The following is a 72,089-nucleotide window of genomic DNA, read 5'->3' as shown; positions in this document are numbered from 1 at the left end:
TGTAAGAAGTGAGTAACCATTGATTTTTCTTTTGCTTTGCAGGCAGAGAGGCAGGAGCATGCAGAGCAGAATTGCCTTCCCAAGGCCAAACCACAAGGCTGGCAGCACCTCAGCTACTGTTCTCCCAAATGCCTTTGTTACGTCTTGAAATACCCTGGGGAGGAAGGGGAAGATGGACAGGGATGCAGAATGCTCCCATGTAGCTGGCCATGGGCTACTCCCTCTGATTCATGCACAGTTCATCTTAGGCCCTCCTGCTGCCATCTTTTTTCCTGATTGATGTTTTATTCTGTAATTTTAAACTGTCTCACTTCTGCTAGCAATCTTGGTTTCACAGACATAGCTATGAATATGACAAGACTGGGGGACTGTGTCCTGCAGCTAATCTATCTACCTACTTGTAGTTCAGCTGTATTCCCTGAAACAATGTCATTAGGACCTCCTGAGGATCCAGCCCACAAACATATTGTTTTAAAAAATAACTTCACCTGCAAGATCCATAAATTACACAAAAGAGCACTTTCAATAAGGTCTTTAAACTTTCCAATATGCATTAAACATATTCCATACATCAGAATAAAATTTTGGTTTTAATACAAACCCCCTATTCTTGCCAGATTAGATTTAACTCCTGATACTTTCTAAAATTGGGAATTGCAAACTTTTGATTACAATAGGAGCTAGGCATGAAGATACTGTCACACTCCTTTAATTGAAAGGAGATGTTGTCCCCTCCCTTATTTGTTATATAAAATATTTTAGTTTTTTAAACAAAATCTAGAGACAGTAATGGTTATTTCATAGGCTTAATTTAGATTAAGAAATTGCCATTGATCATTTAATTTCATTATTGTGCATAGCTACATAATTTTGCTTTTGTAGTGCACGATTGTGAAAAATATCTGTAATTGTTGTGATAATGTGTGCTAAACTTAAACACGAGTATCATATAAAGCAGGACTGTTCAGCTGTTTAGCAGAATTCACTCTAAAAGACCCCTTGAGCATGCTAAAGCACAAAGAGGGCATGCACAAGTGTTAGCCTCATTGTACCATCTTCTGCTAAAAGGTCTTCCAATATAGATGTCATGAGGAATGTAAAAGAAACTTTGGGACAAAACCTGTGGCAAGAGGAGTCTGCAAGTCATTGCAAATTTCTTTTAGATGACACGGCAACTATGTCTGTAAGGAGTCTGTAAGGCGCTTCCCTGGTTTAACTCTGTTGAAAAGACATGGGGTGCATTTGAAATAGTGGCTTTATCTCTTCCCCATTTTCTGTACACCCCTGTCTTTCATAAGCTTCTGAACTTCAGTCAGCCTCTTTTCTTAATTGATTGCATAATGCAGCCCTCCTGCTTCTGAGCTTTTTAGGATGCACTTGAGATATGTGTTCAAGTTCTCCTCACAGTCACGAAGGTTAAAAGCTTCCCTTTTTGAAAACAAAAGCAGAGATTCTTATATAATTGCACAATGGCATGGGATGGATATTAAAAAAAGCATCAGCTATCATGGGACTTGAAACAGAAACGTAGCACTACCATGACTCTGGGACCCCAAACCTTGTCTGAAAACTAGAGCAGCTAGCAGCATGCCCCACTGGCATTAGTGGAGCACTGCAAGAGGAGTGTTAGAGCCATGTCACAGCCCTGACTCCAGAGTGAGGGTCAGGATACATTAGCCCTGCAGGATAGGTCAACAATGCCCATTCTGGAGACAGAAACTCAGGTAAGTTACTGCACTCATGCAACAGTGACTATGGCCTCACTGTGGCATCTGTCTTGAGAGAAACTGGAGGGAATGTGAGGAAGGGAACATTTGACAACCTGGAATAATTACGTTATGGCAAAGGTCTTTCAGGACAAGAATTTTACTGTGAAGAATGCAAGTTTATCTCCTGTTGGCAATTTGCATCTATCGCTTCTCAGATAGTCTTTTCAGTGCTATATGAAATACAGCAAATGAAAAGGTAAACCACTATGCAACTTATTGTTTTATTGGATACGAAGCTTCTCGTTTAGCCTTGGCTGAACAGTCTTTCTGGTTACTTGGCCACCAGCCAAATGCTATAATTAGGAATTTACTGCTCCCTTACCTACAACAGGGCTAAGCATCAGTGTACAGAGCACTCCAGTGCTGTATTTCTCTTGAAATGTAAGCTGTTCGCTGCTAAGTCTCCTTTTCCCTTTACTTTTTCCAGGAACATACAGAAGCTGAAGTGGATAGGGGCTGGCCAGTGCCTCCGAGCAGTTTTGGAGGGGTTTTAGAGTGGTGTAGGATTAAGCTGAGATGAGGGAATTACTCAGGCTGTCTGCACAGGAGGTGTCTCCAGGGGGGCTGGCCTACTGTGGGAACAACTGTATCTCTCCTTACATGTTTGCAGGTGATCTGCGCTAGCAGAGCAGTGTGTTGGCCTGTGCACAAAGATGTACCTAGCAGAGATGATGGGAAATCAGTTCCCTAGGCAAGAACTCTGGAACCATTGGAATGAAATTGTTCAGTGATGGAGGATCTCTGAGCTTTGTTCTGCAATGAGGGGCTGTGAGGTGTGGTAGTGGGGAGAGCTGAACAGCACTGAGTGCATGCGGATGGCTAGATTTGAGGGGAGGACAGAGGACATTGTGTTCAATTGATTGGGAGGATCAATAATATGATTTTCCTCAAACATTGCAATAAATATTAAAACTGCTGTCTCTGCATTGGTGTTGTTATCCCTGGGCTAGAAACTATCATCCTCCTATGAAGAGTGAATCTCATAAGAATATATGAAACCAAGTACAGTTAGGAGTAAAAATCCTGATAAAAATAGAATCATCACAGGCATTTTACAATATTGCAGAAAACACTAATCAAGCTAAAATAAGGTGGTTGGAAACTTGAATGTTTTTCTTGTGGGAAAGGTGCCCAAACTACTCAGCTTTCCAATCCTTATATCTAAAATTACTGATGAAATTCTCATAATAAAATTAATAATTGATATGCCATAATAGTTTAGTATCTTAAAACATTTGGCTGAGATTGACGCAAATGGTTGTGACTAGGGAATGCTCAACGCTGCTAGAGCCCAGCAGTTGTTAGCTAAATAGAAACATCACTCGTGGGTGTCCCAGCACTTCTTAGCATCCAAATATCACAAATAAATCAGTTTCTTACTGTACAATGAGCTATATTTGGAACTAGTTTATTTGCAGAAATTGTAACTTCTGCTGGATGTGCATTTATGAAAAATGAATAAACCCTTTACCATTCAATAGACATTTTAATGGCAAAAAGTTGCTTAGAAATAAAGCTGGTCAAATGATATCCACAAATAACCTATTTGCAGTTTTTTCTCTTATCAGTGTTTGAATAAGTTCTGTTCCTTAAAACTTGCAAATCAGTATTTTAAATAATGGTACCCCGTGGTCCTTCCAATAATCTGAAAACTGTAGTAGAGATGTTGCAGGACTGGAAGTTGCTGTTTAGTCTGCTCATATTGTTAGCAGGGGTTTTTGAGTAACATTCATTTATCACGAAGTCAATGTCTTGGGCCTTTGAACTTCAAAGGCCCCAGATTGCCTTTTGATATATGATGGCTCAACACTTGCAAGGTTGTGGCACCTCCCTGAAAATGTTGGGTCAGCACCTGTTAATATGTTTAGAAATTGCTGTTTTATTCCTTGTTCTTTATATATAGCCATGCCACAGAAGTGACAAGCACGGCTAAGGCTATTTTACTTCCTTGTTCCTATTAACCTCTCTGAAACACAGGGAGGGTAGACATGGGATCATAGGCCTGTTCCTTTGTGCACTACTCAGAGATACAGGTTGCTTGCGGCAAGTATGAATTGTGTAGTGCACCTGCCTTTAGTACACTGGTGGTGTCTGAAAGGAACTGGTAAATTTTCTTGGTAAATTTCTGGCATGGCATCTTCAGAAGTAAACACTGGGTCAGTATGGCTCTGCATGGTGCATTGCCTTTGCCTGTGGTAGGCTGGAGGAAGAGAAGAAAGGAGGGAACAATATGCTTCAGTTTTGCTTCCCACCAGAGAGGAGATCAGAACACTGTAAATTGCTATGAAAGAAACAGATAATGCAGAATTCACATCTCGGTGTTATCCCAAGCTTGACTGTGTTCTCGGTTCTGGTTTTTTTGTTTGTTTGTTTTAGGTTATATCTTCTGCAAATGCTCCTAATCTGTGCTTTATATTTCTCATCTGACATATTGTTGACCCTAAGACTTACACAAATCATGACATTTAAAGTAAAAGAAAAGGCTGAAATCTTTTTTTACTGCCTCCTGAGCCTTGGAGTCCTGGTGAACAAGGGATTTACTACTTGTTTTCAGTTTTTCTTTCACAAACATGAAAGTCAGAGACCTAACTTAGTGAAATGAGATTCCTTATTCCTTTGCTTCATAAACTGCACAGGGTTTTTTTTAAGTCCAGTTGTATTTGTAAAGTGCATGTTCACCTTTGGGTGGAAAGTGTTAAAAGAATGCACAGACTGTAATGAAACCAGGGTTTTTTTCCTATGTTCTTGTCTGCACAGCACTTAGTATGTTGGTTCCTGATGCAGATACTGATGTTTTTAGGACTCTATGCCATTAAGCAGTGATATTTAAATTCCTGTTATACCATAATGACTTAGCTATAAGGAAAAAAGTTTCCTCCTAAATCTTGTTAAGGATCTTCTATTCAGGCTAATAGTAGACAAAAAAGAATAGAAGAGACAATGGAAATCCCACTGTGTCCCAGATAAATGGACATTTCCAAGAGCAGAGGATTTTTTCAGTTTCTTATAACTTCAGGTCTTTTTCCGTTGAGTTTTGTATTTTCTTTTGGGGGGTGGGGGGTGGCATTAACAATAGTACTGACCTTACAGACTCAGAAATGGACAGGATGGTGTACTCTAAATCCTCATCTAAATGATTTAGACCTCAGGGTGAAAAAGCAGTTGGACAAAAGGCTGTGGAGAGACAAGAATAAAATTACTGAAATGTTAACTCCTAGCAGGGTTTTCAGCCAAGCCAGTAGTACCTCACAAGCAACAGCATTTAAGGGAGATGACAAATCTAGCAGTATGAGAATAGACGTTTTTTCATTGTCCATTACCAGTGTGGGATTATTTACTATTCTGCCCAGGAACATCTCCAGAAAAAATACAGGTGAAGGCAATCTCAGTCAGTAAGATATATCTGGGGTTTTTTTTGTGTCATAAGCCTTTCAGTATAGATGGTTTGAGGCATGGCCATTTCACCATCTCTGTGAGAATGTTTATTAGCTCAGGTATTCACCACTCTTTTTGTGATGGCAAAGGATATGGCTCCAGAGTATGGAGCTTGGTTTGCAATCTAAAATCATCAGAGGCTCCCCATTTCACTGTTCACTCCATGTGCACCAAAACACATTGTCCCTTTTCAGTGGGAGAAATCCAGTGACGTATCTGTGTAGAATTACCTGTGTTGCTTATTGAGATATATCTGCTGCTGAAGATGTCATGTGTATTTCATCGTAGAATCAGAAAAAATAGTTTTGGAAAAGACCTTGAGAGGTGCCTTAATTCATTTTTTTCTGCAAGGCAGATCTAAGGCAGCATCCTGCAACCCCACTGGTATAGGTTGTAAATTTCCCAGAGCACCTAGCCCTGTACTTTAATATGTCTTATCACTAGAATTTTTTCCTGATGTCAAACTTTAACCTTTCATTGTAATCCAAGCCCATTACTTCTTGGCTCCATAATAGAAGAGAGCAGTTGTGTTTCCTTTCTTTCTCTTATACCTACTTTTAGTATATTTTAATTAAGAAATGTATACCTCTCCTTCTTTTTGCTTGTATAAACCAAACATTTCTACTTCCTTCAGTATTTTCTTCTATGTCGTTTTCTAGAACTGCCATTAGTTTTCTCTGGATCATCTCCATTTGATAAACGTCTTCTTTGGACTCTGTGCTCTGGCTGACACCCTACCATTTCTGAATAGAGTGGAAAGATTGCTTTACACATCTTACTATCAACTCTCCTCCTCTTTCTATATATCTTCTTTTGATGTTTGCCTTTTTTGAAACTGCACATCATTGTTGACCCATTATTCAATTTGAAATTTACTCTAATTCCCATGTCTTCTTCAGGAGATCTGCTTAATCAGTTCTTCCCCATCTGGCATCTGTGGAGTTTATTATTCTTGTTCAGGTGTAAACTTCATGTTAGTCTTATTCCATCTGTTCTCCCTTTTCAAGACCATTTTGATTTCTAATTCTGTTTTGTTCAATGTGCATGTAGCCTTCTGAGCTCTGTGTATTTAATAAGCACATTTTAATTAGAAATTGAATAACATCAAACATATGCTTACAGAACATTCAATTCTTCCTTCACATTTGATAGTGTACCATTGATAATTACCTTCTTTGACTACTATCTCCAGCCTGCCTAAAAGTTTTACTTGATCCTACAGTAGTTTCATATTAACCATGATTTTCTTGCTTGTTCTTCAAAAGGTCTCATGTCAAGAGCTTTAGTGAAATTAACCACTAACAGCTAAATTTTCTCCTCTATGAGGCATACCCCTCTATCATAGAAGAAAATGAGCATGATTTGAGAAAATTTGTTTTCGGCAAATGTACACTGGATGTTATTCATATCTTTATTTCCTTCTAGTTGCTTTATTTGAAATCAAGTTTGTTTGATTATTTCTTTCAGACATTTTTCAGGAGTGCAAGTAAAACTGAAATTTCCTTCCTTACCTTTTCCTCTTACACCCATTAATAATGATAGGCACTTTATCAGCCCTTTTTCAATCCTTTGAAATCTTACTTGGCCTCCATGGTTTCTTAAAAATCACTAAATAACTAAATAACCTGAAAATGTCTTCTTCACTGGAACCAGTGAATTTGTAAACACAATTTATTTAAACCTATTTTTACTCTATTCTGTTTTCTTTATGCTTTTACACTGGTGTTTATGCTGATAACAAACTTATCATAACTGAACTATACAATGAAACTAAGCTCCAAAAGTCATTAGTAATTAATTTAATGCAAATGATAAGAAAAATACTTCAAGTGAAAAAGTAGCTATGCTGATCTTCTGGTAACATTCTTAAAGTCTTCCAACTTGTTTTTTCTTCACTAAAACCTCTAAGTGTATTTAGGTGTTGGCTTAAGGAGTAATGTGTTCTCTCATTATGAAATGCATGCATTTCCCCTCAAACTTCTTGCAGTGATTTTTCTTATGTCACTGATCCTCTGACTGATTTGAAATCAGTTAAGATATCTATTGCCTTTCCTAAAACTAAAAGAAAGAGTGTAGCTCAAATGTTTAATATCAGGATGCATTTCATGGGTAATTCAATCTAAATGGTAGGCTTGCCATGGTCTCTGAAAGTCCAAACCTTTCTTTGGAGTAAAAAGAAACAGTGACACCTCAGAGCCCTTAAGTATAATGATTTTTAGAGGCAGAGTTTGTGTGGGAATCATGGAGTAGACCAACACATTTTTAATCCTGAATGCAATAAGATAATTTTTCTGAAGTTGATAGATGGAACAGCATGTTTGTAAAACAGTGTGCTTGTAAAATTTTCTTGGTCTCTAGCTTCCTATAGATAGGTAGCTTTATTTATTTTGGAGGCCTGAAGCAAAATTAATATCAACAATGAATAATTTTAAGCTGGAATGATCTCTCTGAAGAGTGTAACAACCACATGCAAAAGACACAGAACATTTTTTTTTTAGAATTTGGAAAGTTTGCATTTTCCTCTCATTTTTGATTGCCTGTCCACTTTAATTTATTCACTTTAGGAACCAGAGCAGAATCTATGAATGGTAAAGAGTCAGAGTATTTTCAATGCAGTGCTTTCTCAGAGCTGATGCAAGACAATGCTCTCTATGGTGTGCCTGGGAATAATTATTCTTGGTTATCCAGAATTACTTCTTCAAGTCATTCCTTGAAGGATTTTTCTTTTCTCACTTGTGGACATGCCTTTTTATGTTTTATATAAAGCAATTCATCCTTTTCACCAGTTGAAAATAAAATGGTACTATATTGGGTGTGAGAGGGCAACAGGGCTCTTCTGTATGAAAGTATTAAATTCCACGGCCTGTTGTGATGAAGGCTGTGTAAATGGGTCTTTTTTTCTTCCCAGAACCAATTATTTTGTGTAATAAACTATTGTCTGTAGGAGACTGTAAACCTTCACCCAAACCCAGCTCCTTTCCCTCTTGCCTGTCAATTGCCAGCTTCTGCTGCCCAAACAGCAGCTCCATTTGTCTCTCTCATCCTGCGAGGGCAGAGAGCAGAGGGCAGAGGGCCTGCCAGTGAACTCACTCTTCAGAACAGGTACTGGTAAGCCACAGGGAACCACTAGCACTTTTCTATTGCAGAGATGGTGGGTGGCTCAATGTCTCTGAGTTACAGATGATTGTGGGTGTACCTGAGCATGTTATTTGTGTTTCTTTCCTGATCCAACTTTCTTTCAGTCAGAAAAATCCCAGGAAATTCGGCTGGTACTAGCATGAAGTGATGGGAAGTGGTTTAATGATGAACAGGTGAAGCTGCCCCTTCAACAGCACCTGGGAAAAAATAACAAAATCCCTTCATATAGCCTGGTCCAGTTTAAACTGTGGACCAACAAATTTGCTTACAATTTATGAAACCAAGGGAGACAATGCTCTTCTATACTGTCTCATTGGTGGTCAAGATGCTCATGCTGACTAAGAAGGCGTTAAGTTGGCTGTTTCCCCATAGCTATGCCATTTATACCCTGAGGTTCTTGTCCCATGTATGGTTAGAGAAGGTTTATAGTTTCACCAGTTATATTTTCACTCAAAATCTTTCACTTCCATTCAAATTTTTGAAAATATTTCTTTCCAGCATATGGGCCTCAAGTACAAAGAGAAAGCACAGCCACAGAGGGACCAAGGAAAAGTATTTTCCCTGGCAAATTTCAGCTATACTTATTTAAAAAGGATAGAATGGCTGTAAGATTTATTTTATTTCTATATACTATTATGGATGTTTAAATTTGTGCTAGTTGTTTATGAGCCATGAGCAACATGGACCTTGATAGGATATATGGAGTGCAAGTATAAAGTAGAGGTCATTCCTCTCCTTTCAGAGTTAGCAGCCTTGAAGACATGATGTGTATTAACTAATACACATAGAAGTGGTGTGGTAGAAAGGAGAAGAAGGAACAACATCAGCAGATGTTATACCACCACCAAAACTCACAACCTTAGCAGATGTCTTAGAACTTTTGAGTGTTGTGATCTATCCAAAGTATGTGGAAAGAAGTGGATGTCTGAAAATCTCAGCTTCCCATTTTTTATTGTCTTAAGTTTCTAGACTTATGGTCATAAAGAAAAGTTTGTAATGCAACTAGGAAACGAAAAAAAACCCCACCCATAACTCACTGAATTAAATTCAAAAAGTAAAAAAATAAAAAAAAAATACTTCCTTCGGGAGGTCTTAAGCCTGCATGTTAGCCCAAATTCAATAAACATGAGCAACTGAAATATACATATTTTGAAAACATTCGATAAATTGCAAGTGTTTCTCATAGCAACACTATACTTTAAGAGTTTGTATTATTAACTTTGATTAATTGTAATTTAACAGAGTAACATTTCTTCTATTATAGTATCCCAGAAATTGAGAAATTCATTCCTTTCCCTCCCATCTTATTCCTTCTAAGAAAATAAAAAGGAAGTAAAAGGTGCTTAGAGTCTGGGAAAGGGGTAATGAAGAGCAAATATGTTAATAACCATGAAAAACTGGAATATTCAAATATGAGTGGGAAGAAGGAGGTGAAAAACACAGAATTCCCTTGGGAAAGGGGCAAAGGTAAATAATTTAGACATGTTGCTTTGTAGAAAAGACATTGTCCTTGCTCAATTTTTGCTAAAAGTCCCATTAGTTTTTGTCTATTCTGCTCCTGCAGTTATTCTGAGGATTAGCAAAATTCTCAATAAGCTCAGTACAAGTTGTGTTCTTAATACAACTCAGTTCAACCAAGGCAAAGGGTCAAAATCTTCATTCTTCATTTCATCAATAAAGGCAAAACACAGCTATAAGGTGTAGTTATTGATCTCTGAAACCTGTGGAGTGTATGGGGCAAATTCTGGTTAGTACATTTTCATTTTCATGGGAGATTTGTCATGATTCATTCTTTCATACAAATGCACTTTTAATTCTAACATTTTTTTTTTCCTCTGCTTAGTGGCACCCCTTTAGAGGGGTGGAAGATACTGAAATACTGAAATGCCTTTTCTAGGAAAGAGCAATATGGCAATTTGTAATATATTTTCTACAAAATGTCTGTACTTCCACCCTATTTCTTTCTTTTGCCTTGTTCATATTGCTGTTTGCTCAGTTTCCATTGAATTCCACAAGCAATTTTTTTTTTTTTTAAGGTAACTACATGGCAAATTCTGTGGAAAACAAGAATGACATACTGTTTTATACTGTAGTGACAGGGATTATTTTGTGTCTTCTCACAAGATCCTTTAAAGATCACAATGGTATAAATTGATAACAATAATTTACAGATGTCTTAGTTCATTATTACCTCGGGAATTTTCAATAATCTCTTGATAGCGTGATTACATTAATGTGTATTACCTACACAGTGACACAAGATAAGTTTTCTATCTATGCAAAGCTATTTGCTTTTCCTTACCTCTCTTAAATGCCCTTTTTGGGTCAAGAGCTATTAGAATCTCCTGGTTTGTGGTGGGGTTTTTTTGTTGTTGTTGTTTTGTTTTGTTTTGTTTTGGGGTTTGTTTGTTTGTTTTATTTTTGTTTTTTTTGTTTTGTTTTGTATTTTTTTTTCAGAAAACACGAACAGTGTTTATAACCCATTTCCTTCATTAAATTTGCTAGTGGATATGTGCCTGGACCACAAAAATCAGGATCCCTTTTTACATTGAATTAACTGATAGCAGTGTGGTTGAGGGGCAAGGGGTCTGGGACTACCCTGTCACTTCTCTGCATGAACACTTTAAGTCAGCAGACGATGCATGTTAGTTTTATGATTTGTGTAAGGGATGTGCCTCCCACCTCAGGCTTTGTTATGTGTATTACAAGAGCAGAGGTGTTAATTTTAACTCACCTCAGACATATTAAAGCTGTGTCAGTATATTCTGAATGACGTCAGCAAAATGTCTTAGTAATGATGTAGAATTTGTGTTTATGGTAGTGTGAATTAATGAGGTTCACTATCAGAAAAAATTTTTGGCTTGGGGTTTATGCTAAAAAATAATTAAAATATTAATAATTTTCAAGATAGTCTGTCTTACAGTGTCTTCTCTGTTTTGCAGCCCAGCATTACATAATGCTACTGAATGATGCTATTAAAGTGTGGAGAAAGTTGCAAAAAATCAAACTATGTAGCTTTACGGTATTGTTCTCACTTGATTAGGAAGGGCTTTTGTATTCTAAAGCAAATGTTTGAAACAGAACAAGGGGAATGGGCTGAATACACACAGTAAAAGAAGATTATAAATTGTGATGAATTTCAAATAGAAAGAAAAAATAAACAGATGAAGGAGAGAAAATATATTGTTCTCTTATATGTTAATGTACAAGTCACCTTAAACCATTGCTCTGTACGGTCTGCAGGGGTCATCAAAACAAGCACACAAGAGAAGAGTGAAGTAGCTGCCTCACTATGGCTTTATGCAATGACATTTCATGGTACTGCAAAATCAGGCAATGTCCTTTCTAGCAACGTTACGAGAAGCAAAGATTCACAATTCATAATGGTAATCATCCACTCTCCCAAAGTTTGAATTTTAAATTGATTATTCACCTAAGATATTCCTGTAGCAGTCATCCTTCTGGGTCTATAACTGTATATCTGGGGAAAGAGATTATCCCATATCTGCCTACTGCAGGGCTATGACACCTTTTTCTGTAGCATAGGGTGTTATGAGCTACCATCATAGACAGGATATTGGGCTAGGTGGACCAGTCTTCTACAAAATTGTAGTTTGTGTGGGGATGTGCACAAACTTAAGAGGTGATTTTTGCCATGACAAGTATTACTGCAAATATTCCTCTGTAGAATCTTTCTTAGGTAAAGTGTAATAACAGTGTTTTCTCCTAATAACTTTGAGTGCACACACATTTTCTTTTTCCCCACAACGACAAACAACAATTTCCTTCTACCTTTTGTTCTGGTGCCAGTTTTTACTGTGCTGCTCATTTAGTGGTGTTGAATGTCCAGTCTGTTGATTCCATTGAATTTTATGTATATTTAAAAAAAAAATTGGCGGGTTTGTTTTCTCATAAATTGGTAGCAAATGCATATCTGACCCTATAACTAGAACTTGTTATTAAAAATTAGAAAAGTTCTTATGTCTAAAACTGGAGAAATACTTTGAAAACACTCTATAATGTGTTTTTTGATTGCCAGAGATTAGTTGGAACGAGTATGTGCTGCTGTGAAATACCAGCATTTATTAGTTATCTACTTTTGCTGGCTTTCCATAGGAAACCACATAATAGTGGTCTTGAGCCCATATCAATTTCAGTAACTATATATTTGTGTGTATAAAATATTGTGTGTTTATATATACATATGGGCAAATATGTATGTTTTTTTCATTTTGTATGTATATCTGCATAATTACCTACAGATACATGTGAAATTTGTACATTTTTCATGTTGAAAATGACTGCTGGTACCCTAAAGTGTCCTGATTTTCCAGAGAGATTTTCAGAACACTCGTGTCTCTGCGGAGTTGATCCCACAGACTGTCAAACTGGGTAACAAATCCATATTTTAAGCCTGGGAATTTTGGAAACACAGGTTTGAAAAAGATATATACACCAATTTAGTTTAGTTTCTTCTACTGTATATACATAAATGTATCCCACTTCTGAAGAGATTGCATTTCTATTTTATGTTTCTTCAAGCTTTCTCATCCAATTGCTGCAACTTCAGGGACAACAGTTCAAGGCAGTATCTACTGTATTGCATCAGACCTTGCTTTCAAAAAATGGCTACCCACTGCAGCTTCTGAGTGAAAAATAAACATTCTACCATTAAATACACGACACTCTTTGCTCAGTGCTGCAGACTTCCATATAGGTCTACTAAGAATTCTTCTTCACTAAGACCCCACAGAGTAGAAGGAATCAGAGACTGTGTTCTAAGTCCAGCAGGTGAGTCTCCTTTTGCACTGTTCCACAGTTATTGGTGTTACAGCCTCTCTGATTCCCATTGTAGATCCCTCCTCTTTTTTTTTAATAAGCTATGAAAAGCTGTCAGTCCACAGTGCATATAGAGAGGAGGCAACAAGGAGAGAGCATGCATTTAACTGTTCAGTATTTTTCTTTCTCTTTAAAACTTCAAGCACAGTCAGATGTGTCAATAAAATCTAGCTGAAATGCTGCAAATAGTTCTTTTTTTTCTGCAGCAGTCAAAACAGTGTCAATACGGAGGTGAGCTGACATCAAAATATATTTGAAAGCCTTGTGAATACCAATCTTTTCAGTCAGGGGGACTCTTTAAAAAACAGTTTCTATCAAAGATTCAATTTGAACTTTTCCTTTTGCTTTGAATTATACAGAAGACATCTTTGAAGAACATGACCTGCTTTACATCATTCAAACACATAATACAAGAGAAAATGTTTCTTTTCATCTGACCCTATGGGAGATGTTGTACATCCTCAGTGCATATGCCCTGGTACTGATACAGCAGATGACACAAAAATGGAGTGACATCATTCATAACTGATGATTAAATACTTCCTAGGGACTCACAGAATAGTTCTGCAGAAAATGAAAATAGAAACCAGACCATAATTGGAGCTTTCAGTCTCCATTATTCTTCTGATTGCACTTTTTTTCCTGAACGTGTTATTCCTGCATTTTACCTTTTTACAGTAGATTAAATACTGTGTTGTTTATTGGTACTTTGTATGATTTAAATGATTGATTTATGCCTAAAAAAGTGAAATCATGCTACTGTTCAGAAGAATATCTATTACATCTTGCTCTTTTGGTGACCTTTATTCAAGCACACTTTATAGCTATATGTTGAAGATATTAACCTAACATACTCATGTACAGTATTTTTATGATCATTGTTTCAGATAGATAAACTGTGAGGAGGGCAAATGGAGTGGCAGCTATGGATATCAGAAGTCCTGTCTCTTGGACACTGTCTCTAGCCATGAGATTCTATGAGAGCCTATGATTTTCTGCAGAGAGCAAACAACTTGTCACATTACAGCATCTTTGGTGTGGATAACAATTCTACATTTTAAACTCTACAAATAGACTGTCATTATTATTTGTTTTACTCTTAACTGCATGTGATTGTGATATGCAGATGCAAGCGTGCAGCAACAAAGAGAGGCAGATGGTTATTTTGCAATTAATTAAGGTTTTTCTATATTTAAAATTGCTTATTTGAGGTATAATAGTGTACTTGAACATGTAAGAAAAGTTAATCCCTCCACCCCAACGTTTGCTAAAAAAGAAAGTGCAATAAATGCCAGGTTCTTTGGGTGCTAGCTGTTTGCATTAATGTTTTTTACGCTGGATCTTAAGTCATAGATTTCATGTCTGCAGTTCTTTATACTTGTGATATGAAATAGGTTGAGCTATAAGTAGAATACAGTGCCTGGTGCTGTCTATGTTGACATGCTGAATATTTTTAGACCACACATGTATGTAAGATATATACTTTTTTTCTCCAGTTACTGTTCACTATTGAAGCTTTGAAGGAATTACTCACTGCATTGCTTAGGGAGTTAGTCACAATAATATAAAAAGAAAAATGAACACCTATCAATATGGCTAGAGAGACTCCAAGGAAATATGAGATTTATTGACCCATTCACAATAAAGAAATATGATAGCATAAACTTTCTGTCACTCAGCTCAGGTCTCAGATCTCCTTTTGGAGGAGGAGGGAGCGGCAGAGCATAAAGCAGAAAGCTCTTTGTATTTCTATGAAAATGAGGAATGGCAGAGTGATTGTTTCCATGACCACTGCCCATCTCTCTACAGTCATTCTGCCGGAAGTCTTGTGTGAAAACAGTAAATTTGTTGGGGTGTACTGGGCTTCATTTTGTGCCTTATGAAGACTAATTCATTATGCTGTTTTCTTAACAGTTTCTGAATTTTTGGCTGCTTTGGTGGGCATGCACCATTGCCTTTCTCATTTAGTCAACAAAAGAGACAAGATGCCTTATACCTTCATCCCATAGGCCTATCTTCATACACAACAATTACAGATCAAAATATCTTTTCTAGATATATGTCACTTTAAATATTCATGAAATTAAGAAACCCTTAAACTCTTAAATCTGTTATAAATAATTAGTTATGGGGTTTGAATGTATCTGGAAATTTCTGAGATTTGAACTCAGTTTTGCATATATGTTTTCTAGACCATTAACATATGATTTTGTTTTTATAGATAATTTTAATTGATTTCATTATCTTTTATTTTACTTATATATTTAAGTTTATTTAATTTCTCTTGTCAGAAAACAAAACTTTACCTTTAGCATAACAACAAATCTCTGGCATCTGGGGAGTGTCTATGCAACAATCAAAAACTTTTTTTTGGGGAAAAATATATTGTGCTCAGTACAGTTAATAGAGTCTGACAGTCTAGCAAGTTTCTCAGTTGTACAAGGGGAGCTTTATAATACCAAATTTGTCCCTCAACACTTCTCTCCTAACACAGAAGCAGGACTTCAGGTTTCTTAGCAAAGTACTTAAGTATGTACATAACCTAAAATTTATGAATACTTCCATTGAGTTCAGTGGGGCCATTCGCACGTTTAATGTTGTGTGTCTGATTAAGTGCATTGGGAAATTGAATCCTGGACCAGGGTACCTACCCTGATGTTGTTCTAACTCAAAAAGAGTTTTAACCAGAAATGGGCATACTGTGTTTTGCTTTGTTTCTTTCCATAGCTAGAAAAATGCTGAGTTAATTCTCCTTTGAAAATAGTAATTTAATTTTTAAGAGCATAACATTACAAGACCTCAAAACTCTGCTTGGTTCCCTCTTACTTGTTTTAACTATGTGTGTGAAATGAGCTATTTTGGTTAATTATTAAATACATTTTTTTACTATTAGCTGTTCTTCCCCCTCCCTCTTATTGGGTGACTGGATTCTTTGTGTTTCTGTGAGACCATGGCTCTATTTCATGTATCAGGCACGAGGTAGTAAATTGGAAGCATTCTGTGTTTTTGAGATAGAATGGTTTTAATTAATAAATCTTTTAGACAGATGTTAAAGCTGACCTTACCTTTCCAGCCAGCAGAGTGCAAAAAGGCTTTTCAGTGTTTTTTCCAAAATTATCCCTGTGCAATCCATGCTGCTAAATCAAAGTTCCATGCTGGTCTTTACTGTTTCAAATCTGGGTCACTGTAATGCATAGGCAGCATTTACCCTAAATTAAACAGTTCCTGAGATCATGAGAAGTTTCTACACAAGTTGTCATGACTATATATTGTGATTTGCTAAACCTGAAAAGAGGCAAGAGCTACAACGGTAAGAGAAGCAAAGCACTTTAATATACTGGAGGATTTGGTTTTGGTGTGAGTTGTAGCCATTTACACTCTATGTGAAATATTTTGTTCTGTTTGTTTTTTTTTTTTACATTTAAATCATACATAAAACATGCAGACTTAAAATCATACAAGAACTCTGTAAATTAAACTAAACTGAAAAATGCCTGGATAGTGCCAACTCTAATGACAGAGCACTTTATAAGGGTAACATTACCTTTGCTCTTTCATTGCACTATTGCAAAACTTTAAAAGCTGTTTTACATTTGTTTTCAGGTAGTGTCAAGAAGTAGTTTATACAAAGGAAAAACCTGAAACTGCAAGTGCAGAACTCATCAACATAGAGTGTGTGGGGACAAGGTACATGATTTTGAATCTTATGCACCAAGAACATTCATAGTCAGCTGTTAGGTACAAATATTTCCACACAGAACTAATTATTTTATATGGAAAATACTAATAGTGTTTAAAAATATTAAGTGAGAAGCCTTTATACATTCTTGGTAAGTGTACCTAGTAGGTAATAGAGTTACCCCTAGAATAAATTTGAACCAAACTATTTCTTCTGATGCACTATGCATAATAATTTATATTTCTTGGAAGACACACTTCTTTCCACACACACAGCTTCTTCTAAGTTTCTTTCTTTTGTAAAAGTAGCAGGGGAGGTGATTCATTTCCTAGGTAATGTCAGCATCCGTGATAGGAAAGGTACTCAATTCACTGTCCTTGTTTTGCACAGTAATAACGTCGCTCAAAATTTTGTTCTTTTTGCTAACCAGATACTTACACAGCTCTTATTATCTACAATTAAACTTTTGAAAGTGCCTGGCTAAAAAGGAAAATTTTCCATTAAAAAAGCCCTTCATTTCTTTCTTTGAATATCAGATTTTAAATAATTTATGTTTACAGATGAATAATTGTCTAGTTAATTCAACATGTAACTTTTTTCTTAAGCAGATGGTAGGATGTTCTAAATTTCTGAAAGAATCATAGCAGGCACAAAAATTTCAAGAACTATCCACAGGGAATTTTATTCTAATTTGCAATTGCTCTGTAGTCCTCTACCCTGTGCTCAGAAATGATAGATACTTCTTAGGTGAGACCGCAATGTTTCCTTTCCAAAGACTCTTGTATGAGAGATTGTGAAATGCATGAAGTCAGAAGCATTTTTTGTGCCAACAGAACATGATTCTGAGTGTTAGGTCTTTCTAGATGGACTGTGTCTAAAACGAACTAACTGGCCTAAGGGACTTGTGCTCAAGATGTATAGATCATCCCCTCCATTTAGGGACTAGGTGAAAGACCAGAACCTGAACTCAATTTCCCTATAGACTTTATGGATTTCCAACACAAAATATTATAGCCGTAGTGGTGTTGGAAAATATAAATTGAAGATAATTCAGCATTTGTAGACTCCCTTTAGGATCAGTGGTATCAGGCTACATTAATCTGATATTTCTATAAATGTTGGTGACATGTATTATAGGACAAGCTGTCAGGGAAAAAAAGGACGATCATCGTTCCTTATAAAAAAATAATTTTGTAACATAAAGTGGGGTGACTGATTGACTTGAGCTTATTATAAAGCAGGAGTGGTTGAAGAAGCCCTTTCTAGTCCATATCTTAGACTAAACCCAGCACACATTGAGAGTTCACACTACTTTTCTAGGAACACTCTGAAGTGTTTTAGTTATTGTGAGAGTATACCAGTTATTGACTGTTGTGTGGAAGGGAACTGTAGTGTCATAGATGGATCAAAACTATGATCAACAGTGACATTTCTTATTTTCTGAATAGAAAAAACATGTTTCAAAAAGTATATGCCACTGTGTTCCTACAGTAGGAATGATAGCTACTTGTACACTGAAAGATATTTTAAAAATGACAATGTGAGATAGATAGGATGGTGAATCAACACTTAATCATTATAGTGTAATTTTCTCCCTTACTTCACTGAAGTACTTTATTTACTTTGAGCCAGTTTAGCTCTGCCAAAAAGTTAGTTTTCTTAATTTGTCTCTCATTAGTTTTAACTCACTATAAATTTTCTTTAAGTTATCTTTACACAGAATCAACTCTATTTTAAAGCATAAACATGGAACTGCTTATTGTATTCTATGTATACAAATTCAATGCAAATGAAACAAGAATCAGACCAAACTGATTCACTTTTTAAAATGGGAAGTATATTATCTGATCTTTGGTTTGTAAAATGAGGGTTTTTTTCCCCGTCAATTTAACATTAATTTTTGGACATTATGCATGTATAAATAATGATATGTATTGACAGAATGTAGGTGCTATCAGAGATTAAGGAAGAAAAAGTGCTGCTTCTTCTTTCAAATGTTTGTCTCCCTTAGAGACAAGCTCCTGTGGTATGCAATGAAGTTGAGGCATGCTATAGGGTGACTTGGCATCACGAATGAATTCAGGAAAGCAGCCAACTGAATAGACTCTAGTTTTGGAGAGTTTTTAGATAGGGTCATCACAATTATTATTAAACTGGTAAAGAACATCACATATGAAAATAATTAATAGGATGTGGTTTTGAGAACCTTTGCCTTGCTGCTATTGCAAGTATTGAATAATCTTTTCCCATGATTTGAAAGCTGATTCAACATACTAGCACTGTGTGGCTAGGAAAAAAGTAGCACACTAACACAGGACAGAATAAATCATCAGAGTTGCATGCTAAAGACTTCTATAAAACAAGCTTAGAAAGTTTGCTTGTCACTCCAAGTCCTTTGCTTACAGATTTCTTATTTCACTCCTGTCAACTAAGAAATTTTGCACAGAAATAAGCAGTACTCCACCTTTCCATCAAAAATGGCTTAAAAACCTTTGTTTTCTCTTCATTTCAAAGCCTAATCAACAGGTGAGATGAACTGACACTATGCCAATGTTTTTTGATCAAATTTCTTTGTTCATCATTCATTTTTATGTTGTAAGAAATGATTCCATTGATCCATATTTCTCTGAGAAACTCCTGGCATAATGCAGACTTCACTGATGCACAGCCCTACTTATACACTGGGAATTAAGCCCAATACTCTATTCTAAGTCCTTATTCTTAAATTAGAGTGAATGGCTTCAAGGTTCTTATTCTTTGGCTTGTCAGGAAGTTGGACAAAATCATTACTAAAATGATGGTGTTGCTGAAATTATTACCTGCTGTTTCAGTTGTCTGATTATTTTCCACTTATCCCACAAGAGAAGGATGACTTTACAATGAAAAAACTTGCCAAAACCCAAAACCAAAATAGGAATGAGATTTAAAACATTTAGAATCAGTGACTCCTGCTACAGGCTTTCCAGTGTGATCTTTAAGAAAACCTTTAAGAGCTCTGCCTTTACTTCCTTATCGCTATGATAGGACTAATGAATTGCCATGCAGAAAAAAGTGGCTCAGGCAGGCTAAATTTGCAAGATTTTTACAAACCACTGAAAAAACACTTTGACATCATCAGCTGGGAGGTTCTATACCAGAGATCCACTGAAAGGGTATTTATTGAATGTTCATCAGCTAAACTGTCTCCTCTGCAAATAAGCAAATAACACTTTTGGAAGACTCTTTGATTTAAAAACAATTAATGATTTTCTCTTACACTACTGCAGTTTTCAGTGAACTGTACCTTCCCAAATGCCAAGTCTATGTTAAAGAGAGAATTATTCATGGCTAGTTAGCTATAAGCAACTGACATGTATACAGCAACGTTAAAGCCAGATCAAATAAAAAACAACAGCTGATGGAAAACTTCTAACCTCTTTCTGCTTAAACTTTCACCTCTGGATTTTATTTTTTTTTCTTCAGCATTTCCTGAATCTAGAACTAAAGTTAGCCCATGAGGCAAGTGATATCAGCAAATCACACTTCATATAAAAACCTCAGTGTGTTGTGCTACTTTCCCACTTTTCATTCCTTCTGCAATGAAACAACAGCTTGAATTAAATGTCAGAGGTCTTCCATTCTGGTCATTCCCCTGCCATAGGTGAAGCATTTTGCTAGTGTTCATTAGTTGTTTCAGCAAGCTATTATTATACTGACTATGAAGATGTGGAAAGCAAGGCCCTCAGGAATAATATGATGTAACAGCACAACTGGTTTAGCATTTATCCTGCTGGGCTGCCAGTTATCCATATCTAATTGTCCATAAGTGGTCATGTAGGAAAGGCAGTGATGGAAATAAACAGAGGCACTGGGGCAGTTGCAATGCCAGCTAGATGTACGGGTAGTCATTAGTGCTAACTAGCTTAATCACCTTCTCAGAAAGCTCCACTTTTTTGATGGATCAGTCATGTAGGAGAATGAAATCTGGCCTTGGAAGGCTCTAGCTAGACCTTTTATTCTCCCTGTGGCATATGCACATGATAAGATACCAATTGTGGAAGAACCCTTACAGCAGGTGTGTTATTAGGAAAGTCCTTTTCCAGAGTTCTTAAAGAAAATCTCAGCATTCCTCTGCATTAGGGTTTTTTACAGAGCACTGCAAAGACAGGAGAAGAACAACGTTTAATTTGAGGTAATCACAGAGTAACCTGGGGCTACGTATTTACCTGAGAATGTTCCGGGTGAGATATCTTTTAAAGACTGGCTGGTCATTCACAGAATTTGGGAGCTGATCATGGAGATCTCAAGGCAGCCAGGAGTATTTTGTTCCAGTAGAATTTCTCCTGGGTGTAGGCCAATTTTACCATCAGCTGTTCATCTTTGAAACATTGTGAATCTGGGACCATGCCTATGTGGCTATAGAGTGAATAAGTATATGACACATTAAGGATGTCCTGTGTTGATGACTTGCAGGTCTCAACTTCTGAAATTTGTATCCATATCTCCTTTGCACGAATCACATACCAATGGAGACTCTGTGTATATCACATATATTACAAAAAGCCCGTTTTAACAAATTACTGTAAAAGTTTTGAAAATTAGAAATTTTCTTTATATATATATGTATACATGGACACACATATATATGGTTTTCTTTCCAAATGTAGAATTAGATGCCATAGTTATCAAATACAGGACAGAATAGTGAAACTTAAAAGCTTCTAAATTTGGTCTATAAAAGGTTGTCTTTATGTAAAAAGCAGCAATTAGGAAGTATATCAGAATTTTCCAGGGTTAAAAGCTACTTTGTGGTTGCTATTAAAAAGCTGAAGATACGTCCCTTTTCCAGTGAAAAGAGCACACCTTTTTATCTCTGTAAATGAGATTTCACTGTAAAATGAGGACTTTTTGTCTAAGAAAATTTGTCACGGCCACAGAAATTAACATCACCCTCAGTGAATCTTGGCTGATTTGTTTAATTTTGTGGACATAGGAAGTAAGACTTTTTTTACTGTTTAGCTGATTTAAAATTAAGATGGCATATATCTGAAGTTGTTCAGGGTTTTGGATGCTAAGAAAATCCCAGGAGATAGATTAGTGAGTAGAGGGCAGGTAAGGCAGTCAGAAGTACATGGCTCTGTAATTTATCACCTGATCATGCAATCTATCACATGGCTTTCACCCCTACAAAAGGGCTATAGGTGTTTCTATGTATAAGGCAGTGGGAATGGTCTGTCTGCTCAAGGGGAATTCTTCAGTGTCTGTCCACTCGACGTTTTCTTCCATTTCTGGATGATTTTACTTCAAAGTAGAGTTATGACTGTGTTGGCTGTAAGTGAATGTAAACTAAGTTAGTATTGAAACAGCAGATGGAAAAATCCTTATTGCTGAACAATGAAACAAGTTGATTTTTTTTTTCCTTGTACCTTCTGGTATCTATGCTCACATTTGAAAAATTAACCATTCACAGAATAGGTGTTTGACAGTTCCAATAGCTAAGCTCTTTCTTTGAAGATCAGTGCTTTATCTTTTTGAAGATAAAGCCACAAAATACAAACGAAGACATGAAACTAAAACTGACATCTCCATAAATGCTGCAAAAAAGCAAGAACTAAAATGTTCTCCACAGAAATGTATTGCACAGTTTCTTCCATAATCCAATCATGCAAAGGTTAATGTAAAGCATAAGACATGAGGCATGTCTCTTTGTAAGCAAATTTTCCATTGTTCTAGTTGATGGAAAGAGGAGAAACTCATTTATTACGTAAAAAGCAAACAAACCAATCACTGCCTGTAAATGAGTTTACATACTACCATTTCATCAACTAATTGCCTGTGATGAAGTGTTTGAAGTGGCAAAGGAAACTGAGGGGGGCAAAAACCTCTACCAAATGTTTTTTAAATTAAATAGAAATAATTGAGAATCAAGAATAAATGTTGTAAAATTCTTGTAACTGAAATGAGGTAATAAGATTATGATCTCAAGCAGACAGGGTTGTGTAGGAACTTAAGAATTCCTAGCCTGAGATGGACACATTATGTCCATTTGTATTTCTATATGCTATTTTTTCTAAATAATCACAAAAATGATAAATGTTCTCCTAATGCTTCTCACAGGTTATGCCATAGAAAATTTAAATTATCAAGTGCTGAAATGTGTAACTTTGATAACCTTTTATAGATCCTATCTGAGGAGTATCACTGCTAATACTAAACTATCTTATTTATTAAAATATATAATTTCAATATTTCTTAAAAGAAAATGGCTAAGCTATTGACCTCATTAATATCTGAAGATGCTATAATGGTACAACTATCATATTCATATGAAGGTTACAGTTCATTATATCCTTTCTCATGAGAAGTACTCTAGAAATCAGCTACAGGGAATGTGTATCTGAAATTTGTTTCAGAAATCCAGTTCCTAAAGACTCACGAAATACTAATTTTGTATTTATTGTATAGTTTTTTGATATAAAATATCCATTAAAAATGTTCTGAAGTGACCAAAGAGTGAGTATGTGGGGATTTCATAAGTGCAATTGCACTACCCATTGTTAGAGGTAGGAGTAAAGAGAGAATGGAGTTATTCATTTTGAGCTGACTTAATATAGTGTGTGAAGGCCCAGTAAAGACACCTGTACATTAAATGTGCTATTATTAGCCAACAAATTAAAATGAAAGTGTTTGAAATATGCAGCACAATGCTTTTACTGTGTATAAATAAAATGAATTAGAAGGGAAATAAAGACGTGTTTTTATAAGAGCAATGTAAGAGACTAGGGCAGTTGGAAATAGGAAATTTACTTAGTGGTTCATGTAATTGAAAATGCAATTATGCCATTAGCCTTTAAAAATTCCCCTGAATAGTATCCTAAGAGAAAAACCAACACTTCCATTTAACCATACAGTTGCTCCTTTACCTGTATGGGTATTCCACTGTCACACTGGACATGACACCCACCAAAATTTTTAAGTTTTGTGCAAGTACAATTGAGTGCTACATACACTTTTGTCTTTGCTAGGTGTATAGAGTTGCAGTAAATTCTTGGTTTAACTAGCCCAAATATCGTATTGCAAAATAAGAACTACCAAAAAATTAGAGCTTTTAAAAATATCTGGTAATTAGGTAAAAAAAAAATTATATAATAAGCCTTTTATAGGAGATACACATGTTGTTCTTCAAATAATATGACAAAATAAACAGAAAATTAGACACAGGTACACTAGATATCTAGATCAGGAATTACTTTAGGCTGAAAAAATAACTAATCAGGGATTAGTCAGGCTGAAAAAAACTTTCACTAAACACTGGAATTAATGCACAACACCTATGCAGTGTGGTTGATATGGAACCAAGTGTTTACAGTAAGATACTCTCCTTAGCTATGAATAATTCATTTACATGGCAAACATCCACTTTACATCCAGTCTGAACCTCCAAGAATTGCAAGAACTGTTCTTTGGAACCATCATCAAAATTGTCTTTAGCAACAAAAGCATCACCTTCAGATAATTATGCTGATTTTTGAATAATTATTGGATGCAGTTTAAAACTGTTAAATTTTGAAAGAGCTCTAGTCCATTCCACAACATGTCCTTGATCCATTTCTCTTATTTTTTCCCCTTCAATCCATTTTCCTATAGCAGTAATTGTTAGAACATTGTTCTTCTTCTTTTATAAAACATTTACCAAATATCCTTTTTTTTTCTTTCCATTCACAGTCTCATTTTAAATGTTATAAGGGAATGGATTTTCTCTATTTTCCACCTTTACTTACTCTGTTAATGAGTGGAAGAAAAGATATATGCTTATTATTTAAGTCTCACTAAACAGTTTAATCCTGGAACACAGAACCCTTGAAAATCTTTCTGTGAGCCATATGAAAAGCACTATTTATTTTTAACATTGTTAGTACAATAAAAATTCAAGAAAGTATTTCAAACTCAAACATTGCTCAAGGTGAACAACATGCCTCTGCAAGGGAAGCAAAAGACTTGGGAGAATGCTATAGACCTAGTTTTTTATTTCTCTTTATGCCACTGATATATCATGTGACACAATTCTCTCATCTTTTCTGTATCTTGCAGTATGATATTTCCCTCCCTGCAAATGATGAGCAAAAGAAAGTAGATTAGAAGTGTTCATTGCTAAATACTTGGTTTTGTTCGTAAAATGGAGAAATGTTACCCCCAGTTACAATTGGTTACAAAACCTGAAATCATACTGATCTTGTCTATTTGAATTTTCACTAGAAACGTTGAAGTAATTCCAGGTATATTTTGGGAAGATAGAAATTCTTTGTACTGCAAAAAAATTCTTTATTTGAAGATTTTCATATTTCAATTCTATAGAAATCATTAAAAATCCTAAAGTAACTACAAGTTTTCCACAACATGTAGCTGAACACGTTCTCAAAACAAGAAATATATAACAAGAAAAATGTTGTATATGATAAGCTTGTTATTTACAATCAGAACTAGGAATTCCATGCAATTTTATAGTGGTACATTTTGTGTCTCTGGTCTATACATTTTTCTAAAGTGAAGCTAGTCTGTGTTTCAATATTTGAAATTCATCATATTATTAACAGAGCATCTACAGCACAGCAACCTAATCAAAGATGTAAGTAAGTCCTTATTACATAACTTTCCAGATATTGAATGAAAATTAGAAAAGGATTTTATGCACCACTTGGGCTTGGGAAGTAAGACTGTTGTCTAGAAAAGAGTAGATTTTCAGTGGAACATTAAAGTTCTGAGATTCTCACTTTCAGAAGTTATTATATTCCTAAATGTGCATGCAACACCTGTTCTGTAAAAGAGTTAATTTTACATCCTGCCTTTTTTTTGAAATATTGACTCCCACATTACAACAAGAGAAAAAGCCAATGGCAAGTGTAGGCTGGCCTTAGACCAAGCTATAAACAGCATCAGATCATCAGCATGAGGAAATCTTATCCTTCTTGGTCATTAATCAGATCTGGAGCTGCAATTTTGTTTGTCTGTGGCTGGATGGTGAAAAACTCAGCACTAAAGAAGACACCAAGCAGATTTTTGACCTGAAAACTGTGGAGTCATTAGATGGACTTCACCCCTAATAAGTGTGTCTTTAATTAGCTTTCTTTTTCTGCAGGAAACTAAGAATGAGATAATGTTATAATCTTCCTAAAGGTATGGGTGAGTATAGGTGGTCACTGCTTCTTTTAGCAAATGCTGCAAAGGCAAAATCTCAGAGTGTAAGAAGTTTTTTGTTTTAATTTTTCTAACACAGTTAAGAAAGTAAAAGTTATGCAACACTAGTAAACTGATGAAAAAGTCTTTCTGTCAACGTGGTTTATGTCATTTTGAAACTGCCTTATGAAACACTTTTTTACTACTCTGTAGTTATAGTATAGTATCAATATTAGGGCTTGTGTCAATATGCCATAACAGCAAGAAATGGCACATTCAAGCTGCATACTTGTACTTATTCATCTTATGCAAAATGTATAAAATCCTTAATGTTATTTTGCACAAATCTGACACTTTAAATTCAGTGAGTGAAACTGCAATATTAGTTTTATCAGTGTCAATAAACACACTGCATAATCCTGTCAGAGAACTTTGTTGTTAGTACTCTGTTAAATGACAGGGAGTGGGAAAAAACTAACTTATTGACACCATCTTTTTCACACCAATGAGGTTAGGCCGATAATGGTTTTGGACTGTATAATATAGTCACTTAATGTACCAGGAAGAAATCCATTATCAAAGGAGTAATTAAACATAGATGGTAATGGCTGAGTTACCTTAAAGTGCATTTCTACTCTACAAAGAGACTGCAAAAAATAGTATCATAACATTTGCATATTTACTGATTTCCAGATTTAGCTTGCCTTTGTGAATTCCCTTGTGAAGGTGTTTTTTTTTTTTTCGTTCTGCTACCAGCTCACAAAACTCAAAAAATAATCAGAAAAATTTGTGAAGCTTTTTTTCATTCTGGGCTTGTTTTTTTGTTTCTGGTGGAGAGGGATAGATCTGTTTTCATGATCTCAGCATTGGTAGCAATTTTTGGACAAACAATGTTCTCAACAGTTTCATATGAATGCTAATCTGCCTCTAGAAACTACAGTAAGATAAAAGAATGCCTCAAATCCTGTTAAACCCATACATATGATCCTATATACACCGAATTACATATATATGTGTATACATATGTATTAGAGTTATTTCATTCATACACAGTGAGAGCTTGACTCCACTCACAGCTACAGACAAGGCCCTAAGATATTGGACAGGACTGTAAGGTAGCAGAACAATTTTTGAGAAAGGCAAATGTCATTGCCCTTTTCATTTCAGCAGGGTGCCAGATCACTTACCAGTAACTGACCAAAAGATGTAAATTCCTATGTCTAACTTAATGGTGTTTCTTTCCACTGGGTATTACCATAAGTTTTGAAAGGCTAATATAGTTATTTTACTATTTTGGGGATTATCCTGAACATAAGTACCAGGCACTGAAAAACTGTAGATCACTAAGGGTGTTGCTCTAGTGTTAACCTCTCAAAACAATCTGAAGTCTTAGTTTTCTACTTCCAGCAGTTTTCTATTCCATCATATAACACCACCTTCTCTGATTCTTACTTAGCTTTTTCTTAACCCACAAGCAAGTTTAACTGCTTATTTTCCTCTGTCAGGAAGGAGCTGTAGCCAGTGAGTTCAAGGGAGGTCAAGGGTATGTCACATAGCTGGCCATGGGAATCTGAGAACATAGACTGCTGCAAACTTGCATTTTGAACATATGTATAACTAGGTATAACAACATCTTGCCTTTCTCACTCTTATGAGCAGAAACAGTTTCCACTTCCTTGCAACTCTGCTCTTTAATTTACAGGTTATCCAGGTAGGCAGACCATATGGGCAGCTGTCACTGTCACCAGTGCAGCTCCATGTTAGGCTTAATTATCCAAGTCTATACTACTCTGTAAATGGGTTTCTCGATTCATGAGCCTAACAAATCACAACTAAGTTGTAAGTGAAGCATAAAGAAAAATCATCAACATTTGAAGGCAGACATATTCTCTGTGGACAATTTGATGATAATAAATTTCTAAAAAGGCATTTTTGACTAAAGTGACTATGGACATATTGCCAGCTAAAAATTGAAAGCTAATGGAAACAATAATGAGATTTAGAGACATAAAAGACTTGCGGTTTGTTTTATTCCCTGCTGTGGTCCTTTATAAACTGGACATCCTGATGTCTCTGTTACTGCCCGTCATGCTGTGATGAAACATAATCTTGCTTGTGGTAAAAGGAAGCAATTGCAACGAGATATTTTCCTTGCTTGGAAGATGCAATAGAGCTGAGAAAACCAGCTTGCAGAGCAGAAACAAACAAACAAAACAACTCCTCTTGTTAGAGCATACAAGAAAACAAATAAGATACAAATATTATAGTTTTCAATGTAATTATTTAAGATATGGAAAGCTTGACTTTGAGAAATTAAGTTTTCCTTGAAAAAACAAACCTCTTTCTAAATATTTCACTTAGATTTCATAACAATTTTTCAGCAAAAATATATTAACTGGAAAATTTTCATGAACCTCAGATAAAACCTCTTCTGTCACTGTGCTGCGTTGACCCTGGTTGGATGCCATGTGCCCACCAAAGCTGCTCTATCACTCCCCTCCTCAGCTGGACAGGGGAGAGAAAGGTTCATGGGTAGAGATGAGAGGGACATCACTCAGCAATTACCATCATGGGCAAAACAGACGCAACTTGAATATTTAATTTAATTTATTGCCATTCAAATCAGAGTAGGATAATGAGAAATCAAATACAATCTTAAAATACCTTCCTCCCACCCCTCCTTTCTTCCTTGTTTTTTTTTTTTTTTTTTTTTTTCCCCTGATTTCCTCTCCCTACTCCCCCCCCAGCGGCACAGGGGGATGGGGAATGGGGGGTGTAGTCAGTCGGCACTTATTGTGTCTGCCGCTCCTTCCTCCTCAGGGGCAGGACTCCTCGCACTCCTCCCCTGCTACTGCATGGGGTCCCTTCCACAGGAGACAGTCCTCTATGAAATTCTCCAATGTCGGTCCTTTCCAGTCCCTCAGGAACAGACTGCTCCAGCCTGGGTCCCCCACGGGGTCACAAGTCCTGCCAGCAAACCTGCTCCAGCGTGGGCTCCTCTCTCCATGGGGCCACAGGTCCTGCCAGGAGCCTGCTCCAGCACGGGCTTCCCACGGGGTCACAGCCTCCTTCGGGCACATCCCCCAGCTCCGGGCTGGGCTCCTCCCCGGGCTGCAGGTGGAGATCTGCTCCACCATGGACCTCCATGGGTGCAGGGCACAGCTGCCTCACCATGGGCTGCACCACGGGCTGCGGGGGAATCTCTGCTCCTGGAGCACCTCCTCCCCCTCCTTCTGCACTGACCTTGGTGTCTGCAGAGCTGTTGCTCTCACATATTCTCACTCCTATCTCCTGGCTGCTGTGGCCCAGCAGCTTTTTGCCTTCTTAAATATGTTATCCCAGAGGTGCTACCACCATCGCTGATGGGCTCGGCTTTGGCCAGCAACGGTCCGTCTTGTAGCCAGCTGGCACTGGCTCTGTCAGACACGGGGAAAGCTTCTAGCCTGCAGCCATCTTGCTACCAAAACCTTGTCACTCAAACCCAATACAGTCACTGAACAGATCTGTCTGAATTCACAAGGACCTGTTATCTAATAAAGCCACTTTATTTCTTAACATGTAGTCCTGAGGACGCCTGTGTTACCACAAAAAACTCTATTTTCTAAATCTCTGAAATGGCCAAACTATATATTTTTATAGAACAATTTGACAGCCAAGGCACCAATTCAGCAAATGACTTGCAGGTACTGGGTTTTGAGCACATGCACAATCTTGTTGTCTTTGATAGGATTTGACTGTTCATGTGTCAATTAGAAATATTACCTATCAAATAGAAGGTTTCTTTTGTAAAGTTTCCCCAATTTTGGAGCACAATTATAGACTTAATCTTAGCTTCATAACAAAATAATGATGCTTACAATTTTTATTTGAACAAAGTTTGTGAAAATACTAGTCCTTGTCCAGTGCATACAAATCCTTCAGTCCGTATGATGGCAGTTGTGTATAACGGGTTAGAAGACTTAAGTTTTTTGCAAAAATCGGAAAGCTGCCAGAGTTTTTTACAGCTCTGGACAAAGCTGTTTTCTTGGCAGTGGTGTTGGGAAAAGCAGGTGGTTTACAAAAGACTAATCATTCACACCTCCAGTGTACAAGCTAGTAATATCCTGCTATTACCATTAATTAGAGTTCACAGAAACTTTTCCTCTTGAAAGAGTGGACAGATCATATGCCCTGTTTCATCCCAGCTCAGGACCTGAGTTCCATCCCTGTCCCCATCCCCAGGGAGGTGCCCACTGTCCAGGGCTGCCCTGGCTGTCCCCCTGACCCTCCTGGTCCCCAGCAGTCCCCAGACCCCACAGTGTCCTGGGTGCTGTTTTTTTGTGAGAAATTGATAACTATGCCACGATTTGTGATTAAATGGACTATAAGTGAAGAAAGTACTTAACTTATTACTGTCTGTAGTTCAAACCTGAAGCAAAGTGCTGTTGCACTTTTGCATCTTTCTGTTCATGTTGTCCTTTCATGCTGGAGTTCCCTGACAAAACAGTCAAAAGAAATAATACTGTCATGTGTAGAATATAGTCCCTTAAATACATGCAGGGTCTGGGTTCAAGTCCTGAAGCAATATTACATGGAGCTTGGTGAAGTTTTACACATCTTTGTATAAAGATTTCTCATTGTCTAGTTACAATGGTACATTTCCATTGTAAATTAGCTGAATGGTGTATGTGGCATTATCCTAAGGAGACTGCAAAGGCATCTTTACCTTGTAAATATGTTGAAGGGTAAATTCATTGGATTCAACTGTCTTAGTGAAACTTATGTCCACCTAATCATCTGACTGTCTTCACAGGGAAATATTGAGGATTCTGATAAGCCTTTAAAGCTGCTGATACTAATCTAATTATACAAAGCAGATTATTCCAATCCAAACTGCTTTCTTTTAGACCTGCTCTTGATTCCCATTTTTTAATAACATGAAATATTATCTGCTAAGTGCAACCCTTAGACAATGTATACAAAACACAAAAAAAGGAAAAAAAGGTGCAGTATAATAGAAAAAGGCCCAGATTAACTGTGCATTAAAGAAGAAACAATAAAAACAAAGACATTGCACAGCATGAACAGTAGTCTTATATAAATCTGAGATATGTGCAGCTCTGGGAAGAAGATTCATCTAAGGATTTATGGCCTGAGAGGCAAGGATCAGAGGCAAATCATCATACAGTCCTCTGAATGTGGATTCCTCTGTGTGCACCATGAGTCTACTCATGCATGGTTTTATTGAGGATTGTGGGTGTGTTCAGGTGAGCTACTGCTTCCATGATGCTGAAGGACATCTCCAGGTTCATGTGTAATTCATACATTTACTATTCAGCAACTTACCTACAAGCACAAAGTTGAAAATGAAATCTGAAGGAAAAACATGCCTTGAAGTGAGACAATTAATTTAAACATATATCCCTGAATTGTCTGAGTGTATTGTCTGAGTATGCCTTCACTGCTGTGGTTAAAGATGAGGATATGTAGAAGATCATGCACGAAGTGCCATCTTATGTTTGCATGTAAAATAACTCAAAGAGGACCAAAGAAAGATGTCAGAAAGATGTATGCTACTTGGGTCACATCTTTCATTCCACTGTTAGACCATTCGGGGTCTGTAGATATACCAATATGATTGTCCAGTCACTGAATAAAATCCATTTCTACTAATGTCAGCAAAAGGTAATGTTCATCTAGAAATCCCCAGAAATCCAAAGTTTCATGGTGATGCAGTACTTTAGGAATCTCTAAATAATACATTACAATATCTTATATAAAGTCAATTTATCTGTAAGAGAGGTATGCAAAAGACAGTAGATTAATATATACTGCTGTCTCTTTTTCAGATTTTTTCAGGGGTATTTAAACAGAAAATTATATTTATACTACAGGATTTTATAGGCTAGCAAAAAACTAAAGAAGAATTAATACTGTGTTAGATTATTTAACATTCCACAGAAATTGCTTTAAACCCCATTAAATATCTCTACAAGCTTTCTTTTTAATTCACATTCAATTCTACAGAATCTTCCAGAAAGAAATACTGCTTTTGGCAATACAAGCAATGGAAAAGTTCCTGAGAAGGAAATCCTCTGGGGCCAAAGAGAGAGAAAATATGTATTCATCTGAATACAAAGAATCAGAAGAGAGTTATAAATGTTCAGGATTGCTGTTCTCCTTTCTCAACTGCTAGAATGGAAATGTGAACTATTTTCATAAACTTGCCAGCATCTTATGATCTAAAAAGTTATTTTTGAATTTATTTCTCACAGAAGAAAATCTACATCTTCCAATCTAAAATTAGACTGTGAGACTATCTTATCCTGCAGCCAATCCTATGTAAGGTAGGTACTTAAATAAAAATGAGAAATCTGAGAACTCTAAAGGCATTAGAAGTAGGTCACAGGGAGCCTTAGCTATGCTTAAGAGAAACTTTCAGTAACAAAGGTATTCTTGTTAATGAGCTGTAATGTAATCAGCTTTTTCATGAGGAAAAATTGCCTCTACATAAACTGTAAATTGCCACATACAGAGCCAATTAATGAAGCTAGAAGTTTTTTTATATGCCTTATCCAACGTACTTAGAGGAAAAGTCCTTGTGTGTGGAGCAGTTCTCAGGTGCACATTAGATAGTCACTTATTGCTGGTTCTATATAGCTGCATTAGATTTAAAGCAAGGTGTTCCACTTCCATGTGGTTAGTAAAGAAACACTGGCTCAGTGAATGACCCGCTTAAGCCATTTAGAAAAGGAAAAGAATCAGTAACTAGTGTCTTAATTGCACAAGTTTTGTTTCAACAAGCCTGAGCCTGGAGACTGTGACAGTCCTGTGTCTGCTCCCTTTTTTTTTAATGAAGAACCAAGTGTGATATGGTGTCTATTTTAAAGTTAGAAGTGCCAGAGGTGTGGAGAATGCCCTGCTGGTTTGCAGTAACAGCACAGGATAATGTAACATCTTAGTATCTTTTCTTTTCCAGGTTTGACAAAACAAAAGCTGCCTGCAGGAGCTGAAGAGCTGTTGCACACTCTTGGCCTTAGCCGCTGAACTTCTACAGTCAGGGGTCAGTTTGGAGCTCATGTCCTAACCATATCTGTCAAGATCTCAGGTATGTTTGCAAGGACCTTGGTGCTACTTCACTAGTTGGCTGTCAATAGCAGGAGATGCTACTTCTGTTTAAACTCAGACTAAAAGTCATGCAGGGACTAAAATGTGCTTTTATACAGAACGAAAATCTAGTTAAGACCTCAGGAACAATGAGTGAGTTACAGACTCCTCCTTTCTAAGACATGTACAACTAGAAAAAGAAAATGCTCATCTTTAAAAAAATTACACCTCTTAAAATTTTATAGACTCAAGTGAGGCATTAATATTCCTCAGTAGTTTCAAACCACTTAGCTAATTCAGTTAGAGGATCATCTGGCATTCTCTGGGACGTCTAATGGAAGGACTGGAGGAACAGATCTCCAAAGATCTCTGTATTTGTAGTCTTAATGAAACATTCATTTAAAGATGGCAAAAATATTCACCTTTGAGTTAAATGTTACAGTCTTTGAGAAAGCTGTGATTGAAATACTTCATCTCTGAACACAAACTCTTCCAGCCTTTCTTAGAAATTGCTACATTTTTCTCTATTAATCCTTTACTGACCTTCAAGACCATTTTTTCTAGGCAAAAACATTCCTATTCCATGTTAGTTCTCAAATTGCAAAGTGAGATGTTCAACTCTTTTCGAGCACTGTTTTCACTTGGAAAAGTGGCAACAGACACCAGGCCAAATTCTAGTGAGGACAGGCACTTTGTAGTTTCCATCTCAACGAGTCTAAGGTTTTCAGGTGTAGACAAGGACACTGCATCAGAAACTTGTGTCACAAATTCATGTTGTTTCTTGTTAGCTAACCTGTTACTTTTTTGCAGTGAAAATGAAGTGTGAAAATAAATTGATATCTTACGTGCCCTTTAAGATTTTAAGAATTTTCCCTTCAGCATTTAGGATTTAAAACAAATCATGCATTTTTTAGCAGAGAGCCTTCAGACTGCCTTCTATTCAGAATAAACAATTTTTTAAAAAGGACTCTTTTATTACTGTCTGTCTTTGTGGAAAAACCTGCACCCAAAAGCTCATCAGAAAAAATTTTTGAAACACAATTGATAATATCAAGACAGAAATGTTATGAAATAACAAATATAATTTTCTTAAGTTCTAAACATTATAGTGCTTGTTTCTTTTACTTTTAAACAGCTCAGACATAAGGGAGAAATAGATAAAATATCTGAAAAAGGGTATAGTCAGGTGTTGCAACCAACTGATTGGGATAGATCTACAGAATAAACGAGTAGTCAGGATAGTGACTTCTGTTAAAAATGAGTGATATAGTTTGTGAAGCATAAGTGATCTATTTTCTGCTTGGTGCATAGTTTATATACAGAGCTCCCTTCACAACAAATAAATGGACTTGTCTATCTAAAACCGTGCAGATGCTTCTGAAAATCTACCATGTAATGTAAGTAGAAGTTTTGATGATCTCTGAAACAAAAATAAGATTTAATGTGTTTCTGCAATTGTGACCTGATGGATTTTCCTTCTCTTCATCTGCAGCAGTCAGGTAATAATCATAGTTGCACTTAAATGACCTACTGGCAATAAAAAAGTACATTGTTTGCTCTTTTAATTTTTCTTCACATTATATAGAAATGAAGACCTGCTTTTTTTTGCAGAGGTTTATATGGAATTAATTTTGAATGTTGCATCCTTGCCCACTTCATCTTCTGTGCTATTTCCAAATTAAATCTGATCTTGTCTCAAAACAAGGTTTCTTAGTAGGTATAATCAAAAGATGTCATGTCAGGAAGTACCAATGGGTTGTAGATCAAGAGCTCAGAGAAAACAGTCGTAAGAGCATAGCATTAAGACCATGAAAAAGGGTAAAGAAGAAACAAAACAGCTCCTTAAATACCTTGACATTCTCTGATGTGTTTTTAATTACTTTTGGTGAAGATCTATGCATTTATAGGGCTGCCAAAGCAGCATTTCAGGTCTCTGCTTCCACTCCTAGTCTTTGTGTCATTATGGTCCTCTTTTATCGGTCATCAGTATCCTCCCAGCCAGGATTTCCCCACGATACTGCTGCACAGACGGACACACAGCATTGCCAGCCAGTTGGCAGCTCTCCTCTGCATTCTCTCTGGTGGTCTCCAGTGCAAGCCCCAGCAACTGCAGAAATGCATATGCAATGTCAAAACTGATGGTTTTTCTCACTCAGCCCCTAATGGGTCTGTTTACATGGCATTACACAAAATTCTGTGCTAAGGCAAAATATTAATCTCTTTACAACACAGGAATGGAAGAAGACTCTTAACTACTGGTTTTGAGCCATTTCCAAACTGTCAGGAGTAAATGGGACTCCAGAGAATTGTCTGGAAGAGGAAATATTTGAAATGAAAACCATTTCCCTTCAGCTGTTTGTAGAGATGCAGTCTCCGAAATTCTATACCCAACATCTTTCTAATTTCTCTTTATCCATGTCCAAAGCTTCCTGTCTCCCTGTTGAAGGCCATTTGACAAGGGAAGATGAGAAGTGGCATTTGTAATATCTGTTTAATGTAACCAGAGGAGAATCTTATGCTTTGTAGTATGCATTATGAATATTAGAAAGAAAATGTGAAGTCAGACTGCAGATTAAGCAGGCAAGCAAAGTAACTAAGCAAACTGTGATTCTTGTGATGTTTACTTGACCATCACGTTTAGTTCTGAATCAGAAATCCCAGTCAATAAAGACCACAGAAAGAACAGGATCCACCTACATCTTTGTAGTTAGGTTAAATTACAGGACAGTGCTCTGGTTGTTAGGTTGTGAGACCCTGTTAACTGGACAACTTTGACTATATGTAATATGTCAGGGGAGTACTATGAATTGGCCTGAATTGTAGCACATTAAGGTTTACAGTTTTAAATGTGACCTGTTAAACAGTTGTGATTTGCTTTCATGATATAACTGTTTTGATCCATTATACTTGTTCCTTGTCTTTTATTCCACAGTTTTTGCTGCTTTCTTTTAGATTTCCTTACTATGGGTACTAGTGTGATGGACTTCATCTCATTTAAGTGCATGGCACCTCTCTTCACCTGACTTGAGTGCAAATCATGTCATTATGCTTAGGCACTTGCTGGTAGCCAGCTGAATAATTATAAGCCCTATTGTCACTGGCAAGAGTTGCATGCTGAAGCAAAATTTTGTGATAATTGTAAAAGCATTGAGAGTGGGGCTATGAGATTTTGATCATTGTGACAATACAGTAAGAAATCCAGCTTCTGAGCTCCTGAGATCTACCACTAGCCTCAATGAATGTTGGATCAGATGGAAACTAATGAAGGACCTCTAGATTTGCTTCAGTTATAATTATTAATAGCAGTAAATGAGAAGGTGTACTGCCCCATTAAGGACCCAGGTGCCCATGGACAGTTTGCCCTGCCAGTTGTGCCGTGGGTAGGTACATGCGGTCTCTGATGCAATTTTTAGAATGAAAACTGGCTCCTGGCAGGCCAGTTGTGTGTGCTCTTTCAGAAAAGAGGCTTGGTGTCTTTCCTCTTGAAAGCCACCTGGGTGTAACATTGAAACCTCCCATATAAGGATTTATTTTCCAAGCAAGAGGGTACTTATGTGGCCATGTTGGCATTTCTTGATAGTAGCTTCCTAACTGTTGAACACTGCATACTTTGTCCTGCATTTCAAGGAGAGAAAACCCATGGAAACTAGCAGGTGTTAAATTTTGAGAAGCCACAGACAAATTAAAAAATAGATGGGTGTATCGGGTCTGGCTGAGCCAGAATTGGTTTTCCCCTGTAGCAGCCCTCATGGTGCTGTGTTTTATGCTGGGAGCTGGCAGGGTGTTGATAGCACCCTGGTGTTGTGGCTACTGCTGAGTAGTGCTTACACAGCACCAAGGCTCTTTCTGACATTTCCCCCCCCACAGTGGGACGGGGTGGGCAAGATCTTGGGAGGGGACACAACCAGGACAGCTGACCCGAACTGACCAAAGGGATATTCCATACCATATGGCGTCTGCTCAGTATAAAGCTGGGAGAAAGGAGGAAGGGGGTGGGGTCACCCTTGGTCCTCCGAGGCAACCACTACGCGTATGGGAGCCCTGCTTCCTGAGAAGGCCTGACATCGCCTGTTCATGGGAAGTAGAGAATAAATCTGTTTTCTTTTTTTTGCTTCCGCGCGCGGACCTTTGCTTCGCTTTGCTTATATTAAAACTGCTGTTGTTTTACCCACAAGGGTTGTTTTGTTTTCCTATCTTATTTTCTTTCCCTTCTTTGCCCTATTGAGAAAAAAAGGGGAAAGGGGGGGGAAAGTGATAGAGCGACTTGGTGGGTACCTGGCATTTAGCCAAGGTCAAACCACCACAATGGGAAAATAAATTATTCTTTCAGGAGCTCTGAAAACCAGTGGGGACGTGTGTGGAAGAAACATCTGTCTCTTCATAATCATAGAAAAAAAAAATATTTTCCGGAAGAATGTCCCTGATGGGAAGACAAGTCATAGTTTACTGGAGAAGACAAAGGAGGAGAGAAGAAAAAGACCGAGGCCCAGGAAGGACAAGGTTGATATAGCATGGGCAAGGGTGCTTCAGTCAACCTCTTTGCATGGCCCATCTTCTTTCTTCTAGAAAGTCCTTTGTGAACCTAGTTTCTGCTTGTTCAGTCTGTCACTCTTGGTGGCAGCCACCGTACAAAGACAACAACAGGCAATACTCTTTTACCATGGATTTCTGCCAGAAGCAGTCAACAGGAAGGCTTCTCTGAGCTACTTAGCTGATAAACACTGCCTTCACATAACCTTTAGTCAGTTAATGATACATTAATATTTAACAGCTGATTTAATGAATGTTACCCGGCTTCTCAAACATAAATAGTAGCGGTGGTGAGAACTGTGTGTTTCATGAAGGAGGGACTTAACTGAGTCAAATGTAATTGAGTGGAGCTACTTTTATGTTTGCTCTCACAAGTGTCTCAGAGGCCCCAAAATATCCATGTTACCCTTCCACACAGACAGCGTATATATGCAAATGTCTATTTCTCCAACAATGATGAGGAAAATTATATTAGTATGTATATTAACCCCATGCAGGCTGTATTACATCAACCCCACTATACATTGGTCTGTCAACTTCCTGCACTGATTACAACTCTTTCAAAACTCTGTATCAGGGGTATAAACAAATTATAAAATTCAATTGCTCTGCTAATTTCTCCCCTGCTGAGAGCACTGTACTGGTTTCTGCTATGCTCCTGAACTGTTTCAAACATTTCACTTCTTACATACCCCAATCTTGCAGGGTTGGCACCTGCACAGTACTGCAAGCTCTTAACTCCTCACATCTACCATCCTGTTCAATAGCTAGGTTGAAAGAGCTGCTGATAGCTTCCAAACCCTGCAAGACCTGCTATGTAGACTTAGGTGTTTCTCTTTACATACTGATATGGTTTGAATTACCTTGAGTGGTCAAGTTGGAAAGTGCTGAAGACCAGAACAAGCATCCCTTCATTTAAGAAGTCAGTGGATGGAGTTGCATGTTTTAGGGGTAGGTTCAGGAATCTCCACAGTGAATGATAATGTGCATACAAGTAGGGGAAAAATGTTGTGGATGAGGTAGAGAGGGCAGAAACTCTCCATAAGGCAGTCATGATATGATGTTGTTATGTTGGAAGATTAAGGGAATATATTGTTTTCAGAATATTCTTACCTTAATGTAACTTGAGTACCCTGAATATGGGTTTACTTGTCTCATGAGTGATACTCACTTCTGCAGACTTTGCCCCTGTTTGAGAACAGGGAGCTTTCAGGAAGAGGGACAAGTTTTCTCCCATGAGAAGAGGGACAAGTTTGTGGGCTTAGTCTTTTATAGGTTTGATTCTGTCTTAAGGGAGCTACTGGTTTGAGTGAGCTTTAAATTGTGTCTTTCTTACATTGTAAGTTGAGTATTTTTATTGCTTGTTTATTTTAGCATTCATAAAATCTTATGCTGTGTCAGTCTGATATTATGGGAACTGAATTCTCACATGTACAAAATCAAGCCCATCTGAGGGCAATGATAATGTAAATAAATTCTGCTCAAAATATTTGTGTCAGGATCACTCTGAATGTAATGAATAATAATTTAGTATCCAGAACGTCCATTCAGTCCGTGGTTCATGCAGCAAGACTGTCTTTTAGCTCTTTCAGTGGTACAACATAATGGGTCCTTGCAAATATTATTCTACTAACCCCAGCAGTCCTGAAAAGTGCTTGAAATCACAACATTGCATCATGTTGCCCTTCCTGGTACAACTGAATAAGCTTTAGGCTGGCAAGACAGTACAGCATGTCTAGTGTGTAAATGATATCCCAATTCAAGACTGTCTTATGCAAGTCAAATGATGTAGGCAAAAACCTTAAGCTGTGAGTGGAAACAGGTGCTCTTTCGGTACTGACAGAGTTTACCCACTGCCTGCACAACGCAGTTGTATGAAGATCAAAGTGTTCAATGACTCAAAAAATTGCCCAGTTTGGAATTTAGGAATGACTTCAGATCACCACTTGCATTTACATTACTGAATTATTTTAGCAGCAAGTTCAGCTGTTTGGCCATCTGTTCTTGGGTAGGAGTTGTGACATTTTCTTTCTCAAAATTAAATTACCCTAATATGCTCTGTTTGTGCCTGTGCCCTGAGTTCATCCGGAAGAGGAAGCTGGTGCTAAACACATTACTCAGTTTCTTTAGTGCACTGTGTGAGAGACAACTTCTAAGTCCCTGAAACGTGGCCTGAGAGAAACAGGCCTGTGAGTAAAAACAGCCTGAGAGAGATAAGGCATGGGGGGAGTGGAGGTCCTCTGAGCTGAGGAATGTCTCAAACACTCACAAGTAGTGAAACTATAGTCACAGGTGGATAGTGTGGAGTTTGGAGCTCATAAGGCAGCCTGGATAGCACAGGATGCAGCTGTAGGAGGGAGCCTTGTGGAGACAGGACGGTTCTGTTCTGGTGCATCTTGTAAAGTTTCAAGGGCCATCTGTCCGGTGAATGACCTTTGCTTCATTATCCACAAAGTGCATATTAAAGTTGACACCCCTGCATATGCTAATGGAGATTAACAAGGTCATGTTAGTTACATCAACCCATGAAGCACCTTACCCCTTTCCATACATGGGATACATAGGTATGTGGGTTGACCTAGGGAATGGACCCAAGGAAAGTGGGTATAAATTGAGGGGGGGTGAGGAGTAAAAGAGAGAAAAGAAAAAAGAAGACATGAAGAAGTGAAGAAGGCGGGTGCATCCCTGACGAACTCGGACGGGACCAATGGAGGAACCCGGACTGGTAATCTCTCTATTCTCTCTTTCTCTCTCTCTCCTTTTCTTTTTCCCCTTTTCCCTCACTACCATTAAGTAATGCAAGGCATACTATATTGCTTGCCATAACTCGTGATATACTTAGCCAATTATCGTGTATCCAAATAGTACATTGTGGGAAGGTAATGAATGTCTGGACTTTGAGACTTGGCTCACCATTGTTCACTGGGTTGGGGATTTACAAATCTGAGTCACTTGTCTCCCTCATTCAAGCAGGACTTGACATACTGTCAGGATGGCAACCAGTTTGCTCTGTAGTCTCATCTATTGACAGATACCTGGGTAGAGTTTGAGATACTTGGTCAGAGTTGTAAAACACTTAAATAGTTTTGATTCTGACGGCCTGTCTTCCATGCTATCATTGACGTAGTACCATTTTTCTCTCCTATCACAATGAAAGTCACCACTGATAAGGCATTATGCATGGTGGTGTCTTTGTTCTGATATTTGTTTCAACCTCTTTTAAAAATTATTCTGAAGTTGTTAAAGGTTGGGGCTGTCTCTTGAGACTACATATCTGCTGATAATGTGATAGGTGTTGTATAGTATAAATGGGGTAATATATAACTTGCGGTTTGAATTCCTGACTGGCTGTGTTTAACCAAGTTTGGTGACTTTTTTTTTGTTTATTTGTTTTTGTTAAAATTCTTACCTGTAAGTTGTCATTCTAAATAATTATGTGTTCTAACCTGTTGATGTGATGCTGTTTGTTTAAATTGAAATAAATGGTATTCTGACGTGTGTTCAATGTGATAGTATTTCTTTTGTGACTGAACTTAGCTTTCTGGTGTGGTAACTGGTGTCCAGAATCCTGTTAAAATAGACTGAGCTAAATTTCACAAGTTTGTATCTATACTGGTACTTTATACCTAAGAACAAAAACAGCTACAGAAATTATACTGAATTCAACTACCTGTGTAAACTACAGTGAATGCAATAAAGTGAACATTTATGTGTAACGTTATTCTTAGGAATCTTTTACACGACATAAAGTCTGGCTGAGGTAGACCTTAGACAGTGTTACCATTACTGAAGTTAGCAGTTGTATTCATAATTACATAATATTTTAAGGAAAAAAAATCAAGATACTTGAAGCATACTGAAAGAATATATATTTAGCACTTCTGTTTTATTTTTACAGATATTCTGAAATATGCAAAGATGTCCAATTAGTGTACCCACAGATTTTAAATTCTAAAATATAACAATTAAAAGCTTATTATTTCATCATTAAAGAAACTGATATCAGTACACTGAATTGATAAAAATAGATCTTGATTTCATAATCAGTGAACACTTCTTACACCTTCTATTAAACTAAATTCTAATTGTGTGCAAATTTAAAAAACATGAAGGACTGCTGTCTCTATAGACATTTATAGACACACATGATAGCTACATATTTATGTAATGGAAGACATTGCAATTCATTGATGAGAGCGTAAATAGAATAGAAACAAAACTATGTTTCTCAGTTCTGTATGGGTGTTGAGATATCTAAACTTTATATCAGGTTGTTGTGCCTCTAACAGATCAAACCAACTGTCTGAACCACATCCTAGTTTCTGTTAAAGATTAGAGTAATAATATATATTTGTTTTTTGCCCTTCTGCTTCAGCTTCCCCCTCCTTCCTCTTATATTACGGCTCAGTAATGAAAACAAATCTGATGGTATTATCTTATATATTTATTTAAGGATGAGGCAGAAAGAAAAGTAACATCATCATCATTATGGCCAGCTAATCTTCCCATTATGCTCAGCATAGAGTTTTATGCTTCGGTTTATTGATTAAGCATGGTTATGGGAAGATTTTATTCTTTGTAACCTCTGAGTCATGAAAGATGTTCTCACTGAATTGTTATAAAAATTTGCAGTATGTTTCTTGTATGCTCTTTCACTAAAGGGTGTTGCTTAGTTGTCAGTTTATTTAAGTGGAAAGGATTATGCTCCCTCCTAACCATTTTGTGTTCCAATAGTTAAACTTTACTATAGTTCTAAAACACCTGGTTAGCCATATAGTTATTCTGTGATTACATCTCTGTATCCCTCTTGAAAAATGTCCTGGTTTCAGCTGGGATAGAGCTAATTTTTCTTCCTAATAGCTAAAATAGTGCTGTGTTTTTGATTCAGTATGGGATTTGGGATGAGAAGAACGTTGATGATATACTGATGTTTTCACTTACTAAGAGATCAAGGACTTTCCAACTCCCCACGTCCTGCCAGTGTGCAGGTGTACAAGAAGCTGGGAAGGAGCAGAGTCAGAACATCGGACCCAAACTGACCAATGGAATATTCTATATCATGTAACATCATGCTCAGTATATAGATGTGGGTTGGCTGGGAAGGTCTCTCACTTCTGGGATTACGGTTTGGGGATTTTGTCTCCTCTGGGATCACTAGCCAGGAATGGTCTAGGCATTGGTTAGTGAGTGGTGAGCGATCAGGTTGTGCATCACTCATTTGTATATTCTATTATTGCCATCATTATTATTTTAATTTGGTTTTATTTCCATTATTACACTGTTTTTATCTCAACCTATGAGTATCCTTACTTTTACCCCTCCAATAACCTCCCCCATCCCCTGGGATGGGGGAGGGTGAGTGAGAAGCTGCATGGTGTTTTACTGCTCACCAGGTTTAAACCATGACAGTCCTTTTTGGCATCCAGTGTGGGGCTCCAACATTTCATCCCTTGGAGCAGCTGATTCCAGGTGTACTGGATATTCCTCCAGCTGAAAGCAAACTGTGGCCTACACTCTGCCCACTGGTAACCCTTTGGGTCCTTGAAATATTGTCTCCTGAGGTAGTCTGTCGAGGATGCACGAAGCCTCTGGGCCAATCACAATGGGGTGCTTTTGTCACTCATTCCCAGCTAGGCTCACTTTGGCCTCCAGTACAGTTAGCTGTTGGGATCTCCCTGTCACTCCAGAAATACAGATGAGTTCTGTCCCTTTATAGCTGGATGGCATTAGGGTACACTGTGCACTGTTTTCCACCAGAGCCTTATACTCCTGGGCTCAGATGTGCCAGGTCATCGAATCCACACTGTCTAATAAACCCTGTTGTTCCCTTCCTCCAGCTGTCTGGAGGCAGGGCCCCTCTCATGCTTGTCATTAGTTCTATCCCAGTCAAAAGGAGGGCAAAGAAAAAGCAATAAAACAACAAAATTCCCCATAAAGTGGAGCTAAATCCTTGTGTTCATTTATTAATCTGCATTTGAGAAGGCTGAGAAAGATGTCAGTTCCAGTTTAAATACTGTGTGTGGGGAGGGTAAGATCAGTGTTGTCCATGCATGAAATTGTCTTTGGTAATTGTTTTTGGCAGCAGTGAGGTAGTAAACCACTGTAGCTTTGCTAAATGTGAGGCTCAAAAGAGCAGAGTGTGCAGTAATTAGCCACTCACTTGGACATCTCTGGCATGACTTAGCATTTATTACTGTTTTGCTCACTGTACTAACCTAATTCAGTGACCTTTAGGTGCAATACATTTTGTCTTTAGAAAGGAAAAAGATCTTTCAAAAACTAGGATATGTATTTCCACCTGGGATGGGAGAGTATATGTATTGCGTTGTCTGAGAAATGCCTGTAGAGCCCTGCTCCTCTCTGATGTGGCCAGGATCTGGAAATGCCCTTGAACCTGTGAATTTGGCCTATTGCAGCAGTACTGCCAGCTGTTAGGAGAAATAGAAAGCTGCTTTCACCTTCAGTCTCCCTGGCGGTTTTGTAAGTGTCTTAAAGGACTCGGTAACTGTTAAGATGGATAGATGAAGGCTGTTGTACCTTGGAGTTGGTTTTTTCATACCAGGAACTCTACTTAATGACAGAGAAAAAACAGCAAGTGAAAACTTCTCAACTGTAAAGAAAGGATGCATCTGTATGTATGTATCTCTTCTCTGTAAGTTGCAGTGGCTCTGATAAAATAGTGGTATTTTGGGCAGTTATTTTTCAAAGCTGCATTTAACAAAGAAAATTCCTACTTGAAATTACTCCAACTGAAAACTCTACTAATTTCTTTCATATAATCCTCTCTTTTAGAACAAATGTCCTCTTCTGTAGTCTTTATGTTATTTGTATGTATACTCTTTTTATGCAGATCTCTGTATATGTAAAAAAAAAAAAAAAAAGAAAAAATGTAAAAGTCCAAAAGTCCTACATCTCAGCAGTTTTGAAAGTTTCTTTCCTCTCCTCCCCTTCCCATGTCACTGTATATAGTTTAACTCACTTTGCAGTCTTCTGGAACAAGGCCTGCATTTAAGCTTTTTTTTTGCTTCTGGCTTATCATTGCTAAAGAATAATAGCCATATTTTAAGTAATATCCTGATTTTTTTTTTCTACAGACTTTGTAACATAACATCTTTAGCCCAATTTTCTTTTACAAAACGTATTAAATAATCTTGATTTCTCCTTATGTGATTATCATCCTCTAAAGATTCACCTTTCCTCTATAAATAAGCTTATAATGTAAGTTCTACTATATTCAATATTTTGGCTGTGAAGAACTAATCACTATATGCAGACAATTTTAAAAGCAAAATTACATGTTTGTTCTGTAAGCTATTTATGTTATTCTAGCTCTATTTCTTTCAAATCCCTAAGATTTTTATAGTTGATTGAGTCTCTAGAGAGTTCTCCTTAAATAGGTAATTTGGATTTCACCCTGGCCCACATTGTTTGTTTGAAAGGAAAGGAAAATAGGCAGGGAGTACTTGCATCAAATCTTGGTTGTTATCTTTTCTCCATTCTCTATTAAAAATTGGGGAATGTATTTTTCTTCCAATGCTTTCTGTCTCTCTGCTCTTTATTTATTTATTTTTAAAGCCCAGAAAGGAAAAGTAACTCTGAGGCATTCTTAAAGGGAAAATGACTCAGATGGCAGAACTGATTGGGAGAGATTATTTCGGTCATATCTAATTTTGTCTCAGAACAGAAGTATGTCTCTCTTGGATCCCTTCAAGCTCTGTATTTCTATGTTTTCTGTTAAAATTTAGAGTAACTCAAATTGACATGTATCTCGGTATAAAATATTGTATATAAGCTATCAGAACAGAACAATAAGGCTAAAAAAAGTAGTTTTATAAGTTTCTTGTAGAAACATTTTTCCCAATAGTTCCTTCCTGTGCATTGTTCTTTGACTAAATTAGTACATATTTTTTCATTAGAAACTCTAGATTCATTCAGCAGCAAAATGGAGATACCAGAGTATATGTGATTGACTTTAATTTTACTGGTAAAACCAACAGAAACTGAATAATTATATCAGGTTGAATCGATACTTTTGAAGTGTTGTTATCATACAGGCTATAGAAAAGGTAAGACATAGAAGTCACAACACACATTGTAGGTATCCATCTATCCTTGCCCTGGAAACAAGAGAAATTTCAGAGTGAGCAGAGGTGGACAACTAGAAGGAGAGTAAGGAGGGATTGAGACAAGGGCTTATGTTCTTGGCACCTTGAGTTACATCTGGATTTTGGCAGCTATTCCCATGAAAAAAGAAAAATAAATGAGAAAACCCATATAATTACATTAAATTTAGAATAACTTAAAGACAAAACTGCCAACATCAACATTTGCCAGTGCCCCCTCTGATACTGTCTCTACTAAGAGTGTATTTAGTAAAATCCTAAAAGAACAAGAGGCTAAAATCTCTAATTATTTATGCTTCACTAAGCACATCAATCATTTCTAGTCCTCTCGGATATCACTGTCACCCTCTAGCTTAATTCCAGGATTAGAGCCTCTTGCTCTTCCAAGCTGATTCTTTGAGTTATTCCACCAAAGTGTGTAGCAAGAAAAGTCTCATGGCAGGACTACAGCTAAGACCATGGTCAGCTTCAATTCTAGCATTTCCTAGCATTTGAGTTATTCCCTACACCAACTGCTTCCTGAAATCGTAAACATGAAAACTAAAGTGCTGTCCAACTCTTGGAAAAGGAGCAGGAAAGGTAAGTGAAAGATATTTTCATTGAAAACACAATGGCAGAAAACTATAGTGAAAGCCAGCATTTAGAGAGGAGGTGAAATTTATAGTAAAGTGAAAAATCACCATGTTCTCAAAAAATGCCATATGCCACAAATTTCCTTGAACTCTTTGTTCTCTTAATTGTGAAGAACTCTGGGAGAAGAAGTATGAAGGCTCCTGAGCATGTGAGCCTTGGAGGCTGTATATTTGTCACACTGCTTCATAGTCTCTATAATAGAACTGTCTTTGCCATCTCTCATCCTTCAAACACTTGAGTTTTGAACTCCCCACCCAAAAGGAAAGCATGCGTGTATGTGTGTAAAATATGTATGGAGTGGACACTAACAGAAGTTATGTGTATTGGACTTTACAGACCAGGAGTCCTTAAAAAAAACATCTTCTGGGGGTGTTACAGTCTTAAAAAAAGTTCTGAAAAAACTTCTTCAAAAAAGAACTGAATTGATACATCACCTTATAGAATAATAGACTCAGAATACCGGTTTGGAAGGGACCTCAAGGATCACCCGGTCCAACTTTTCTTGGCAAAAGCTTGTCTGCGGTAGCACTAGTGGGTCCAGCAATATTTCTTTGACACTGCAAACAACTATTTGAGTTGAATTAATGTGAATCCTTTAAAATCTTGGGCTGGTTTATGTTAAAACTCAATTGAGAAAATGAATGTACAGTGTGATACAAGAGCCTAATTTTAATTATATTAATCGTTTCACCTGATAAGGTAAAGATTTTTTTTACAAGAATAAACCTCTCGAATCCTAAACTGAAATACACTTAATACAGTATAGTAATGAAAAAAATCTATCCTATTGCAGCACATTTCTTCTGCACTGAGATCATTCATTAAAATGTGTTTCTTCCACAGTGCGAGTACTTATCTGAGTCAGTTCCTCTAGGAGTCCATCCTTTTGAAACAATATGTTGTGGTAGTACTTCAAAAGCTTTCTTTACCCTTTGCTATTTATCCCCAAATATACTGAAAAACACATACTACAGTTTTTTTAAAAATTGCTGGATTACTGTGCAATCAAATGCACCTTGTGAGAGGTCACATTTGCTTCTGGAAAAAATTAATTGTTAAGCTGCTCTATAATGGAACAGATCTATCACATCATACATTCATAGATAAAGGTTGTACATACTGCTTATGTAAAATTTTTCTGCCTTTTAAAAATGAACCTTTCTAAAATAATAGTCACATACAGAGGTCTGTTACACTTCCTAATCAAATTCATTGGAACCAGGATTGCATGAGACTCTTGGATACTAAAGATATTTCTTTCCCTCTCTCCTTTTGTTGCTTCTCTTCAACTTCTCCCACTTCTTTGAAAGCTGGGTACAATTTATAACCCAAGAAGAGTATCTTGGAAGTGAAATGTTTAAGCAAATGTACAACTGCAAAAGACCCTCCAAACTTGCTTTGAACTTTCTGAAAATACCAACCATTTTACTTTTAAAATGAGTTGAGTGCATTTAGCTCAAACACTGTAACTCAATCTTGATAATTTCAATCTTTTCTATTATTCCCTGAGGAGAGATACATATCTTAACAGCAGCTAAGAAACCTAACTTATTGAAAGCTGTGCAGTTGAAAGGTAATACCATAAAAAGATAAGGACTTATAACCAATGCAGACTCTTGGTAGCCCATGAAATGAAGAGTAATCATGAATTTTTTACCCCCAGATTTACTTATCTTCAGAAAAAATCCTAATTATCTGCACATATTTTAGATGTGACTACAGCTCATGACAGTTAGCGGAGGAAAGTAGTTTACAGATCTGTGGAAGCTTTCTTGGTATTCTGAGTATCCTTGAAGTCAAGATGTGAACATGCGTTATTATAAAACCTGTATCTCTCCGTATATTCATGCTAAAAAGCCATGACATCCTTATAACAATAATACTTCCTATGATTACCTTCGTGTTAGTGACAGGAAGAATACATCCTCTCAAACAAACTCAATGTTTTTCTGCAAGAGTTGCACAATTAGTGCCTCTTCCGTCATGATAAGTGATACAGTAAGGAGTGCAAAATTAGTTTCTTCTGGGCACCTCTTTTGTCTATTACCTAGAAGAATGTACTGATTAACAATCAGTGTGGTCACCTGGCTTCAGAATACTGATTCAATTTTTGGTGGCAAAATGCAAAATGGTCCCTTCTATTGTGGTTTACAATGGCTCCCTTTTTCTTTACTACAACAATCCCAGGTGTACATGAAAGTAAAATCATTACTGTGGTGGCCTTGATATTATTTCATACCCTCCTTCTCAAGTAAGAGGCAGATTTAATCCCCATTAAAAACTAGGGAAGATACAATTGGATGCATTCCTGATGAAGTTTCTAGTGGTAGCATGAACCATATTCCTGAAAAGACTTTTCACTAAGGTTCTTATGAAGGCCAAGCATGAGCACTCCAAAAAGAGGGTGTCTCAGGAATAATAAGACTTCAGTTAGTGGTAGCAGAACAGTTAATTAAGGTGTCTTGGGTGAAGGAACTGTATGGGGTCTGTATATCTGTGGGAGCAAATCTACAGTCCAAATGGTGGGAAAAATTTGTAAGTGTCCTTGAGCGAATCATGGCTCAGCAGTCTGAAATAATTCCTGGCTGGTGTTCTTGTGACCTCTGATCAAAATGGAAATCTTCATCATGCAGAAGGCTTTGCGTGAGGTTAGGAATAATGGAGATTGCTTTGTTGTGCTTTCTATTATTTTATCTGAAAAATTAAGTCTCAGCAATGCAAGACATCAAAGGTAGTAAGCAGATTTGAAACCAGATTTTAAGTCTCAGGAAGGAATTCAAACTCTAGATAGATCAGAATAGCTTTGCAGAAGATAATAGTTACTCCAGTTTAAACCAACCAAATTCAAGCCTGTTCTAATTCCTTGTTTTATGTCATTTTGATCCATCTTCAGTAATAATCCTTAATTTTGTTACTTGAAAATCTAAGTATTTTGACTGGATGCATTTCCTTAAGCCACTGCAGATCCAGCCATGCTTATGGAGCAGGATATAACTCTGCCTTTTATGATAGTAAATAAACACAAGGTCTCTAATTCCTGATTTGGGTGGGGTTTTTTGGGGAACGTTTCTCTCACCTGATCTTTGGTTTTCAGTTTTGGGATGCTATGTCTCCTAGTTACTGAGATAGTTTGTGTTTTCAATTACACCAAGTGTTTCCTTTTTTACTTCCACATTTGTTCTAGTACACCCTTTAACTCTGTTTCTAGTTGTTATTTCCTTTCACCTTGAAAATCTTTCTCTCATTCTAGCATTCATTTTCCCAGCAATATTTACATTTTCTGATGCTTTGTTCCTTCACCTTCCCTCAAGCAATCCACAGTCTCCCTTGCCAACTTCTTCCTCTTTATGTGTTTGTAAAATCATATATTATTTATCATTTCACCCTGTGCTTTATTTTTCATTCATTTTTATCAGAGCATTCTTGATCCTTGTCATTTATTCCTTTACTCTAAGCTTTTATGCAACCTCTCTGAAGCACTGATTCTGCTTGCTGTTGCTCTTTCATTTACTTTTTCTCCGTTTATCTGGTTATCCACAGTGTTCACTTATTTATTGAAGTTTGTCAAGTTGCTTCTAATCTGTGCTTCTTATGACATACAAAATTCCATCTGTTTTTAGAAACTGGGTATGCATTTGTAACTTACGTGTCTTGCATTTACAAAAAAAAAAAAAAAGTAAAACTAAGCATAAACTCTGTGCCACCAAAATACATGAGGGATACTACAAAGTAAAACTAATTTGCAAGCTTATATAGTGAGCTTGAGGAGGCTTGAAGTTATTACACAAATAGTAGCATCCTATTAGAAATGTCTAATAGATCTGTGTTGTCTAAATATACCTGTGTTATCTTTAATTTTTGCAGCTTAGTTGAAGGAAAGTTGTGGGTTTCTGGTAAGGAGAATGAACAGGAGAATGGCTGAAAAGGAGTATTTTTTATTTTATTCTTCAAACAGTTGACCAGCATTTTATAGTACGATTTTTGACTGATAATTTAAAGAACCATGTCTCATACCCTCTCAGGGATCTGTCACAGTCCTTGGTATTCTTAAGTAATCTTTTATTGCATTTTATTAGATGTAGTAAATTTTCAGAGTTTATCTCAGCTTCTTATATTATATTTTCAATTAGATTGAAAACAATTTTAAGGTTTCTTACTGCATATCCAGTCTTTTCTGTTGTGTGGGAAAGTGTTTGGTTTTTGTTTTTGTGGTTTTTTGGTTTTTTTTTTTTTTTTTAATTTGGTTCTTTCTCCATAAAACATACATATTTTGGTCGAACTGGTATCTTGCTGTTCTCTCTTTTGGCACCGCATCAAATTTATGGGAATCCTCTATATAGGACTTCTGCTTCCTCCTCAAAATGAATGCACCACCTGGCATGGTTAAGGCCTTTGGCTCACTTAATGTCCCAGGCAAAATAGCAGGTGGTTAAGATAATCACGGTACTTTGGCAGAACTGCCTGGGAAACTTACACATCACTAATGTTACATTGCGTTTGGCTCTACATGATAGTTTTACAGTCTCAAGCAAAGTACAGTGACTTCAGTCAATTTAAATAAAAACTTTCAGTGAATTTATTCAAGAGCTTGGCTGAATGAGAAAATTACTATATGGGTAACATTTTGCATCACATGCAAGGTAATAAGTGCATGTTTCTTTAAGTAAAAGACAACTGATAGCACACCTGGTAAACTTGTCTGAACTTAACAGGAAAAGAGATAGCTTTTCTCAGCCTTTGTGACTGTTTTGAATTGTTCTTAAGGAAATAATTATTTCAACGTGTGATACTGTATTTCTGTATTTCATATATTCTTGGAGTAGCAAAATAATGATTCACTAGAGACAGAAAATATGTCTCATAACAGTCAGATGACATCAGGAAATAATTTAAAGAATATGTGCAATATGTCTGAAAGAAAGAGAAGGTGCAAAGAGAAGGAGTATTTGCTGTCAGTTAACTCATCCCTATGTAATGCTGAATTAGCTGCACTGTATATAGAGATTTTTACACTGGAAGAGGAAAAGATTAAGAAATGTCATGTGCAATATTACTTAGGAGATATTTAACAGTTTTGGTTTTTACCTGTTGAATTTTAAGTTAACAACACAATGCTGTATGAATAAAAAACCATATGTATGTGCATACATGCATTTTTATTTTTGGTCCACGTAGTTGCTGAAAATGTGTTTCAATTGTACAGAGCTCTGGAAAGCATGTTTGTTCTTGTAAATACCATATCTAGTTTCAATAATGTAGTTACACAGGTCTGTTCTGTTCATGGACTTTAAATAACAAAAGTTTCATATGGAGTTAGCCATTGGCCAAACGTGTGTGTATTATCATTTTTGAAGGAAACTATGAAATAATCCAGCAATGAACCACTAGAAATGTACTAAGACTGAACATTGGTATTATCACAGGAAAAGTCTAGATTTTAATTTTTTCTGGTTTTCATATTTTTAAAATAGCTCTATAGCTTGATATGTGTATGCTCTATCATGCATAATAATGCCAGTGAGTGTACTTTCTGTTCTCCTGGGTACAATGTCAGGCCTTCCCAAAGGTGTGTGGCTATCAAGCTGCCGTGATTACTTTACAACAAGCAGAGTTAATGGGAGTCTAGTATGTTTCCAGGGGATGGATCACCTCGGAGTGTCATATCCAAATTACTTTTAGCAATAGATATGCTACAGTGTCCCAAGTGGTCACAATGAATATAGCAGTTTATGGCTGAAAGAATTACCTGGCTGTAGATTTACTACCATAAGCTGCAAAGAGTTTCTATGTATATAAAGGCTTTTAAAGATTATCTCAGTCTTCTTCCACCCCCTCAGTTTTCTTGTATCTTCTATAATTAGAACCTCATCCATAGCCATGTCTATAAAAAACACCTGCAGACCAAACCTAAAGAGGTTATTCAATTTATGATCGTTTTACAAGGCCTTATTTTGACACTTTTCACTCAGGCAAAAGATCTGTTGATTTCAGAAGTCTGAGCAGAGGCTACAGGACTGGGGCTACATTTTGAAAAGATATTCCAAATTTTTAACTTTCTTCTGTAGGGCAGAGTTATGTCCTTAGAATATAGGAAAAAAATAATGAGTATTGAAATGTTTGCCAAAATTGGTGACTTGCTGAGAAAGAGAGTGATCGATGCAATGTTAACTAATCCTTGAGTTTAGTATATAAAACTTGTTAAATTAACAAGGTGGAACAGACTTGCTCTAGCACTGAATGCAACAGTGACAATTTAATTGGCTTAACAGAGAGTTAAACCTACTGAAGCGGATGAAATTGATGAGATTTAAAATAGTGTGCTGATGTGTCCATTTGCAGTTTCACTGAAGAATCTTAAAAGTCAAAGACAGAGAAGCTTCAGATGGCTGGGTGTAGCTAGCTACGTACCTGCTGTGTGTTACAAGGACACTTGCAGGGAGACACAGCCAATGGATCACCTTTTCTTTTGGTTTAAAATGGAAGTAATTGATTTTTTTTTTTTTTCCACCCACCTGCAGATCTTTGATGTTAGATATGAAGGCCTGACTACACTTTGAAATTTTGTTGCCAAAACCTAAAATTATGTTTTTATGGCCAGGCTTAAATTTTCTGCCTCCTTACCCAGTATGAAGACTATTACTAAATAATCTTACCAAAGGATATTCTGAATTGAGGGAGTTCTGTGAGATCCTATAGAGTAGTGAAAATTAACTATGAGTTAAAGTATCCTGCTTTCATAAGGAGCTTTCAATAGCTGCCAATCCTCTTCTTCCATGAATGTTTTATTATATATTCATTTCACAAAGTATTCGACAACTAAGTTTAATTTCATTTTTGTCAACAGAATGTAATTTTGCTCATATCATTCTGTCAACAAAAAGGCAACAGCATATAATCTTTTTGTACACAGAACTAAATTGCAGATTCATTTTGTGTGTGTGGATCAAATAGTGAATGTTTACTAAATGAAAATATGACTTCTTCTCCACTCTGAACAAACTATGATGAAATACTGAGAAGTTTAAATACAGTTAAATTCTATAAAGCACCTTTAACTTACCACTTTTGTCTAAATGGGGTTACTGCTGAGACATCCCTAACTCTGGCTGTCCGCAACTGGCTGTGGGATTCGGGAGACTTCTTCAAGACAGTAAATTTGCTCTAATTTTTCAATCGATAATTACTATGAAGTTTTTTCATATAAACATTTCCTGTGAACAAGAGGCTGGATGGGCTGATAGCCTTTTTACATATAACCTTATGTTTTACTGCTCTGTTCATTCCTTCCTGGATATATGCGGGGTAAGATACAGACACCAAAACATTTCTTGTGTTGGCTGTTGTGGAGGAATTATCTTCCATTCTGACTATTTTTTAGGGTGGTTTTATAGTTGTTCACATTTTTTGAATGTCTCTCTGTCTCCCATTTAATTCTTTCATTATTGCTCTGTGTTAGGATTATATATTTTGTGCAGGATGTGTACTGGAGTGACCACGATGAGAAAATTCATGCACAATTGTTACTACCCAGCTTTATGTCAGGTTATAATAGTGCTCTGTTGAAGAGATGGCCGTATTTAGTTATGTGGGAGTCTGTTCTCATATCTTACACTCTGATTCAATGGTGGGAGCAAACCAAATTCACAACTATTTGTGAAGAGGACTGAAACTGAAGATGCAGTGTGACCTTGTACTTGGAGCATTTTACTGGAGCTCAGGAGGCCCAAGTTTTCTTTCAGAATTTTTCAGTAGCTAGCCTCATGACTTCAAGCAGCTCTCTTTAGTGTTTCTTCAGTTCGCAATGTTCTGTGAAGCATCTGGAGATCTATGGAGCGGTAGCACATAAAAGTCAAGTGCTACTCTTTGTCATATGAGCGCAGCAGAATATTTTCTTGCAGCCTAGAAAGAAAGGTTTTAACAAAATCTCAGCAAATCATTAAAGGAACTGCAGAGATTCTGGCAGAGATGATGTGAATGCCTATATATGATAGAGGTAAAATGCTTTATGACATGAGAGATTTATTAGGTGAGAACTTTTTATACTTTGATTACTATGTAGGCCTGTGTTTTTTCTCACCTGTTGTTATCATGCAACAGAACTAGGATTTTGATCAACATGGCGTTTGAGCCAGCTTGCTACAATGAGTAGCAATCTGGAGAAGAATTGATAAAATGGGTTTGGTGTCTTTTTACATGATGTGCACAATAGTACCTGTTTTTTGAATCTTTTTTTTTTTCAACAAGCAGGAAGAACAAGTACAACAAAATATCATTTTAATGAGAGAATTGATGCTTTCTTGGAAAGTGAATGTGGTAGTTAATTATTTGTACACAATGTCTGATACTGCATCATTAAGAAAAAATGACAATTCAAAAGGTGTTTCTTCCTTTAAAGTGGATAAACATATTTTATTCTAGATTCTTCTCCTTTTTGCCAATTGTCTTGTTAAGTGATACTTCTATTTTTGGCCCTATATAGTTTTTTAAAATTTATTTTCCCATTGTGTATGCATGTTTGATATATAAAATTTCCTTTCATGTTGCGGTCATCAAGGGTACATTCTACTACCCAATGTCAGTTCAGTTGCTTCCTCCAATAAAGGAGTGATCAGAAAAAGTGGCATGAAGTTGTACTGTATCAAAAATCACCCTTGACATTCTTACCACCACAAGCAAAAAAGCAGCTCACGAATTCTTCATCAGACAACTGTTGTTCACATATTGTCAAGATATCTGCACTGCCAGTACTATTGTCCCAGCATTCAGGAAGCTACGATAATGATGTTCCTTTATAGCATAAGAGGTACTATCTTTTCTAGTATAGATAACAGCTAGAAGTATTTGCAAGATTGCAAAACATATTTTGCGTCTAAAAATTTTTACATTTACTGTGTGGAATAGAAATTGGTAGAATCCTAGGCTGTAGAAAGTGACGTCGTATTTTGTCTAACTTCCTGCTTTCTAACTTATGGTTATTATATATATTTATATGCATATTTTTATATATATATGTTGACTGAAGAGAAAAAAGATTTTGCTGAGTTCAACTGTGCTTGATCTCCCACTGACTCATGCTAACATCTTAACATGTATTTCTTCCTGCATATGAAAAGGAAAACAGCCATATCCCTTTACTCTTCTGTTGTCTTTGCAATACAGACGCTTCACCAATTTCAAGCACTAATTTCTGTCTCTCTTGCTCTTTTTCTTTTCTTCTGTGTTATGCAGAGTGTATCAAGGAGGCTGGTTTTCAGCACAAAGTTTTTACTTGGGTATCTGCAAAAGCAGTAGTTTTATTCCACAGTGTGACTCTATAGGGCCATAAAATATTATAAGTACATGTACACGTGTTTGTGTTCTTATGTCTGGGGCGTGGGGATGCCCTCTACTAAAATGACATCCAACTCCAAAAGCATGAGCATCTCTCCAAACCAAAGACTGCAGTTTTGATAAAGCTGTACATACAGTAAATATTCCTTGCGACATAACACTGATAAAAATATTATGACAGCCTTGAAAACATTTTGACCAGCAAGAAACCTATTTAAAATAGAAGAAACAACCTGATTAAAGGAAAAAATTAGGATGGCTGGCTTAAGAAGCCATGGGAAGAGCTGTGGTCTTCTTGCTTTGTTTTTGTTTACAGTAAAGGGAGTGAGTTGTAGAGATGTTCAACCACATTTCCTCTAATGAAATATCAGTCCACTGGTAAAAGGACCAGAAATCAAGTTTGGAATTCAAAGAGGTGTAAAGAGGAGAAGAATTTTGTCTTGAAGGGCTGACAGGAAGAGGATATGAACTGGGGTACCTGGCTGCTGTCAGCCAGGCTAGCTTTCCGATTTACCTGTAAGGAAGAGTTCAGGAAGAACCATCCCATTTCATTGGCTTCTGTATATTTAATATCTGTAACATTTTTCAAACATCTTAGAAGAAATTAGTTAAAAATTTTAGGTATAATCAGAGGACATATTTTGTTCTTTCTCATTTCTCTCTTGTAATTTTGTTTCCAGTTGTGTAATTATAAATTTAGTCTTTTTTTTAAGCTTTCAATGTTTTAATTTTTTAAGCTAATCTAATACTAAGTGTAAGTTCAAGTGAGAATGACAACACTAGAGGCATTCTGCATGTGCTTTTACTTTCAGAGGAAAAAAGTCATGTGTGCAGGCAACTCGTTGGTGGGGAACACCAGAAGGTCATGAAATGAAGATGAACTCAGCAACTTGGAAGTTGGAGTATTTTCTGTATAAGAGTTACTTTGACAGATTTTTTTTTTCAGGAAGGGGGTCTGAGAAGTGTCCTTTGTGCATACGTTGTACGTGGCATTTCTGTGCACCTCCCACATAATATCACAAATCAGTGCATGGAAAACTGAAGAAAATGTGATAGTTAATTTTTTGACTGCCAGTAAGGGGTAAATTTATACTTTTTTTCTGCTGCCTGTTCCCAGTCCAGATATTTTACTGTTGACATTGTGATTCATGAGACTGCTATCTGGAATCTGGATTCTGTTTTATATGCTTAGTTTAAAAGATGTAAAATTTGCTTTAAGCAAACATGATCATAGTGTACCAGTAGATATTTTTCTGCTTCAGCCAAACCAAAGGTTAGTGATTTTTTTGTGATCAGTGTTCCACCCTGTCAAGAATAGATGAGTAAGCAGAGTAGCAACAAAGCCTCCTTAATCAGGGAAATTTAAAACTCTCCATATAGTCCATTGAGGACATTTTTCTCTTTCTCACCCAGTCATAGTACCACTGTTAGGTCTTCTCCCCAGCTCTCATGCCCTTCTTCTGCTTACCTTGAGGAGATCTTGAATTCCAGTGACTTCCTCTGCTCCATAAGAATAGGTCATTTGTGGGTTTTGTTTCACAGTTTGGCTAAACTGTTGCTGCTTTTCAGTGTTTCCACTCTTACTACCACGTGGTAGCTCTGTTCTTACTGTCATTTCTTCACATATCTTTTTGCTTTCTTTGCAGCTTTCTCTGATCCTTTCCTTCTGCATCCTGATTTTAGCAGTAGATATGTACTTTAATTCATGTCATTCTGTGTGGTGTAACATCCAAAGCAAAAGTGACACTTTACAGAGATGTTTCAGAAATTTTATTTCAGTGGGAATATAAGCATGAACTATAATTTAAGATATGCTTGTGCATACATGAATATTAAAATAATTTCAGTCTGTAAGTATACATGAACCTGTTAAAATGAAAAGTCCAGTACAACCTTAAATGTAATGTTACTGTCTTGCCATAAGACTATAATATGCATGTATCCAGATATCTAATGATATAGTTGAAGCTGATGTTGACAGTTACTATTATGCCATTTTTTTTTGGCAGTTGTGTGAACTGCTTGATATATTTGACCCTGTCCTGACTGAGTCTGATGTATACTCCTCCTAAAACTGAAAGCTGCATTTGGCAGAGTACCAGATATTCTTTTTTCCCTTCCACTTGCAATTTTGATTTAATGGTGTCTCATTTCCATTTCTCATTTAACATTGTATTTTAGCTCATTGTGACAGTATCTGCACTTGACAGATTTGTCACAGTATTTGTCCTACTTCTATCAACTGTCAGATTCCTTTTCTTTTTCTTGTTCTCCGTATTTCATTTGTCTTAGTACCTACTAGTCACCATATTTGTCTTAACAGAACGTAATGACTTGAACTAAGATGTGTCTCATTCACTGGCAGTGGTCTTATTTAGAGTGCATTTATTTTTCAGAGCACTTACACAGTATAAGTGATATAGATAGTTATCAGAATATTAATCCTTGTTTTACTATTTTACCTCTTCAGTTGACATTTTGGGTTGTTTATGGCTGCCTTTACAATGGAATTTTAAAAAAGAAAAAAGAAAAAAACCAAAAACCCCCCACAAAATAAACACCGTATCCAAGCTATTTATTATGTAACTTCCATCAAATAGATCCACAATACCATTTAGAGATGTGAAGCACTGGATGACCAGAATTAGACTTATTGTATAGCAGTGGCTCTTTTCTCCTCTTCTGAAACTAGAAATGCTGTGTCAGCTATTATCTCTGTGTTTGGTTTCTACCCTATTTTTATCTCATTTTCAGGACATGTTTTAGACCAATATATTTTGTTTTTATTTCTCTTTGATCTTTTCCTCTCCCAGTGACCTGTAAGCATAATTCATTTTTCCTCGCTGACTGAAAATGGCTGAGTTGCATGTGCATCTCTAAGGCAGGATGTTGTGCAAGGTTAGAGCAGCAGTGCAACATGAGTGAACGTAAATATATGAGTTCTTGCTCTGAACTTTTGTAAGTTCAATGAGGGAACTCTGGGGAAATGTGATGTATTGCTTGTAGGAGGCCAGTGTGTCTTCCTTCAGTTATAATAGCATATTATCTAGGCAGGCACTTGTATTCCTTATTTTTTAAAGTACGTTTTAAAACACACTGTCTGAAAGTAATTTTGCAAAGAAGAAATGCCACTTTTCCACTCCCAATTAAAAGATATTTTATTTACAGGAGATCTGACAAAAACCATCACTGAATTTCAAATGCATATAACTATTATCCAGAAAAAACCAAAGGAACCACCTGCTTTTACTCTATTGGCATAAGATATCCACTAGATAAAAGAGTAAGAACAAAACATGTCAATAGAAAATAGCTTATTTCTAATTATTTCTGTCATGGATAGGTATTACTGGGCAAAACCAGCTCCAGCATTAATGGGAAGTGGAGTTGAAAAGCATGATGAGGACATGGACTATGTGTTGAATTACTAGTGAATATAGGGACTACTGCTCTCTCCAGACTAATTTTTCTCACACCCAGAGGGAAATTCATACCTCATAGAAATATTCCCAAACACTTGATAGGAGGGTGTTTCTTAGACTTCTGCATTTTAAAATTTCTTTTAATCTTGACAGGGTTTTTTAAAATCAGGTGTTTTGTAAAATCTAGGTTTCATTGTTTTCACGTTTTTTTCTTAACATCTCTGTGCTCTTAAATGAATGCTATCAGACAAAATGCTCAGAGGGAAATGAGAAATGTAATGGATCAGATATTAAAATGTGGCAATTTAATGCTACTGGAATAGGCTAGTAGTTAGAATTCATCTTATTATCAACTGAGGTTTGCTTCTGGCTCCGATTCTACCATAACAACAGTAGTGTAAGAAGTCACCATGTATCCACATATGTTTCTTTCTCTCTCAAGAACCATGATCACATTAGCAGGACTGACTTGATCTAGAAAGGAGGCTTGAGTAAAAAGTCAATTGGATTCACGCTTCTATTTCTTAAAAATGTACATGTAGACTATGGTTCTATATTTCTGACAGTAGCACTGAACTCTTGCCACATGCTAGTGTGTGGGTGTGCCTGTAACTAATTTCTTTCTATGAGTGTGTGCTACTACACCTCATTTTTATTCCTTCTTGGAGAGATAAAAGGCAATTTTAAAATTCACTTAGCCAAGAAGATATGCAAGAAACCTTAATACTCACTATTAAATAGGGATTAATATTTGCAATCACACTAACTGCTTGTGTGTGGCTGAGATTTACAACATAACCAGCTAGTGTAGTTTTAAAGGTGTTAGCCTCTTTAGGACCAGAAGCATCATCTCCATGAATTCAGTGAGTCGTGCCTCAGAAGTTATGAGCTTTTGAAAATATGAACTTTAAGCAACCAGAAGACAAATAAAAATGTAAGTAGTGTTATTTTTAGCCTTCATGCTTGAGGAATATGACTACACTTTAAACAAAGAGAAATTGAAATACAGATACTTCTGCAGTCAGAGCCTCAAGAAAATACCAAATTTTATGGTCCTTAGGATCAAATTGAGGAAGCTAACAGCATAGGCTAGGTGTTAAGAGGCACTCTGGATTATGTTGAACATGTTCCCTTGATCTTGCTCATAACAACTTCCCAAGACACAGGGACTTCCCTGAAACAAAAGAGTTTATTTTGAAGGCTATTTGTGAATGGTTTGAATCAACACTTTAACTTTAAAAATGTGCTTGATGGAACAGAAGATTTACAAGAAGTATTTTTATCTCTAACTTGTAAAATATATATGGTTATTTTACTTTAATATTATTCCATCTCAGATGGCAAATTACCCACTAGAATATTTTCTGAGAGTTAAAATAAAAGGAGTCTGAATACAGCTAGTTTTGTTTGCTTCTGTTTGGGGAAAAAACCTGAGGGTTTTTTTAAGCACTAAAATTATATCTTTTGACATATTTCTGATCATTAAAAGGAAATTATTTGAAAAACATATGTAACATAGAATCACAGAATGCATCTATTCTATTTCATCAGTTATATTTAATTTTCATTTCCACTATTGCATATGAAAAAGTAATAAACAGAGAAAGGATGCTTTAATAAAACTGTAAACAAATTTCGGGTTATATTTTTAAACTACCAGCATGTTCAAGAAACTCTACCAAATCTAAATTTAAAGATAGCTCTAACATGGAAAAGACTTTATATATTACAAGTACATAGCAGCAGTTACCAAAGGGATATATTCTTTGACAGCCCAGGTGGTTCAATTGATCACAGTAACATAGTCCTGGTGGCTAAGTGGGTATATGTGGTCATTTGGCTGGTGTTCTGTGGACAGCCATTAACATCCTGTCAATAGGAGTAGTGAAGATTAAAAACAATGTCTGAAAACACCAGCAATATCTCTCTGATTTTTACCCATGAGTTTTTCCAAAGATTTCCTGCTGTCTACTCAAATACACAAACAGCTGGCTTCCGAGCCTAATCTGTCACTTGTAGAATTCTGCAGGCTTTCCATCTAAACTAAACATCATTTGGGACCTGAGCACTAGTCAAAGAGGGAGAAAGATGTGTGAGCAGGCATAATGCCAATGGAAGACAAGGGCATAAGTGGAGGCTGCCAAAAGACCATTACGTGGTCAATGAGCATCAAGTATTATTAGTGAAGACTAAAGTCCCAACTGGGAATACCCATTTGGATGTACAGTTTCAGGTTCTGACAGTATATAGACAGTCCAAAATATTTGTGCATGAGAATATCTAGATCTGTAAAATTATGTGGAGGGTCACACCTTCATTTACAGTATTTTGATACATCTCTGCTCTCCACAGCACTGATACATCTTTAATAGTGAATTTTGTTTAGGAATACAGTTTATTACTATCTTTATTATTATTTATTAATTATTAATTTTTCTTTATTAATATTTTTTCTTTCTCTTAAGGAAAATGAATATCAGGAAACAGAAAGAATGAAAACTGCAGGTTTACCTGTTTACCATGACAAACAATTTCTCTGTATATCACTGACATGTACGGAACAGAGTGTACAACCCTATGGTATTGTGGCTTGTAGATATTTGTGATAAATATCAGTGAGTGAGTTACTCAGGAAGAAAAAAAAATTAAACTGTCTTTTCCTCAAGGATACATATTTTGGCTCTGCAAAAAAATCATGATCCCAATCTCCTTGCTCTTTTTTTTTATTATTTTTTTTTTATTTTTTTTTTTTTTATTATTTTGTTGCAGATCTATCAATCCTTCAGGGGAAGAATAGTATCAGGGGGAGTGGTAGTTTCATTCTTTTCTTACGACCCTAAAATTAATCCACTTCCAATCCATCAATCAGTGGTCACAGTTTCAGGCTGGCTGTTCTCATTGTAATGGAAAGAGTCTCATTTAAATTGATTGATAAACTGTGAAACTTTGATAAAATATGGTCTGCTTTTATTAATCTTTCGACTTAATAATGAGCTGTCTGATTTCTTCTCTCCTTTCACCCACCCTCTCCTTCCCCCAGCTCCCCTTGATACATATTGCATTGTAGTAGGACTGTGGTTGAAGTTTGTTGTTGGTTTTGTTTGTTTGTTTGTTTGTTTGTTTTTAAATTCAGTGGCTTGGGTTTTTTGTTTTATTTTAAATTTTTCTGGTATGTTTGAACGTTTTTCCTCTTCATTTTATGGACTGTCATTCTGCTATATTTGGTTTAGCCATGTAAAAATCATATGAATTATTATAGTGAATCAGATCACTAATTTACCTGCACTGATATCATCTCCTTGGCAGTGTCAGAAACACCAGAGGAATGTGTGAGAAACACCTCTTCCTGCAACATTATTTGAAACATGAGGATTATTCTTGTTGTAACAAAATAACATTTTGTATTTTCAGTTTTTCCAGTACTTTGGTGTTTTCTTGGTATGTATGAATGTATAATAATTTGTTTTTAATTCTCCTAAGCTTTCGGACTCAACAATATTTTGAGATAATTAAAAAGTTACTGTAGCATTCTGTTCAAAATAAAGACTTTGTTTTTATATTCATTTTGCCTTTTTTATGTTAGAACTCAAGAGATAGTAAATATAAACATTGGATTAACTTCTTTATACTAAATGTTTGCTTTTATAGTTTTGACCTAAAGTCTCTTACCTACTGCCTCTCTGAGAAGTCCATTTCACGTCTTCGTAATTCTAGAAGATTTTCTACTGCTGTAGCCTAGAGTTGTTCAGTCCATGGATAGTTGGGGCATTTCAGCTATTTTGGTTTATTACAAGTAGCCTTCATCTACTACTTCTTTGCCTCTATTCCTCCATACATCACCAGTCCCACACCTGAAAGATACTCCACATAGTTGTGTGCACTGTTTACTGCTTGGTCTGCTGGCTGGGAAAGTGTCTATAGGGATGTCCAGTAAAGTATGACTGCCTAACTGCTCTTCCTTTGACTTCAGGAAGGCCAGACAAATGATTTCGTCAGTCACATACATAATTGACTGCTCAGATCCATGCCATTTTCAGTTCTTTTGTGTGTGCTTGTGCATGCGTGTGTGTCAAATGGGGAGTAAGAGCTCAGCATAGAGCCCAGTTGTTTTGCAGTCAAATTCCTTTTGCTGAAGTGAATTTTACTGCCAGGGAGCTTGAACAATTGGTCCAGACGAAATACCTTTGATTTATGTAGTGAGATTATAATTTCTTACCCAATTCATAAATAGCATTATATTTCATTTGCTTCTTACAACTTCAGCTGCCACTTGGGGTCGACACAAGAAGTTTGATTTGTGTGACATACCTCATTAAACTCAAGAGACTTAATGGAGGCAGGTGCCAAAAGCTGCAACATGGTGGTAAATGATGTCTTAAACCTGTGGGTGATTTGGGTATTTTAGATCTTTTGAATTCTGTAGAAAAGTGACAAGTTAAATTTTCTAGTGGCACTAACAAAGCATCTTGTATATTCGCATCTTTTAAAAGAATAAATTAATCTGAACACAGTTACACTTCAACATTAAAGATCTGCAGACCTGGATTTGCTTCTGTACACCATCATATAATTTTCCCCAGACATCTGAGATCAGAGCTCTATTGTAAACTTCTATGACAAAGAAACAAAACTTTCCAGGTGGTGTTTTTAATCATATTAATAATAATAAAAAAACCCACTAATATTTTATTGATTTTTGTATTTCACAGATATTTTCCTGATGAAATAAAATATTTTTTCTAACAAATTGCAAAACACTGTGAACTTTCAACTGCCAACCCCCACTCTCTTGAAATGAAATCAGATAATTTGTTGTACTAAAAAGGTCAGTTGATGTTAACCAGCAAACATGTAATAGTATAGATTTGCTGACCTTGGACATTTGATTTTTCTTGTTGATGGTGTTTCTGGAGCTAATCTCAAATGCCAAATTAGTCTAATTCCTTATATTTTGCTTCTGGCACATTTCAATTCCCTTCGTTAACTTCACTTTACAAAAAAAAGTTGAGCAAATAAAGTTGTGATATATTTTTATTCTTTCCAGAAATATTTTACAACTCTTTAATTTGACTATATATGCCTGTGCTTTAGAGGACTAGTTTTCTTTCTTTGTATATTTGACAGTCTTTATTTAGAGCTACCAGTAGAAAACATACAAAAATAATGACTATATCTATGCTGGCAAACTGTGCTGCTAACAACCATTACGAATCCACAAAATCATGTGTTTTTATGGAACTCAGATGCACACATGTGTGTTCATGTGCAATTGTTTCTTTCATCTAAGGTGCACCATGAGTAAATATCCTCATGGTCCCACTCTACTCTGATGTAATGCTCCAGATTTGTAAAAAGCCTGGGATATTTGTGCAGAACAATCTATTGCAGGTGCTTAGGGTCAAAATCCAACATCTCCTTTTTCCCTTTGACATTATGTGTTCATTTGTTTACTTGTCTGTTTGAATCTTAAAGTTATTGAACATTTCTACCAAGGTCTGTAGTTCCTTTTTTTGTTCTGAATGCATCAATTTTAATGTTACACAGTCACAGATATTTTCATGTTCCTCTTACAGTCATGCTATATAGCTGTTCCATCTTCATTTAATCTCAAATACACTGTTACAGAGGTACTTTGTGACTCTTTAAAGATGACAAGGGTCTGAAGAGAATTAATAAAAAACCCATAAATGCTAATAATTGAATATCAATTCTGTAATGGCATACTTGCGCCCAGCAATGAACATATCCTGTTGGGACGGTGTTGTGATGCAGATCTTTGATGCTCACTGTTATTTGTGAAAGCTGCAAATGAAGGGAAGGAAAATGGCCAAAAAAGTGGATTGCATCCAAAGTCAAAATCACCTCAGTCCTCAAGCACAGAGGTGATATTTTCATTCATTAAAGAATGAAATTTAAAAAGCACATGGTGGAAACTGGATGCGTCAAGATGCTCTCAGTCATAAAACAGGTGGATGAGACGTTGAAAGTGCAGTGGTAGGAGTCTTTATGCAAGTTCACAAAATCATTATTGATATTTTGTTGAGCGAGTATAAAACTATGGCAATATATAAGGAATACAGACTACAAATAAGAAGCTTCCTGAGCTCATGAGAGGTGACAAGATGTGGACTTAAACACATACAGTGCAAGTAGAAACTTTTCACTGCTCAGCCTTGTAAAACACAGAAAATTACATTATGTGTTACATGTATAGTTAAATTAAATTTAAGGATAAATGAAGAAAACCAAAATAACCTCCCAAAAGAAGCTTGTCACAAAATTGAGGCTTACTATCTGCAATGATAAAATAATGAGGCTTGGACTCAAATCAAGTGTCTTTATGTTATCCTCCATTAAAAATTGTTGACTTAAGGAAAGGAGAGTGACTTTAGACCTGTCTTTGATCTTTGCAATGTAAGACATGATTCCTTTTTAGACATTATTGTAAAATTTCCAAATAAAAAGTATACTCAATGTTTTTAATCCACCTCCTTATGATATATCACATACTGATCAACCTTGGAGACAGGCTACGAGAATGGAAGACTGGCATTTTTTGATGCCATGTGATTATGAATTTTCAGTACTATCTGGAAATTTCAGTGTATTTCTTTTGAATTGGTTTTTTTCTCTCTCCAGGTAGAAAACTCTGTTTTGAAAAACTAGCCATCCTGGTATAATTTTTGCAAGGGACAGACTTTTTGAAACTGAGTTCTCTAAAATGTGTTAGTAGAAGTTAAAGGTTAATGCATTTGAAATTATACTCCTAATAGCCTTACACTGACTGTTAAAACAATATAATTAATTTCATTTGTCTAAGGTAGCCTTAACCTAAAATTTCCTTTAGCTTTTGTGGCTTTGATTCTAATTTCAGCTAAGTGCCATTTTAGCCTACTGTTCTGTGCTGATGGAAGCATAGTACAATCTCTGGAATTTCTTGTGGAGCTCAGGAAAACAAGTGAGGGTAAAACAATCAGATGTGGGGAATGTCAGATGGTTGAGATGTTGGGAAATCTTATCTGCCCCTAGTCCAGGAGACAAAATCTTTGGTAAAATTTAAAGTGAAAATGAGATTGATTAGGATTTTTGTGTTTGTGTCTGAGAGAAATAAGTTCAATTTAGATGCACGGGAGAAAATCTTAAAAGAAGCTGAGGAAGATTCAAGTAAGATAGCTCTAATTTTTGTCAAATTAAATATTGTTTTAAGTGGAAATGAGGCACTCTGAAAAACACAAACAAATTACATGGTAAATATTTGATAGTGTAATAATTGTTGACCAGTTATAGAAAACACTGTTTATTTTAAATGAATGCTTTAGCAAGATTAGAGTAAGACAAAATCCACAGGCAAGCTGTCTTAAATACAGTATACATCTGTGAGTGCATACTTCTAATGTGTGTACATCTTCTAATGCTATGTTGAACCCAAGGTGTTATCATGTTGGCAATGAAGTGAAATGTAGCGAACTTCTGGTTCTCACATGGAGGTACCAGACTACAGTGGAGAAAACAGGTTTGCTTATTTCTTACGGAAAATTCTCTAAAACTTTAACATAAGAAACCTGAATAATCTGAATTTGAACGTTCACTTGTCTTTTTTTCAACAATTTAGTTTAAAAATTTCTAGTGCAAATAGCTGTTAATTGCAGTCAAGGTTACAGAGATGCCTTGTGTATCTGATTTACTAGTGGAATCAGGTTTGATATTCAACTAGCATTCTGTGTTACCAGGGAGAAAACTTAAAAGTACAAAAAAGGAAGCCAAGGTCTTAATCAGACCCTTAGAATTTAATAAGGTAGGACCTGACAGAAGTAAATAAAACTCTCTTTTCTGCTCTGCTACAAGTGCATCAATTACTCCAATATCTCCAAGCGAACCACAATTTAGACGATGAAATTATCAGTTAAATGGCTTCCATAAGCCAAAGGACCAGACCATCTGCCTTATTATTAAATTTTCTGACAATAGCTCTTCTTGTGTTCCTTTATTTTTACCTGTACTCATGGTTATGCTCCATATTTATGGAGCATTTTTATTATTTAACAGGACTGGCTTCTAATTGACATATGATCAGTTTCTTGGACATACTAATATAGACACTGCTTATTTTCCTGTAACTCTGAGCATAGTTAAGGGAAAGGTTGTTCATGTGGTATAAGAGGTATTCTGAGGATTCTCCATGCTACAGAGCTGTGTTTGATGTTGCTCAAGGGGTGATTCCTGCAGAGGGGCTTTACAGGAGTGCTATTTGTTTATTGAAGGTTTTTGTCCTGGAATTGGTCTCAGAATAGCTAAGGAGGGAGTCCCAAGACTTTATTTTTATCTTCTTTCTCCCATTTTCTCATTTGGTCCATCAGCTCCACTTTCAGGCAGTGGAGCAAGGAAAGTTGCTGGTGAGCAGCTGACAGGCAAAAAATAAAAGGAGTCACTGTATGTTTTGGGATAGTCCTGTCTCTGTGGAGCTGCAGGGATGTTAACATTTATTAGCATATATTTTAACATAAAAGTAAAGGAAAGATTGATAATAATTCTTCCCAGGAGACAAGGAAAAAGAAGAAAGAAATATTTTGCCTTACACACTATTCTTTCTCCCTGCAGGAGTATCCAAATAAAATAGTAATGAACTCTATGCCTTTAACAGCAGTTCAGTTGTCGGTGTGTGTACATAGGTGAAGAAGGATAAGAGAGATTGGAGGCTATAGCTGCAGGACAGGCAGGAGAAGAGGAGGTAGAAAGATAGATGTGTGATATTCATTCCTGAGTGTGAAGAAGTGTGATGGGAGAAAAATACTAATGCTCACAATGCAGAACTAGTAAGGGAAAATGTAAGTAAGTGAAAAAGGTGAAGCAAGATTATTATTTTGAGGAGAAAAAAGAATTAGCTGAAATTAGCTGCTTTTGCCATATAACATACAAAATGTGAATTGCATAAACTCAAGTATGATCATACACAGTTAAGAGCCTTTCATAATTCAAAGTAAAGATATGTTTATCTGAAATGTCACATATACTACCCAGAAGTAAAACACCATCTCTGACTTGGCTAAAATGAATGCTTCTTAGCTGTGTCCATAAATGAAAATTTGTTAATAAATTTCTTGTTTACCTATGGACAGTCTGTAAAAGATTCTCTACATGTTCAAGGTCTGCCTGATAATTAGGCTTGAAAGCTTTTTCTGATAGTTTTACCCTCCTCATTTTCAGATCTGACTCCCATTACCTCCTGTTGAAGATTAGGTGAATCTTGTTTTTTTGACTCATTTTTTCAAGCCCTGGTTTTCAGTTTGTCTTGTCTGAATTTTACAAATCCTCATCACTCAGCTTATGATGTTTATGGTGGAAACAGAAGGTTCTCTAGTTTTGACCTGCCTGTGCTGATTTCCTTATCATTCATGTGCACTAAACCCAAGCAAACATATTTCAGAAGTAGGCATTTGATTTATTACTTTCAAGCCTCCATAAATACTAGTGCAGATTTTTCTAATAGGTAGACACATAGATGGGTCAGGAATATAAAAATTCATATATTCTTCTGTACTGATAAACTAGTGTTATTAAGCATAGACACTGTAACTATTGTTACATCAAACACTCAGATGACTAAAGCAAATCAGCTAAAGCTTCTTCAGATGTTTTTATCTAAAAGGAAGGTATTCATAATTCCTTTGCTATAGTTGTTCCTTTTGTTTATTTCTTAGGTGATTGGTTTAAACTTTGCTTTAATTAAATCATATAATCATAAAGGTTAGAAGGCACTACTGTAGATGACAGTGTCCAATCCCTCCAGTCAAGCAGAATCAGCTAGAGCTCCGGGCTGTGTCCAACTGGGTTTTGTATAGCTCCAAAGACAGAGAGTCCACAACATCTATGGATAGCCTCTTCCAGCACTTGACCACTCTCACAGTAAGAAAGATTTTTCATGTTTAAATGTAATTTTGTGTATTTCAATATGTCTATTACCTCTTGTTCTCTCACTGGGCACCACATTGACTCCATGTTCTTTACTTCCCCCGTTAAGTATTTATACACATGGGTAAGATCTCCCTGATCCTTTTCTTCTCCAGGCAGGAGAATCCCAGCTCTCTCAGCTTGTTCTTGCATGGAGATGCTCCAGCCCCTCCATCATCTTTGCAGCCCTTCGCTGGAAGAACTCCAGTAAGTGCATGTCTCCTTTGCACTGAGGAGCCCAGAACAAGACACAGCACTCCAGGTGTGTCTTACCATGGATAAACAGAGTGCTATATTGCCTCCCTCCACTGCACTCTGTTGAAAGGACCCATGCTGAACCAGTTCATGAGAACTACAGCCTGTGGGAAGGATTCACATTGGAGAAGTTTGTGGAGGATTGTCTCCCATGGGTGGGATATCATTCTGGAGCAGGGAAAGACCATGAGGAGGACGTGACAGAGACAACATGTAATGAACTGACCGCACCCCCGTTCCCTGTCCTCCTGTGCTACTCGAGGGTGGGGAAACAGAGAACTTGGAAGTGAAGCTGAACCCAGGAAGCAGGGAGAGGTGGGGGCAAAGTGTTTTAAGTTTTGTTCTTATTTCTTATTATCTTATTCTGACTTGATTGGCAATAAATTAAATTCATTTTCCCAAGTCTGTTTTGCCTGTGACAGTAATTGCTGAGTGATCTGCATGTCCTTATCTTGACCCATGAGCCTTTTGTCATATTTTCTCCCCCTGTTCTGCTGAAGAGGGGAGTGATAGAGAGGATTGGTGGGCACCTGGTGCCAGCCAAGGTCAAACCACCACAACATTAAAAGCTTACAGTTCTTACTGAACTTCTATACTAAAAAAATTAGACTACTGGTGGGCTAAAACACTAAAGAACAGAGGAAAAACTCAATATTTGTGTGCAACCTCGTAGATGAGTGGCAACAGATACACTAATGTCCAGAAAAGTTGCTTGGGGCACCTGAGTGGCAACAGACACACTAAAGTCCGGAAAAGTAGCATGGGGCACCTGAGAAGATATGTTAAATGAAGTAGCCTATCTATGTTCATAAGAACAGCATCTGACAGAATCACTTTTAAAGGAACATGAACAACAGACAATAAAAATGAATACTGGTAGTTGTATATTTATTATTTTAATAAATACAGATATTATTATAGAAGTTAGTGAGATATAGGTACTATAGCTATTATTTATTATTGATATGACATCTTAAAGCATGCATGGCACTTCTCAGAGGAATGTTAAGTGTACCACTGGCAGAGGGAGGGCAAAGACAGATAAACTGCGGAGAACATAAAACAGCACTGTCGTGGTGTCACCTTGGGATTGTTAATTGTGCTTGGACTTTTTGATGTAGCAATATAGCTTTTACAAATATGGTTTGTAGGTTGGCAAAAAAGAATTCTTGGTCAGGAGGATAGGAGATGATATAGACAACATTAGAAGAGAATATCCTGGAAGCAGAGATATTAGCTGTTATGTAAGATGTGATGTCAGGGCTAGTTGGTTGGCTGGTATTGGGAAAGGTGTGGTGGTGTGCGGGCTTTGTTACTGTGGTACACAGACAGCCAGAAAAATTTTCTATGAATATCTTTAGTCTTGATCTAAATGCACACAGCTTTTTATGAGACTTTAAAAAGTAGAATTTGGATTAGGATTTTGGAAAAAGGAATAAAAAGCAATATCTAATTTGCAAAATCCTTGAGTTATAAAGGACACTAGAGTTCCTGAAAAGAATGAGGCAGAGGAAGAGAATGGATTTGTGAAGAAAATAATTAGTCATGAATTATAAAATAAAATTATTTATCATTTATAAAATACTCCTTTTATCATATCTTACTCATCTACTGAATATTTGAAAGCTAATAGGTTTATTTTCCTGCTGCTCCACTGCACATCGATGGATGGCGCTGGAGTTCACAGGTCATAATTCCCCATATCAATATCCTGTCAGTTGGAATGTTTAAAAAAACCCCTTTCCTGTTAAGTTACTGGTAATGGATAGAATAGTAATTTCAGTTATTTAAACTTTCTGCTTTCTTGTTCACAGAATGTACTCATTCTTTTGAGTGCATCTGTCTCAGATTATATAGAGATATTTATTGAGAATAGGACCACAAGCCAGCCAGGGGTCAAGAATTTACTCATTTTCACTGGTGTCTAGGAAGCTGAAACTTTGCTGAGGAGTAACTTAGGAGTATGTAATAAAACCAAGTTTTTTGAGATAAATCAGTATTCAAAATAAGATCTCTCCATTTAATTTGACATTTTAAAGGAATTGTATCATAATATAAAAATAGAAATATGATGCATTACCAAAAGAATAGAGTGTTGTTTTTCCCAGCTACCAGACAAATCCAAGCAATTTCATCCACACTGAAAGCACTGTGACAGTCCATGTGGTTTATTTGCAAGGGTGGAAACTTTCCTTTTTTCATACATTATATGTGGAAAGACAGCAGATGCTAATTTTATCTTTACCACACCTTACTGATGAAGCATACTCATCTCCCAGAAGCAGAGATGGGGTTACTCACTGTTTATGATGACAGTTGCCTTTTAAAGAAGCAGGGAATGAAGCATCTGAGGAGTGCATGTGTCCTGCCAGGAACACAGCGGGAAAAATATCTTCCATTTGGGATAAGATGTACTGACAGCACAGTAGGAACAGCTGAAATTAACTGTGCATTTGGAGTTTTCATACTGACCTGGATCACTGAAACCAACTTGCATGTGTCCTATAATCTGACAAAAACTTGCTTTTTCTGCAGAGCAGAAAAGGGAAAGATGTTGCATAGCTATTAACTGGGTGTTTATAATTTTTTTTGACACAAACAACAATTGTAGTATTAAAAAAACACCTAATAAACATTTCCAAAGTAATTTATTATGCATTTTACTTTAAAAAAAAAGAAGAAAAAGTGATGCAGGTGAGGGGGGAAAATGAATCAGTGATTTGCAAACTTTAGCTCTCTGCCTTTGTTG

The sequence above is a fragment of the Strix uralensis genome, chromosome Z (assembly GCF_047716275.1).
Source record: "Strix uralensis isolate ZFMK-TIS-50842 chromosome Z, bStrUra1, whole genome shotgun sequence".
Lineage (NCBI taxonomy): Eukaryota > Metazoa > Chordata > Aves > Strigiformes > Strigidae > Strix > Strix uralensis.
Note: the sequence above shows the minus strand (reverse complement) of the source record.